The 72,089-nt window shown below is 33.5% G+C and overlaps 4 protein-coding genes and 1 long non-coding RNA gene across 5 annotated transcripts in view; 3 read left to right on the top strand and 2 right to left on the bottom strand.

Annotated features, from left to right (window-relative positions):
* The first annotated feature begins 19,918 nt into the window (after positions 1-19,918).
* Positions 19,919-20,305, top strand: LOC145594281 (uncharacterized). Its single transcript, XM_081650615.1, has one exon. The coding sequence runs from the start codon at positions 19,919-19,921 to the stop codon at positions 20,303-20,305; it is 387 nt and encodes a 128-aa protein (XP_081506741.1).
* Positions 20,306-25,664: 5,359 nt separating this feature from the next.
* On the bottom strand, positions 25,665-34,986 carry LOC145595277 (AUGMIN subunit 4-like). The gene is made up of 13 exons (XM_081651662.1): positions 34,748-34,986; positions 34,604-34,651; positions 34,381-34,506; positions 33,720-34,061; positions 33,531-33,630; positions 27,947-27,992; positions 27,687-27,780; positions 27,483-27,554; positions 27,322-27,380; positions 26,399-26,467; positions 26,271-26,322; positions 26,028-26,105; positions 25,665-25,937 (listed from the first exon to the last, which is right to left on the bottom strand). Exons 1-13 carry the CDS (start codon positions 34,874-34,876, stop codon positions 25,857-25,859), a joined length of 1,296 nt encoding a protein of 431 aa, XP_081507788.1. The 5' UTR covers positions 34,877-34,986; the 3' UTR covers positions 25,665-25,856.
* A 21,756-nt stretch (positions 34,987-56,742) lies between these two features.
* Positions 56,743-58,544, top strand: LOC145595275 (transcription initiation factor TFIID subunit 8-like). Its single transcript, XM_081651660.1, has one exon. The coding sequence runs from the start codon at positions 57,093-57,095 to the stop codon at positions 58,212-58,214; it is 1,122 nt and encodes a 373-aa protein (XP_081507786.1). The 5' UTR covers positions 56,743-57,092; the 3' UTR covers positions 58,215-58,544.
* A 2,371-nt stretch (positions 58,545-60,915) lies between these two features.
* On the top strand, positions 60,916-69,790 carry LOC145593593 (uncharacterized). Its single transcript, XR_014102776.1, has 3 exons — positions 60,916-61,701; positions 68,437-69,211; positions 69,326-69,790. It is a non-coding gene; the product is annotated as an uncharacterized LOC145593593 (long non-coding RNA).
* Positions 66,943-72,089, bottom strand: part of LOC145593592 (protein LONGIFOLIA 1-like) — a 6,011-nt gene continuing 864 nt past the window's right edge. Inside the window, exons 2-5 of the mRNA XM_081649864.1 lie at positions 70,678-70,730; positions 68,739-70,520; positions 68,482-68,629; positions 66,943-67,943 (exon numbers count right to left, since the gene is read on the bottom strand). Coding sequence (XP_081505990.1) covers positions 67,168-67,943; positions 68,482-68,629; positions 68,739-70,520; positions 70,678-70,730 — 2,759 coding nt within the window. The 3' untranslated portion in view covers positions 66,943-67,167. The remainder of the gene's footprint in view (positions 67,944-68,481; positions 68,630-68,738; positions 70,521-70,677; positions 70,731-72,089) is intronic.

Here is a 72,089-nt window from a genome sequence, read left to right as displayed (position 1 = left end):
ATTGATGTAAAAAATAAAAAAAAAATAATTAAAAAACGGGTCCAAAAATATTATATATATATATATATATATATATATATATATATATATATATACAACCAAATTCATTGAAATCAACAAATAGGACATAAAAATACGTACTACTACCAAATAATACTTAAAAAATTCCATCGTACAAGCCTTAAATATTAAAAATAACATATAAGAAACCAATAGTACCAACCATTAATTTTAGCAGTAGCAAAAAATAGGTAAAATGATATTACAGAGCTATTGTTTAATACAACGAGTCTCTTTGACCCATTACTCTTTTTTCTTTGACCATTACTCTTAACAATAGCAAAAAAATATGAATATAGAGACTAGTTGTTTAAACAACATGTCTCTTTTATTTTTTTAAAAAGCAACGTAGTAATGTCATTATGAATAGACTGAACATTGTAGCATTACTAGAAGAATCTAAGAGACCAGTTGTTTATAATAACAAGTCTCTTTATTTTTAATTTTTTTCAAAAAAGAATTATTTTTTTTTGGCTGGTGATGCACGTGCACCACCATGCACCAATGTAGCTCCGCCCCTGTGCATGAGAGTAAAATAATAATATCACATTTTAAAGAGATTAAGAGCGTAATGCAAGTAAAATCACATTATTATACCTAACACTTTTTTTTTATTTTGCTTGTTAGTAATTAATTATAGTCTAATTATTGGATTAAAATACCTATTTATTTCATGAATTATACTATTACAAAGTAAAATATATATATGCCAAAAAAAAAAAAAAATAGTCTTTGTACCATTATTCAAGAGTTGTTCATTCAGTTTTAAAATCCAATTACAAAACTAGCTATGGTCACGCTGCACTCAAAATTTGTCAATATCTACAAGTAATTAAACAAATTATCCAATAGGTAATGATCACATTTGTAATAATAAACAACATATACTTTCCATGTAATATTGATGTGTTTTATAATTCAATGTTGATGTGCACAAAAGTATGAAATTTTCACCTTCATGTAAATAGTATACTTGTTATTTCGCCAGGTAAAATGCTAAGTAGAAGTTAAAAGAATAAACAATTAAGAGTTTACTCTGTAAAGAGGGCAACTTGTCTAGCTTTGAAGTTGTTGAAAACAAATTACAGTTATTTTCCGAAGATAAAGCTATGATATTTCTTACAAATTTTGTGGGAAGAAAGAAAAAATCTATTGAATCATAGAGAAAACAAAAATATTGTGTTTTACAAGAGGAAGTAAAATAGTAGGAAAAATTCAATTGCTTGACTTCTCTATAAAGGGGTCCGTAAATTTAAGTGACGGATTGAAGTAGTTTGAAAACTTGTGTAACTTGATGAATTAGGATCAAAATATAAATAAGAAAATTTATGGTAACAATTTAGATTCTTAATTTCACTTTAAATAACCATACACCACGCGTGTTAAGTTTTCTAAACACGACATAATGTATGTCACATACACGCCTCACTTTATTTTGAACAAAAATATAAAATTATATAAACTCTTACACAAAATAGACGGATTAGATATTTAAACACATATTTGTGTCTGATCGAAGCATCCAAATCTTACAATATCATCAAATATTTTAAATCTCATGAGTAAGTTGACCTTTTCTTCCTTTTATTTATACGGGAATAGCTGATGTGTTGTGATTAGTATTACACCCTCCATTTCACAATGATCTTCTTACTTCGAAAGTATGTATGACATCGCACTCGCTCACAAATTAGATAATACTTGATAAAGTGACTACATTAAGTTTTATATATTAACATTAATTTAAAATAAATTACTCATCTTATGAATAATGTTAAGATTTCAAATAAGAAGATTATTATGAGGCAGAGGGAACACTTTAATACTGCAATATATATACAGCATAAGTAATTACTCCGTATAAATTTAATTATTATTGCAAAAATTCCCTATAAAGTCAACGTAATATAAACCCTTTAAAGACGATTATGTCATTCTATGAGAAACTATATATGTTGTATAAGTCTAATACAAACCCTGATCACGATAGTGTTACAAAGTAACCATGTACAATAGTCGAAACTCTTACATTGACATTATACTTGGAAATTCCATTTTGGATCAAAACAAGATCAAATTGGCCTTGTCTGAAAATGTTAGCCAACTAAGAGGAATATAAGTAAAAAGCAAGAAATTAGGCTTAACTTGCATTTCATCAAATAGCACAGTTTGTGTACATATCTGTAATTCTCAACTATAAACAATCGTTTTTAACAACAGGATAAATTTATCAATTATAAATGAATTTCGAGAGCTTAGTTTTGAGAATCAAGCACAAATAATGTAATTAAATAAGTTAGGGATAAAGAAAATTAAATTGCAGCTGAAGAGGGAAACAAATTACAATTGAAAAGACTAGGTTACTAGTTGGTTTGGCTATATTCAATATATTAATGCAGTTGGAGACATGGGACTGTGTTATATATGGAACTACAAATTAAACTGCAGATCATGTCCAACTTTTTTCTGAAAGTTTTTCATTTGGCCATCTCTATTGCGTATTTAATCACCAAAAATAAAACAATAGTAATGTTTTCATGTAAGCCTATGAGAAGAGAAAGATTCAATGATGAGATAATGTAATTGTTTGTAAAATATAGAAGTGTAACATTTTTTTAAAGCGTGTGCATTATTTGGTAATATTGGCTCGTTAAAAAAAAATATTTTAGTGTTAATGGGAAAAATTCTAGTAATAATTATGCTATTTTCAATCCTCAGTTGAACTATGTGGGTGATTACAGTCATTTGAGCCGTAATAATGGAGGCATATATGTACAGTATCTAGTTGTATTGCGCCATATTAATGTAATCTAGTTAGCATTTTCTACCAGAAAAAAGGGTACACTCTTTCATGACTTCACATTTTGCTAGTTTATTATGTTTTTCACAATTAATCAATGATAATTTGTAGATTATGGGCTTGTCTAATTGGGTAAGGTTTGTGTGCATAAATGAGGTTGGAAAAGTACAAACATCCACTCTCTTGTCCCTTTTCTAAATTTACATTTGTTGCAGACATATAAAAAGTGTTTTAGGAGTAAGTAAAATTGAAATATTTATTTTGTAAATAAAATTTTTTTCCAAATATATAAGTATTTACTTTTCCAATTGCAGCCTTTTAAAAATAAAATTGCAAATTGTAGCAAAAAATTTTAGCATTTTGTTGATCGTCACCCATTGTCATTTTTTAGCTAAAATTTCTTGAGAATAACATCTTGCAGTTCATCATTAAAAGGTTTTGCTGGCTTGTGGAAAAATTCTTCGACTAGCTTATAAAGATTAAAACCAAAAAGAGTTTTATTTGTTACCGAAAACGAAACATTTGGGAAAGAAAGGGAGAGATTTAGGGATTTCCCCACGTTATTTGTTTCCAAAAATGTTGAATTCGGTAATTTTGAAGAGGTTCAACCCAATAATTACATTGAAAGTCCATTTTTCTCTAAAGAAAGTTCCAGAAATAGGCCAGACAAATAATATTTCTTTAAATTTTGAGAATCGGATCGAAGATGGTGAAAGGTTGCTTTTTCACCATTAGTTGTGTACTTAAGTTTCTAAGTATATCATGTTTTATCAAGTCACCTAGTTTTAATTCATACCAAATTACCAGGCCAACAATGTCGTCTTTTTCTATTTGATCCAACTAAACTTGATTGGTTTGACATGAAGAGTATGTCATTAAAAAAATACAGCCACTATCAAATGAAAAGTTGCTTAAATAGATAAACAACACTTTATCATTGACTCTATCACACCATACTCTTTCATTAGATAAGCCTCTAAAAGTTAAAATTCATACTATTAACCAAATGGTGGAAGCATAAGTCCAATCCTAGAATAATCTTGCAAACGAATTTACCTCCTTCTTTCATCTCAAATTTTTTATGGAGATCAAACAACATTTTCTTTGAGAATGTCAAATACTACCTCTGTTAACTTTTATTTGCAACTTTGGGGTATTATTTGTGAGATATGAAATATTCCAAAGTTGCAAATAAAAGTTAACGGAGGTAGTATAACTATTGGGCTTTTTTTTGTTTTGTTTGTAAGAATAAGGTGAAAGAGAGATAGGTGTTTGTCAGAGATTTAGGATCAAATAAAATCGGATACCATGAAAGAGTTTGAATGCTTTCTATTCTCATTAGAAACGTGAGTATATATACATGAAATAAGAGAATAATTAGCCTAATATTAAGGTAATAGAAAAGCTATAATTAGACACTTAACAAACTTAAATATATACATTAAATTGTAATGTACTTACAATATATTCAAACAAAGGCACCATTAAAGCACTTATTAAAGACGTTACAAACCCTTAAATAAGGAAAATATGAAAAGAATATTCTCACCTTTATCTCTTCTTATCAAAACAATCCTACATTTGTTCAAAATAGCCCATTCACTGATTGTTAATTTAGTAACATGTTTTAGAAGGTGACTTGTCACGTGTCACATTCTTATTTTTTTTATAACACAAATAATAATGAATAAAAATCAATTAACCTATACTAAAAGCGAACCTAAAATGACACTTGTCACAATGTCATTTACAATTTTCCCGCCCATTTTACTTTCCGTTTTTACGAAGATTCTTCCAGGAAATCATTTTATAATAATGAATAATATCTTTCTTCCAGTTAAAATTCTTAACAATAATAACTCTCTATATAAACCCAACTAATATATTTTTATATTTACTTTTGAATTAATATTATGAGTATAATTTTTTTAAAAAATGTAATACAATAATACCTCTTTAAAAAATTAGTAACAACCGTGCATTGCACGGGATTTAAACTAGTAAATAAATAAAAGGCTTCCCCTTCCCTCTTCCTCGATTAAAAGCATCCCTTCCCTCTTACTGGAGCGGTGCCCCACCTCTTCTTCCCTTTCCTCTCCCCACCATTATCACCAAACATATATACATCCCTTATTCATTTCCACACCACATCCTCCACTCGTTGCCCCTTTGTACCTCACCACCTCGTCAATACTTGACACCAAGTCATGGCCAACAACCCACAGAGCTACCGTTGCTAGGGGTGGCGTAGCAGGGTACCCTGTAAAAATGTCAGGACCCGAAACCAGAACCTGTTGCAACAAGATCCTAAAAATAGAAACCGGAACGGAACATGTTGCAACATGTTCCTAAAAATTAGGAACCGAAATTGGAACCTGCAGGTTTTGGTTCCTAAACAGGGTACCTTGTCTTTCAAAGAAAGTTAAATAGTTACTTGATAAATTGTTACAATATTATTTTAATAAAATAGATGTTCACAATAAAAGCTTACAACTTTAATAACAAAGCAACACTAATTGTCTAGAATATTTAATACCCTATAGGTTCCGGTTTCATGTGCCCTATAGGTAGGGATGTCAATGGGGCGGGTCAAGTAGGAGACCCGCCACATCCCCGCCAGTGGGGCGGGGATGGGTCTCGGTTTGGCGGGTGGTGGGGCGGGGATGGGGATAAAAACCATACCCGCCATGGGTGATGGGGTGGGGGTGGATTTTAAGTTGTACACACCCCATCCCCGCCCCGCCCCACCCGCCCCACTTCGTACCCGCCCCATCCCCACCTCATACCCACATCTATATATTTTTTAAAGCAAAATTACATGCTTTTATACTATTTATAAAATAATTACGTGAAATACAATATTAATTATAATACTTTGTACGACACTTATATTATAACACAAAAATGTGTTTAGAATGTTTTATTTTATAATTCGTATTAATTATGTAGGATTGTGTATTTGAGATACGGAGATTCGGTGGATCTTGGGTGGGGATTAGGCGGGTCTTTGGTGGGGATTAGGTGGGGATGGATATCCATGTGGGGGGTGGGGCGGGGATGGTTTTGGAGTTGTACCCGGTGGGGCGGGGATGGGGATGAAAATTAGACCCGCCGCGGGGATGGGGATGGGGATGGGGATGAAAATATTAGGTGGGGATGGGGATGGGAAGACCAACATCCGTACCGCCCCGCCCCATTGACATCCCTACCTATAGGAAATCAGTACTAACAGGATACCCTGCAGGTTCCAGGTCCAAAATTTTAGAAACCGGAACCTGTTACAACAGGTTCCCAATTTTATTACCCAAAATCGGAACATCAGATTCTGGGTTGGAACCTACGGTTCCGAACAGGTTCCGGTTCCAGGTCAAGGTACCCTGAGTTTTGGCTCACCCCTAACCGTCGCAACGCCAAGTTCATACACCCACAACTCTGCCAGCCAACAATCATAGCCACCTCATCTCTACCGCACGCCAACAATAGATTACCACTGCCCAGCCGCTTCTTGCACTTGCTACACCCAATATTAAAGTCAATATCAGTTGCAAATTACACTCAAAATATACAAAATCAGATTAATTATGGAGCAGCCACTTTTTATTAATTTCATCAATTTGAGGCAGCCCTTGTTGCCGATTCTAAGATATTTATTATTATTGTTTTAAATAGTTTTGTATGATATTATTTTTCTTAATGATGATTAATCCATGTTTTAACCAGATTGAAGGAAGCGTAGTATTTGTTTGGTGGTTTCTAATCTTAAAATTTTGATCTATATATAAAATATCCTTGAATTTTTAAGTGGCCTTTTTGGGTAGGGTCGTATTATTGAGGTGGTTGTAGTTTTTAGGCTAGCAAAATTGTTTGTGGTGTTGGGTTTTTTCTCTAACCTAATTACAAGTGCGGAAACAAATCCTAATGCCTGGTTACATGTCAAAAGATTAAACAAAAAACATAATTTACTCAAAAGATTATTATACCTTTAATGTTCACTTGCACGATGAAACCCGCCTTGAGTGTATTAGCTTAGAGTTCCGGACAATTTCTCAAGGTAGAGTGTTAAGAGTTTCTCACATTAGAGGAGGCAAATATTAATTCCCAATAAATTGTATAATTATATACTAGTATAATGAGTCATGATCTATTTATAACAAACAATAAACCTCCTTAATGTATAAACCTATTAGGAATAGGATTAGTTAATTCATTATTATATTTATCAACAAATGATCAAGTGACATGTGGACCGCACAATTGCACACACATCACGTGGAAGCCCACGCTTAGTAGTTTGGTTGGCCCGCCAATGCCTTAGGCACCAAGGCAAAGTGTGGCCTGCCTTATGTGGCAAGACGAGGTTGTGTGGCCTTGTTTGCTAAGGTAAAGTTGTAAACCTTGCTTGCGTGCGCCCAATAGGCCGGCCACACATTTGTGTAGGTTAGCAAGCAAGCCTGCACAACGCGCCCTTGGCATGGAAGCGAGCTATCCCACACTCACAGGCTAGTTTGCTAGTAGGCCTCGCGTACGGCTACTACTATTTCCTTGTTCAGCTGCTTGCAATAAGGCAATTGCAGGACGAGCCAAAAATATCTGAATGTGTCTGTTGATTTCTCACTGGGGGTGTAGGGAATATTTCAAGCATCATAACCCCAAGCTTGAACCCCACCGTGATCATACACTAAAGTATGGTGGCGTCCAAAGGGAAAGAAAAGAGAGCAAAAGATCGAGTCGCTAACAGGTTTTAGGAACTTGTAAACCGTTCAAGAGGTGAAGGCTACACCCCTTAACGATCCATGAGATCGTCAACTCCATGAGGTCTTGAATCAAATAGGGTTCGGGGATGAGGGTACGGATCCAATCTACAAAAGAAAGGACCCGCCCTATAAAATAGGCCTCTACTTTATTCTACTCGTATTCATGTGCGCTTTCTGACTAACATACAAACATTATATTAATCCTAAACCTGTTTAATCTATGTTGGTTAAATATTAATGCACAAATAATTATATTATTGACAATCACTTGAACTAAAATCATATTAGCCTAAACCAAATTATTAATTATCTTATTAAGCGTTATTTCAAGTACAAATTCCCTTTAACATGCATAAAAGGCGTGATCAAGCAATAACAATAAATAAATCAAGCAACATAATAATAATAATAATAATAATAATAATAATAATAATAATAATAATAATAATAATAATAATAACAATAAAGCATAATAATAATAGTAAGATCCTAAGCATGATACTAACAAGATTAATAACAAATCCTAGCATGTCACTAAACATTAAAGATCAAACCTTTAAACATAACATGCTACTAACATGATATTAGAAAAGAGTAAAAGACACCATAAACATGATTCTAGAAAGCAATAAATAACATCCTAACATGATACTAGGAATTAATAAATAATAAACATGCTTTCTACAAGAATAAAGCAATAAGATTACATACTTTTATGCCTCGTACCTCTTTCTAATAACAAAATACACACATTAGTAAACTTTAATGAAAATAATAAAATAAACAATTAAATTAAAGAATTGAAATACAGAGTTAAAAAGTTTAGACTGGATTTGGGACCAAACCCTCTAAAAAGTATAAACCTTTCACGTTTAGGATGAAGGCAACTTCGAACTTGGCTAGGTGTTTCACAATCTTGTGAGTGCGGAATTGTATTTGTAAAAAGCTAGTTTAGAAAGAGAGAGAGAATCAAGTAATTCTTGATGAGAGTTGATATTTGTTGATTGTAGATGAATAAAAACGGAGTTTCGGGACCCTATTTATAATAAAAAAAATAGTCCGGAAAAGCATAGAATTTGATAAGGAATAAAAGTACAAGATGTCGCCGCAAAACCACTCTGTCGCTTGGCGACAAGGTTTGTCGCGTGGCGACAGACCTGTCGTTTGGCGAGAGCCTGGTTTTCACGTGCTTTCCACGCTGAATCCAATCTTTAACCAAATTTGATCTATGGAATTCGTACAGAAGCTAAAATCGTATTTCAATAAAATAATAAAATAATAATAATTTATTCCAAAAACTCATCATAATATAATTATCAATCCTAACTCTATTAGAATTTAAAAGAACCTTCTAGAGAATTCTAGAAGACTATAATTAATCCTAATAATTTTAAGAATAATAATTAATATTGGGCCCTCCTCTAGATCATTGGGCCGTATGTAAAGAACAAACCGGGCCCAGTTTAGTATTTTGGTCATAACTTCCTTATTATTCATCGGAATCGGGCTTATAATATATTGTTGGAAAGCTCTTTGCAAGCCCTATCCCTACACTATTATTTGACCCTTGTCATGGACCAAACTAAACTGGATTGACTATTTTTAATAAAATAGAGTTGTTTTCAAAAACAGAGAGAAAGAATTTTAATAAAAACTAACCGCAACACTTGACTTTTCACGTTTTCACTTCATTCGATTATGGTTCGACGCGAAAGGCATTCATCACTGGGTTTGGTTTTGGGGAGACACAAATGGGTGTCTACAAGGGGTTATTTATCTACAATAATTTGAATTAATGTAACATTTATTATTATTGATATTTAGACAATCCAATGACGTTGGTTGTACATGATTTGTTTCATTCAAAATGTGCTCTACAAAATTTTCTTCTCGGCATCACCATGGATAGAAAAAATTGGAGATAGAATAAAAACTAGATATCTTATAAGAAAAAAGGGATTAAATGAAAGAAAAAATACGTAAAATATTTGTGACAATAGAAATTAGTTACTTTTAGGTTATTTTTGACGAGAATGTTGCATTCCACTCATGCAACATGGTACTATTGGAATCTTATGTTTTGTTACAATCCAAAAGTTTCTCCTAATAATGATTTGGAGGATGAAATTATGGACACCATATTTAAAATTAGGGTAATGCAGAAAGACAAATATTTATTACGAGGTAGTTGGATTTATATCAACTCGCCCATAAAAATTTCAAATCATGTTTGTCATACGTTAACAATATATCTCCAAGTAATTAAGCTCTATTCTTTGTCGGGACGTCACATGGTAAAGTAACTATTAATCAATGTTGCTAATTATTAAAACTTTTTTTTATGCAACTTGTCATAATCTTATTAGTCTATAATTTTTACAAATTTATTAGACGATGTTTTATTCCTTTAGGCTTCCAAATCATAATTGAATTGTGATTTTATTCTTAATCTATTCTTGATTTATTCTAACTTACTTCAGTTTTGTATCTACTACGTATAAGATTCCAATCTATATATAAAATAAAATAATATCCACTCTAAATTTAATTAATATATTTAAAAAAGAGTGCGTTAATGTATTTTTGTTTTTATTGATATCTCATGTTCCATAAATTTCCAAACTATGATGCATTATTATATTAATTTAACTTACAAATTTAAAATTGAAAATAAAATAAGTTATAATTTATGAATTTAAGTTTTGTTTACGATTTGAGATTAAAAAGTAATAAATTTAAGTAAGCAAATTAACAATATCAAAGAAAATTATAATAAAATATGCATATCATTTGATAAACAATTTCAACCAGAGAACTACATGAATTAAAAGTGGTTAATTTTGAATGGTGATGGGTATAATAATTAGAAAATGCATGTTAATAATTTTGTGGGATGAAGGGAGTACATGGTTTAGAGAAGTTTGAGCTCACTTAAAAGAAGAAATTTTAAGCAATTTGACAAAATTTTCTGGTAAGTTACTTATTTGATAATGAATGGATACAAAGACCATGAGATTGAAGGTTAATCCTTCATCATCTTAATTATCCATCGCTCTCACCTCATCTCGCCCAAATACTTGGTAGAAAAAAGCCCTTAAATTGAAGATTGTGAAACATGGTCTAGATAAGAGTAACCTTGTATTTATAGCAAAGTAATGTTGTGTGAGAAGGGTAATGTAATCATGATATATTCAGCACTTATGGAATAAAATCATCATGATATTATAATATGTGTGGACCAAATCATAAATAAATATAGAATAATTTCTTTACATATAATTCAAGATTTTGATTTGCTTACATATATCCTAGTCATATCACATATCTTGTGATATCTTCTCCACATAATTTTAACATTTAGAGGTGGCAATGTGATATGTTAATTTGGGCTTGGATTAGGTTGAATACATTATAAGAGTTGGATCAAATTCAGGCTAGGGTCACTTAGTTTGGGTCCAACTAGTTATATCTTATTATGGGATATGACATGGATCATACCTATAGGTCCATTATGTTTAGGGGTTAAGTATATTATTTCGAATCATGTTAGTTTATCAAGAACAAATGACATCCGTCAATCTCATCTTTTTAGTTAAATACATATATTTGATAAGATTTAAGCATATATAAGATGTCATGATAAAAAATTTAAGTTTTTGATCACATTTTAAAAAAAAAAAAAAAAAAAAAAAAAAAAAAAAAAAAAAAACAAAACAAAACTATTTAGTAACTCGTATGTCATATCCATTATTACGAGTTACTTTATTACTTTGTCTGATTCCTACTATTTATATTTCCGATAATAAATGCATCAAGTAGAGTTTATTATGTCAACCACAAATTTGATTATTGATAATACTTTTCTCAATATTTTAAGCAAATATAAAATTAATGTATTTGATGGAAAAAATAACAATTATTATATAAACATTAAACTTAATTTATACAATTTAGGCAAATGTGATGTTGTAGCTTGTGCACAATGCCTTACATTACTCAACTGAACTGAACTGAACTCAGCTGAACTGAACTGAACTGAACTGAACTGAATATTTTATAAGAGAAGGAAATTAGGAGCTGAACTGAACTGAACTGAATTGAGCTGAACTGAACTGAACTGAACTGAACTGAACTCAGCTGAACTGAACTGAACTGAACTGAATTTCAACGTAAGAGAACAGGCCCTAAGAACTTATAGTATGCTCCATGTAGGTATGAAAGATTAGCTACGTTGTTACATGACTTTTGTAATATGCAATATTTTTAGTTTAATCACTATGTGATATCTTTTTCTTTCACTTAGCTTCCTTTGACTTAAATTTAGGCTTTATAAACATTTTTAAATTGATAGGTACAAGACATTCTAACATGATTGTTGAAGGTTTATAAATTCAATTTTTTTTATAAGGAAAAAAATCATCGATTTCCTTGCATATGCCATATCAATGTTACCTCAAAATCATCAATTTCCTTTTAAGCCCACTCCGGATTTCCACTTTGGGCCTTGAATACTCGGTGTCCAATGCTCGTATTTCATGTGTCGAGCCCTTAATCATCGGCTTGATGACTCTAACCGGCCTTGGGCTACGAAAAGTGCTCGTGCTCCTCCAATGCTCATAGTCGCTCCATAAAATTCCGGGAAAATGCTCCATAAAGTGAAATTCCTACAAAACTGAACCAAAACTTTGAAAACACTAGAAAACACCAACTAGTAGTAAAAGTGGCTCTAAAGAGCCAAAAACACTACCAATTATAACCAAGGGACGGAGGACAAATACTATATAAAATAGACATATCATGGTTATCGACAACAGGGATGTCATAGTAATGGTGATTATGGTAGCTACGTTAGGGCATGAGGCTTGGTTTTTATGGTGGTAAGTTTTCTGTTCTACACTTCAATAGGAAGATGGGGATGGTGATATGTCAATGGTGATTTGGCAATATTGCCTAATCATGCTCATGCTTTTACCAAAATTTCCCTATAATAATTGAAGGAAAAACCTAAAATACCCTTATGATTGACAATTTTTGTTGATCTAGTAGATTAACTTGTATTTCCCCTTCTTTAGATGCATAAAATTTTGTCCCTTATTTTATTTATGAATGATTGTAAGTTTAAGTGTTCAATTTCGTGTATTGCACGGGGTAAATCCTAGTTCATCTTTATGAGGGGATGAGGAAGTAGGATATTGGTATTAGTAGATGGGTTCCATATCATAATCTCATCAATCGAGGATTATCAACATTTCTACAACTTAACGCTACTAATCCATTGCAAGACCCAAAAATTGAAAACTCGTAACTAGAAAATGAAGTGGGTAGATCAAACCTAGAGTAAGCAGTAGTGTACTAGTCTTAGGTGTAGGACCGAGCTCGGAGTTTAGCTTTAGTGGCGTCGATTCCAAGTAATTGGCAATAGTAGGAGGTACTCCTCTATCTTATAAAGTAAAACCATTTCTCCTCTTTCTTCAATGTGGGACACTCATAAGTGGGCTACAATGGGATTCAACACTCCCCCTCACTTATGAGTGTCCTTAGAAATTTAGAGCTAACTGGATAAGGCCAGATCAATAATCCTGTTAGGGGCTGGACATCCTGTCGAGGTAAATCCTTATCCAGTAGCGATTAAATACCCAGTTTAGAAGAGACCCGCAACCCGGACTCTGATACCATGTTAAATTTCGAAACAATATGAAATGGGCCTGGGCAACCCGAACAAGGAGGAGGAGAGTTTGGGCCACAAACAAGGGTTTGGAGCTTCCATACTAAAACCAATTGGCAATAGTAGGAGGTACTCCTCTACCTTATAAAGTGAAACCATTTCTCCTCTTTCTCCAATGTGGGACACTCATAAGTGGGTTACAATGGAATTCAACAGTGACTGTCATAGTTAAGAATAAGAAGATGATTGTTGGAGAGAGATTGAGCAAGTCAGCAAGGTAAAGTTTGAGGAAATGGGATGTTCTTAAGTAGAGAATTGGTGGGGAGGAGAGAAGCGGTGCGTTTTTTTTTTTAATTATTATTATTTTGGTTTTTTAATTTATTATAAATGTTAATTAACTATGATTAAAATTTTAATTAGCAGTTAAATTAATTCTTAAATGATTTTTTAAAAAAAATTACCGGCCATTTAGGTTGTAAATAAAAATTCTTGTTTAAAGCAGAAAGTTTGTATTATTCAGCAAAAATCAAAAGTTCAACTTGTTTTTAGCGGATGGGTGAAAGTTTGTATTATTTTTGACAATTTTTCCAATCTATTATTCATGGTATGATGGCTTACTTGGATTATAAGAACTTCTAATAAATGATAGAAGACGATCTTTTATATTTAGAAGATAAATCTTTTTTTTTTTTGAAAACATTTAGAAGATAAATCTCATGATGTCTAGCTTTTTATTATTCACAAGTTCAAAATCACATTAGATGGTTAGCGCCACCTTGCCATTGGTTGCAATGTGCTGGGTCATTCAAAACTCAAGCAAACAACATTTATTAAATATATATGTTAGACACAAAGAACCTATTAATGATTAAGCTAAATTTCAAACTAAATTCACTATAATATAATCTAAATTATATAGCTAAACATATAGATGACTTTGCAACTTTTAAGGAGAATTATTTGTTAAAAGAACAAATATTTTAATATATCTTATTCATTAGAATGGCTAATAGTGAATCGCGAGCGAAATGGGAGCAGCCTAAACCGTGAAAACGGGGTTGTGGGAGAGCAATTCAAGCGTCGTGCTGCTAGGCGAATCAATAGAGTGCGGTACCCTAGATGGTGAAAGTCCAGTAGTTGAAAGCATCACTAGCTTACGCTCTAACTAATTATTTACAACTTGAGAATTTAAAACAAACCTTTCAACTACTTAAATTTCAATATTATTTAATAGATGAAACTCGAAGAATTTATAACCCCGATCCATGCAGTAACATCATTTTGAATCCATTCGAATTGAATTGGTATTTTCTCCATTATAATTTTTATGAAGAGATATCCACAAAAAACCGTTTCATTTATTGAGCAGTCTCAAATACCCTTTTGTCTCATTTAGAATCGATTTGAATTCAGAATTCTGATCCAAATCCATGTGTTACGACAATTAACAATTAAAAAGGTATTTCCTTCTTCCGAAAATCTTTCTCTTTTTTTTGAATCATTGAGCAAGATTAGCCCTAGGTCTTAAGACTATACATGACATCAACAAATTAATTTTAAATTGTCTTAAGACAAGACTCCACAAAATTTCTGCATTTATGAAGCAAAGTCTTAACAAAGTCTTAAATGGAGTCTTGAAAGTTCAAGACTCAACTTAAGACTCATTTAATACTTTATACATTGTATTTTGCCTATATACCAATATACGTATATCAAAGCATAACTTATTTTTTCCTGAAAAATATTACAAGTATCGTTAACAATAATTTGATTTTATTTTATTGAAATGTAAAGTGTAAATTTAAATGCAATTGACGATTTTATTTATTTTTCTTTATAAAATTGTTTGTTGTATTTTAATATAAAATAATATTCCTTTATTTGCTACTCGTATTTTTTTTATTATATTTTAATCCAAAATATTCTATTATTTGCTATAATTTTCATCAACAAATTTCACTTTACAAAAATGTAAATTTTACTGCTATGGTATTGTGTGTATGTGTGTATAATATTCATGTAACTTCATTATTATTTATAATTTTATATCTAGTGGTTTGATATTATTTTTTAGCTATATAAGATATGTAACTTACGACACTATTGCAAATTATACTATTAAAATATTAAATGAAGTATATAAAAATGGAAAATAAAAATAGTATGTATATTTAAGAAATCTTAAATGAGTCTGGGGAATGAAGATATAAATTTAGTTGAATCTTAAAGAGTCTTAACATAATTACAAAATATTAAAAATTATTAAATAATGATGTGGCATGGGGAAAAAAATCTTAAGACGAGACGGGGTTAATCTTGCTCTTAGACATTACCTCGTTGATTATGAATACTATATGCTTGAATAAGACTAACTAGAAAATTAAGCTAATATTTAATTTGCTCAATTTGATCTAAACAAAACTAAAAATCATATTAAAAAATGTCTTTTGTATTTGGAACTAATCAAATAAAAATTCTACATTATTATGGGCTGCCGTGGCTGGATGCGGCAGGGCGACGGAGGGTCGCCGACCATCTAGTGGTGCACGACCAGGGGATGGTGGTGTAGAGGGGAAAAGCTAGTAGGAAAGAGATGTATGGAGAAGATATTAGAGAAGAAGGTGGAGTGTAGTAGCCATATGTGTATGGCTATTTATAGAGAGGTGTTTGGTACTACTTCAACCATACTCTTTAATGTAGTAGGCAAGTGGGTGGGTAGTTCCCCCCTTGCCGACATAGTTTTTTTTTTTTTTTTTTTAAATAATAATATATATATATGTAAATATGTATATTGAAGTAGAATGCTAGGCAAATTGACGTACAAATATTGTGTAGTACTAGTGTACTACATATATATTGAAATAGCGAATTTTGTACTTTGCCAACTGAATCGGGTACAAACTATTAATGGTTGAAAATCTGATTTCGATACGACAAGTTTCCAATTGACTTGTATAATTAAAATCATCATCAAATATAGGTATAAAATTTTCATATTATTATTTTGTACAATAAAATATATCGTAAAATCTATATTTAATAATTATGAAACGACTTAAAAATACGGGGTATTACAAATTATGTGATTAACTACTGTACTCGGAAATTATTTAATTTTTTTATTTTTACCCAATTACATGCCAACACGTGTCCGACAACTTGTTATAAAAGGTTAGCTTACTGGTTGGGGCCATTGAAAGCAAATTGGTATCAAAGTTCGAATTATTAAAAAATAATCCAACGTTGGGATTATTTTGAGCGAATGAGGCAAAGTTGGGATTATTCTTGTCAATTTTTCCATTAAATTAATTTACCATGTACTACATAATTGCATAACTTTTACAATTGTTCAATAAAAAGGAAGAAATGTTTAAATGAGTTTAAGGAAACTAACCTGGTTTTGATTGGTTTACTTTGAGAGATCCAAATTGAAATGGAGAATGAGATGAATTTGAACTAACACTAATTTAATGGTAATTGAACTTAGATATATGATGACTTTGAATTGAAAGTGTAACGTTTCATGTTTTTGTGACTTTGATTGGTATTAGAAGAATTTAGTGCTGGATCAAATGCTTTGAAATTTGTCATGTGCAATACTCCTTCGTTTTGTAGGTGTTTCGTAATAATTGCAAAACCAATTTTTTTTAATCTATTGTATAATAATTGCAACAATTTCTTGTTTAATAAGGATTCACTACTATTTTGTAATTTATCTTTCCTACCAACTTTAATTACACTATCTTCTCTATTTTTGGAAAATTTATCAAGAATAAGTCAACCTTTGCATGGTTAGCTTGAAATAAGCCAACTTTTCAATCAACTCTAAATAAGTCAACTCTTATAAGAAATATTCTCAAAATAAGTCAAAACTTATTAGATTAGGAGGTAAACGATTATTAAGGTAAAGTATGGCATGTGTCATTATGTGACATGTGTCTTCGGCAAAGATCGCTCAGTAGCACAGCCAATTGCCAAGACCTTCGCCATCGATGTCGAAGAATTTGAGTTAATCACCGCCCCTTGAATCCTCGATATTCCGAGCTGCCAGCCGTATGTGTATGGTGGATGTGATCCTCCAGGCTCCAGCTTTGATTCGCTTTAGATGAATAGTGTTTCAATGGAGGATTTGGGGGTTAGGTTAAGGGATGGGAATGGAGAAAGGGAGGGGTGGGGTAGGGTAGGGTGTCTTAGGTGGGGGAAGGAAAAGGAGTAGGGTCGCCAACGCTAGAGGAGGGAGGTGGTTGCTGGCCGCCAATAGAGGGAAGGGGGTTGGCCGCTAGAAGTGGGTGGTGGAGGGGATGGCTGGGCTTTTTTATTTTTAAAAATTTGTTTAGAGTTAAACATAAAATTAGATATAATATATAATTTTTAATTAAAAAAATAACCTGTTTGGTAGGTTGTAGGTCAGTTGACATGTTAAAAGAAAATACTCCTTTAAAGTCGACTTATCTTGAGTTAATTGAAAAGTTGCGCAAAGGTTGACTTATTCTTGACAAATTTTCCCATATTTTTTGGAATTTATTTTAGAGTTTAGAAAAATTAATTTAAAGTCGGCAAAATTAATTTCAAATCAATAAAAATTAAGTTAAAGGGAACAACTCTTCAAAAAAAAAAAAAAAAAAAAAGGGGGGGAACAAAGCCTAACAATTTAAACAAATCGATCACATCTAACAACTATAACACTAAAAAAAACCCAAAAAAAAAACAAAAAAAGAATCACAACTTTCGTAACCCCCTAATTGAATAGTGCATTTTGAAGGTTTGGCAATAAATACTTTACTAGTAAGTACTTTCACCTTGGTCATTCTAACGTTAAACACAATATTTAAAATAAATAAATAAAAAAATAAAACCGGATTTAACAAGTGTAGCACTTCAATAATCCGCCGGATCACGACTTTTGCAACCTCTTAATTGATTGATGGTGCATTATGAGAGTTTGGAAATAGAGGTGTCAATTCGGATGCTCGGATCGGGTTTGATGAGGTCAGATCGGTTAAAGTCGAGTCATACAAAGTTATGTTGTTCATGCAAGTCTGATGTGGATCTCTCAAGACTCTCACAAGACTCGCAAGCTATAATAACATTGGATATTCGGATTTTAATAAGAACTAAAGAAAATACACGAAAATTAAAAGGGATAGTACTCTTATTATCGCAAGAATAGAGGGTCTCTTCCTAGTCGCAACTAGAAGATGATCACAAGTCGCAACAAGTGATGTTTTTTATTAACAATCAAACGAGCAACGCTCAAAGGATTAATTCCCATATAACAAATCTCTCTTGTTCTTAAACTATTATTGATATACACTCATATGTATAGGGTGACAAATCGTACAAAGATAAGATAGGAAACTAATAATTATATCCTAAAGTAAGATAAAATATTAATAATCCTAATCCCAATATATCTACTAATCATATTTTAACCAACTACTAAATCTATCCTAATATAAATAAATTAAATAAATAAATATCTTAATGGCTAAAACTCTTAAAGCCTAAAAATAGGAAAAATCCATTCAAGTGAAAGGTAAAAACCCATCTGCAAAAATCCTAATAATTAATAATAACTAAAAGATAGTGTAGGCTTTCTTAAAATTCCATGAATTTTCAAGAATACCCATATTGGTCTATTGCTTCCGTATCAGACTCTAAAATACGAATCGGATATTTTTTTACTCCCTCTATTTCAAATTTTGCAACTTTTACCAAAAATAAATGCTACACATTATTTGCAACTAATGTTTTCTTTCCTTTTTACGTTGTCATTTCTCTCTATCTCTCTCCTTATCACATACATTTCTATTTTTCTCTCTCTATCTTACACTCACAAAAAAAAAATTGGCCTAAGATCCTCTCCAATGGTGAGACTTGAGGGAGTTTTTTTTAAGAGAGAGAGAGAGTATTTTTTGCAAAAGATACCAATAAGTTGGTATAAAAGAGAGAGAGAGTATTTTTTGCAAAAGATACCAATAAGTTGGTATCTAAACTTTGCAACTCCAAAAGAAAGTTCTTAAGTTTATATAGTCAACTTTAAGTCTCATTTGACAAAAAGTGTGGGCTCTTATCAATATTGTAATATGTTTTGTAATTTATTTAAATTATACTCCCTCCGTTTTTTTTTATATGCATCACTTTGGTTTGCACCATTAAATTGAAAGTGACATTAGTAATTTACTATACTTTAATTGAAAAAACTTATAATATGATGTGGTGGTGGGCCATAAATTGAAAGTGACATTAGTAATTTACTATACTTTAAAAAGTCTCAGGGAAATTAGAATTCACATGAGTTACTAAATTGAGAAGTGGATTAGGATAGTTTGGGTATCACCATTAGACGTAAAAAAATAACTCATTTTGTATTTCAAATTCAAAGTTGTGTTTCACCATTGGAGACGGTCTTTGAGCCTTTGCACCCTTCAACGTTGCGATAAATGTGAAATATAGATAATAGATCGGTTTTGGATCGGGTCGGATCAGGCATGCTTTTGACACCTCCATTTGGAAATATATACGAAGTAAATGCTTAACTCCTTTCACCTCGGTCATTCTAACGTCAAACACACAACCAAGTGCATCTACCACCACCACCACCAGTCCACCACCACCACCACCACCACCACCACCAAAATGTCGTCAACAAACGCCGCAAAATCATGGCTATCATCCCTCCGACGCTACATAAAGGCACCATGGCAGATCACAGGACCTTGCGCATCACCCGAGTACAAATCCGCCGTCCCAAAAGCGTCGGAGTATCGTCTCTTCTGCCCCGCCACCATCCCTCAACAAGCCATCGTTCCTTCCGCCAACCCTGAAACCGTCTTCGACATCAAGTACTTTCCTCGAGACCAGCGTCGCAATCGCCCCGCCATTCGTCGCACCATCCTCACGAAGGCTGATGTTCAGAAAACAATGGCGGAAAAGAGTTTCCAGCCTTCTGATTTTCCTATCCCTTATTTGACTAAAACTATTGAAGAAGATATGGATACTCATGGTGGTGGTTACCAGAAATAGGTGTTTTTCTTTTCTCTCTTTTTTTTGCGATTTTGTGAATTTTGGATTTAGGGTTTTTTGAATTGATTTGTTTGGTGTTGTGGGTTGATTGAAAGTTTAATCTTTGGTTTGTTTATGAATAAGCTAGTAATTGATTGTTTGGTACAGTACTGCATTGTCATTGATACCGCGATTTGAGGTTGATTTCTAGAACCTAATCTTTTGCCTCTTTTGTGAATTTTGGATTTAGGGTTTTTTTGAATTGATTTGTTTGGTGTTGTGGGTTGATTGAAAGTTTAATCTTTGGTTTGTTTATGAATAAGCTAGTAATTGATTGTTTGGTACAATACTGCATTGTCATTGATAGCGCGATTTGAGGTTGATTGCTAGAACCTAATCTTTTGCCTCTTTTGTGAATTTTGGATTTAGGGTTTTTTTCAATTGATTTGTTTGGTGTTGTGGGTTGATTGAAAGTTTGATCTTTGGTTTGTTTATGAATAAGCAAGAAATTGATTGTTTGGTACAATACTGCATTTGCTATTTTGCATATACTTGTTCTGATAGCGGGATTTGAGGTTGACTATTGGAATATAATCTTTTGCCTCTTTTGTGAATTTTGGATTTAGGGCTTTTTGAATTGATTTGTTCGGTGTTCTTGGTTGATTGAAAATCTTTGGTTTGTTTATGAATAAGAAAGTAATTGGTTGTTTGGTACTATACTGCATTGATAGTAGATAGGATTCTGCCTATACTTGTTCCAATTGCGCGATTTGAGGTTGATTACTAAGATTTTTAGTCTTTAGTCTTACGATTGTATTTTGTGTGGTTTCGATGGAGCAATTTGAGGTTCAATACTTGTTTTACAATAGAATTCCTCGTATAATTGTTTGGGGAGAATCGTTTGAGGTTCAATTTCATCATGAATTTTGCCTTTACTTCTTTAGATAGTGTGATTTGAGGTTTGATCAATCAATCAAAGCCTTAATCCCATAAGTGGGATCGACTACATGAACCAAATTTGATTATTCGGTGTAGCCATCAACAAAAATCCTTCCTCCTCCATCCCTTAAGATCCATTGCCTCATCCTCATGTACATCCATGTACTTCATGTACTTTCTAACTCCTTCCAACCAAGTCATTTGAGTTTTAATACTTGTTTTTAATAAAGGGTTCCTTCTATACTTATATTTCAATAGGATTCCACCTGTACTTAACTACTTGTTGTGAAGAATCATTTAAGGTTCAAATTTTATCATAAATTTTGCCAAGACTTGTTTAGATAGTGTGATTTAAGGTTTAATACTTGTTTTTACAATAGGGTTCCTCCTCTCTTTCCCCTCCCAAAGAAATAGGCACTTTGTTGTAAAATTCTTTCACCATTCTTTGTCCTTTGCACACCATGTCAAGATTGTTGTGCACTATACTCTATATGCTGTCATGGGCAATGATGTTGACATTTTCTATAACTATAACAAAGCCTAGGAAACGCAATGACTCGCTTTACATATCCCTAAGTAATTTGCATTTTGCACTGCTGCTATAGATACGTGGAGGGGTGTATTTGTATGTCATGTTGTGCAAATTTTTTTTGTGAGTCAACTCTTAATAGCCAATATCAGCTAAATCAGCTGAGTAAATTGTACTAATTGGGTTTAGGACTCTAGGATCCATGTACTTAAGCTTGCCCCTTCGGTTTGTTCATTCTTTGGATTATTTATATTTGTTCTAGTGAAACGTTTTGAATTTTCAATTTCGAAATAGAATCAGTTTTTGGATTAATCTTGGATTATTGAAACTGGGAGATTAGATTGGATGAGATTTTTTTATTTTTTTTTTGTTTAAGATCATCTAATAGCCAACTGATTAAACCCTATTCTTGCTCACTAAGATCTAAAGATTATGCCTCCAAGAGTGGGTGTGAGACTCTATTCTCCACTCTCCAAATGATTAAACCCTATTCTTTTATCGAAGATAAACAAATAAAGGTAATACGTAGTTAAAAAAAAAATATATAGTGGCCATTGGCATTTTTAGAAATGGGCAAACTAATATGGGGTGAATGGGTGATTAATAAAGATAATGAGCATACTACTTTGTGATGAATGGAGTAGTATTTAACATGTCTGAAATTGTAAACAGTTGTAAAAACTATTTTAGCCCATTCTGATGCGCAGAGGCTACAGATTGTTTCCAATTGTGCCATATACTATTGAATTATACATCAAAGTTGAAACTGGTTTAAAATCTAATTCCCATAATATAGTAAAGAAAACATTATCATCCTAAACAAACAAGCATTCCATACTTGGGAACTACCTTGGAAAGCAATCCCGAATTTAATGAAGCATGAGGGGCTACATTGTTTAAGATAATTCATTGACCTTACCTATATATTGTGTCTACTTTGTTGCTACTCTAGTTTCTCTTGGGCCTTTTTTGAATCAGGATTATTTAATATAGAGAGAGAAGGCGTGGGCTGATATTTACTTGGGGGCTAATATAGGAAGTACAAACCATATCTAATTACAAAAGCATGTACATGAAGGATTGTAGTTTCATACTTTCATGGCCATGGAATTAAGAGGGAAAAAGATAAAGGAAAGACGAGGAGAGAACAATGGAGGTTCCATTTGAAAACAGAGATTTCGTAAAAGAAATAGAGAGAAGAGGAGAGTGGAATTGATGGGGGTGGAGTGAGCAATGAACCTGATAACTGTTACTCTAGAAAGGGCCCTTGGTAATGTAAAATTGGCAGAGAGTAACTCATAACTATCAAAATGATCTTCATTCATTCTCCCCAATGCATTAATTTTATTATTTTTGTAACAACTCTCAGACAAATAACCTTTTATGATGCGAGTGTTGAGGGAGGATAACAAGCAGGAATATCTAATTTCTTGTACAAATTTTTGAAATTGCTTCTTGTTTATTTGCTTTTTCTTACAGATTTTGTGCTGATTATTTTCAAGACTCTGAATTAGGCGGACAGCTCTATCCTTCTTTTCGTGGCAATTTGAGCTTGCTGAGAAGCAGCTAAGCTTCTGGATAATTTTCTGTAATAATTGTGTTAAACTGGCAATGATTATCGTTGTAATCTATTTTGTATGCGGAGAAATTGTAAATCCGTTACTGTTTGGTGATTATATTATGCATAAATAATCCTGTTATCTGGCTTTTTTAAGGTAAACCAAATACTCTCCCCCTCTCCCTCACTCTCCACAAGAAAATAAAAAGGAATACTCGTTATCCTCTACACACTGACCTCCCTGTCTTTACCTTCACACAGGAATAGTCAGTACAGATGTTTAGTTATCGGAATTGTAGACGTTTTCACGGAGGCTTTTAATGTCCACACCTCTCTCTCTCTCTCTCTCTCTCTCAATGAAACTTTAAAGCTCTTGTAAAATTGAAACTTTAAAGCTCTTGTAAAATTGTGAATATCTCATTCGCATCTCATGATTCCTGCTGTAGTCCTTGGATGATTTCTTGGCAGTATATTTCCTGTAATTTCTCCATCCCTTGTGTTGGCGAATTAACTATGATAATTTTGCTGCTTAATTGTACCATCATTTAGTCTAGATAGAGCTGTCAATTCGGGTAAATGGGTCGGGTTTGAGTCGGGTTTGTGTGAGTCGGGTCATCTCGGGTCGGGTCAATACGGGTTAATGTCAGGACCTATGTGGGTCGGGTTCGGGTTGGGTCATGCTTGAGTCAGGTCACACATCTTTTCCGGTTCGGGTCGGGTTTAGGTCGGGTCAATAAAAGGTCGGGTTACATTCGGGTCGGGTGAAAAGCAAGTCGGGTTAAATTCGGGTTTTTACGGGTTTAAATGAGTTAGGGTCGTGTTCGGGTTCGAGTCAGGTTCGGTTCAAGTAAATTATTTTCGGGTTATAGTCAGGTCGGGTCATTATCGGTTGAGTCGGGTTCGGTTCAAGTCAATAATTTGCGGGTCATAATCAAGTCGGGTCATTTCCAAGTCGGGTCATTATCGGGTTTGAGTCGGTAACTATTCAAGTAAATAATTCGCGGGTTAAAATTAAGTCGGGTCATTCTCGGGTTCGGGTCGTGTTCGGTTCAAGTCAAAAACTTGCGGGTTATAATCGGGTTATTTCCAAGTCGGGTCATTCTTGGGTTCAAGTCGGGTTTAGTTAATAATTTGCGGGTTACAATCAAGTTGGGTCATTTAAACTTGTCTGGTCATTCTCGAGTTCAAATTGGCAAGTCAATAATTTGCGGGTTATAATCATGTCGGGTCATTTCCAAGTCGGTCTTGGGTGTGGTTCAAGTCAAAATTTTTTGAGTTATAATTAGATCGGTCCTTTTCAAGTCTTTTTTATTCTCGGGTTATAATAATCAAGTCGGGTCATGTTCGAATTCGGGTATCAAATATTGGATTAATATGGGTTTAAGTCGTGTATTTTTTATTTTTTTGTTTAAATTTTTTTTTTGGCTGCTGTCTAGTTCAGTTTTTCTTTGACGAGGATTATGTAAGAGATAAGTCAAGTAAGATGAGAAAGGCCGCTTTTGTTTTATAATTGGAATCCATGTTAATAAATTGAAAAAAAGCCTGAAACTCAATAGTCAATACGGAGTACTCTTTTTATCATAAAAATTCCTAAATCCTAAAATTCGGGTTAGTAATAGGTCGAGTTTAAATTCAGGTCGGGTCAATAACAAGTCGGGTTGAATTTGGGTCGGGTCAATAACAAGTCTGGTTGATTTCGGGTCGAGTTTGTAACAAGTCGAGTTTAAATTCGAGTCGAGTTAGGAACGGGTCGGGTTGAACTCGGGTCGGGTTAGTAACAGGTCGGGTTGAATTCGGGTTTTGACGGGTTAAATCGGGTTTGGGTCATTCTCGGGTTCGGTTCAGGTCAATAATTTACGGGTCACATTCGAGTCGGGTCCTCTCTACGTCGGTTCATGGTCGGGTTCGGGTCTCAAATACTCGGGTCAATTCGGGTCTAGGGTTGGTTTCAGGTCGGGTTCGGGTCACCATTTTTTTTGGGTTCAGACAGATTAGAGTTAGGGTCGGTATTTCGGGTCGGGTCAACTTTTGACAGCTCTAATTTAATCCAACAATGTCCGACCTATTATAACTTTCTGGCTTTGATCCTTTCCTGCACATCGTTCTCAAAATCTCATCTAGGCATCATCAACCTATAAAAATGGTGTCTTGTTTTGACATCATCTCATGATTAATATATTTAAGTGCGACACACAAAACCTCTAGTTGGAATTATTAAATGGTAAACAAAGGTTGAGATTATTAAAGAGAATAACCATAAGTTGGGATTATTAAAAACGAACAATCCAAAGTTGAGATAATTAAAATCAATTTTTCATTTGAGATAATAATCTCTTCAGCATAAATTTGACACGGAGAATAAAAATCGCTACATTCTTTACTTTGTTGTGAATGAATGAATTCATCTGCTGGATTTCTTTACAATCGTACTGGTTTACAATCTACAAAAGAAAGATGAAATACCAGATCTTCACTACAGCATAGTACATACTGACATATACATAGTACATATGTGATATGTTTACACTAAATTCATTTAAATATCTTTACGATGTACTCGAGTGATCAGGCAAATACTTCAAATCCATTTCAACCTGATGAATCGTCCATTGCATATTTTCCAGTTTCTGCATAAAGGTTTGGTCTTAGAAATCAAATTATCGAAGAGATAGCACAAGAAACTCCACGCAGATTAAAAAAAAAAAAAAAACAGTAACCTTAACAATATCATGGTACTGCCTTGCTATGGTATCAAAGTGTGGATCAACTCCTTGGTATTCACGAAGCCGTGTCACCTGATAAAATTTACCCGTCATTAAAAATTTTAGTCTAGAAAATCCTTGTGCTCTCAATTTTATACAAAGAATCGCAATCATAGAGAACAGAAAAATAAATAAATCAACAGGGAATGTAAAACTGAAAACAGCAGAACATCACAAGATAGGTATCAGCAAACATACTGCTTTGTTGTATGCAGTTGAAGCCTCTTCTGTTGCCTCAACAAGGTAATTCCTGAGTAAAGAAGATAAATTTTATTATTTCAAGTCCAAAGAGAAATTTCATATAAAAATTGTTACTGACATAGCACCTGATTTTGTGGAGAGCTGGTATTGTTTCTTGAGTATAGGTTGCAACAAGAAGAATGTGCTCCAATACCCTAGCAAATGTGAGTCATTAATTAGCAATAATGTGGATATTACTCCTTGTAATAGCTCTAGCATAGTTTCCATTCTTTCTTCAGATACATTAGAAATCCCCCTTGTGAGGAGGGTTTCCTAATGTTTTCTCCTTTACCTTTACAATAATAGTTTAAAAATAGAAAAAAGAGGCATATTAAGCACACATGAACTTATCTCATCAACCTCGTAGAATTCTTTCCTACCACGTATTTACATAGCAACAAAGTCTAAGGGTTCTTTGATGACAAAAACAATAGAGCTCATAGTTGAAAATGACACCCTTTTTATGAGTCACAAGCCCTATTTGCATTGTAGGGCTAGCAATCGTATTTTGGAGTTCAAATCCGTGCATGTAATCTATAACAAATCCACTTGTAAAACGCATGAAGGAGTTCCAGAAAAATCATCCACAACAAGACTGATAAATGATTCAATGAAAAAAATAAAAAATAAAAAAAAATAAAAAATAAAAAAATAAATAAAAACTTTGAACTTCCAAATACAATTAAATCAAAAATATGCAATGGTTGCTTCGGCAACACACTGCTGATTTATGTACTGTATTTTACTGAATTAATCCTTACACGAATGTATACATTCCACTCCAAGAATCAAGAGCCTTAATTGTCAGAAAGAGCTTGGCTTCTTCAAATTCAACTTTATAACATAAAGTCATTCGAGTTATAGAAAAACTAATGCATCCACAGGATACATTTCGGTCATATATGTGATTTTATTCACTTTCATCATTTGAGTCAGTCAAAGTATACTAAGTTACGTAATAAAGAAAGAAGTATGCAACAATGGTTGGCACTCTTGATAGTTGGCTTACCTCAGTTTAGCACCCATTGCCTCATGTCTCTTGATTTGCCAAGTTTTCTGGAGTTCATCCTACATAAAATTCAGAATCATTAACTGCCTCACTGTCTATATAAAATATAGGGCTTAGTCACATGAGAAGTACCCATCAGCCATAGCAACATGGAAACTCACATATTTATGTTGATTTAGCAACTTCAAATCTTTGACAAGCTTAATAAGCACACCAAGTATTTGCTCTAAAACCTGAGAGGAGTAGAATATATTTAATTACATACCTAATTTAATGTCAGGGAATTTGAAAAAGATTTAAAAGAAAAGGCATAATGGTATTTGGTTAGATAATTAATACCAATGTACATATTACTGCTTACACACATTGTAGTATTCTGCAAATTTTCTATCAGCAGAGTAGAGATCCTCTTTCAAAGCTTCTTCGTCTTTTTCTATCTCTTCAATAATAATCTTTACCCTGATAAAAAGTAAATAGTCTTAAGACTCTGGGTGCAGTAAAAAATTCAGATAAGGAACAGGGGGGTAGTATAAATGATGCACTTTAACAGTTTCACCTCTTTGGACCTACGTGTGTGTGTGTGTGTGTGTGTGTGAGAGAGAGAGAGAGAGAGAGAGAGAGAAACCTTTCTGGAAGTCGTGAACTAAGATTCTGATGTCCTGATGAACCATCTGCAAAAATAACATACAAGGAGTATAAAATATGCTTTTTTCATGCTTTCATTGATCTTTAAAAATTTCTGCTGTAGTTTACTCGCTTCACATACTAGTCCACTTTAGTGATGTTAACATTGTAAGATCATTGAGCATCAATAATTATGGTAATCATGTCTAATCTAGTTGTAATGTTTTAAGTGTCAAGAATTAAAAGATTGAGAAAGGAGAATTTCACAAGATTGCCTTGAATGACTACTAGTACCAAATTTTCTAAACTGTCTAAAGCATGTGAAATTCTCAGAAAATTCTTGTTCCGTAAATAAAAAAACATCCAAGGAAAATTCAAAAAAAAAAAAATAAATAAATAATAATATCAATCAATCAAACCCTTAATCCCATAAGTGGGGTTGGCTACATGAACCAAATTTGATTATAATAATAATAGTAACAAAATAAATACACAGTTCAACAAACTAGCAATGCAACTTCAAATACTCCATTAAAGGTTATAGGCCACAAGATCTTCATATTAGACAAAACGCACCATCAACTGGTTACAAATGTTGACCGAACATAAGTTTGCATCATATCACTAATATATAAAGCCGGTCTCGCAGCCAGGTCATAAGATAGCGACACTTGTCATTCTAGTTTTTCGCCAAGTGTCACGCCACATAGGCGACAAATAGACAATATTGTGATTAGATTAGATGTCACGTTAGATTAGATTGGGTAGATATGTTTAGGAAAAAATATACATAAAATAATTTATAATTCTTTTGAAAAAAAAAAAATCTTTTTATTAACCATAGAATTTTACCTATAGTAACACACCACATATTATAATTAATATGAATATCCAGTTAACAATAGAATTTTACTCCTATACAAATAATCATGTAATTATAATTTTAAATATGACCATGTATTATTAATTTTTTTTAGTCTTTTTTTATTGACCATCAAAGCTTTTGAATAAGGCATTCTTCGTACTTTGTTGTAATATTTTTGCGTATGTTTGTGATTTTGTTAATGAAGTTAAAGAAGTCAAAAACTACTAAAATTAGTAAAATTAAAACTGTATAAGATAAGGGATTATTGTCAACAATACAAAACTAGTAATCAAATAGAGCCGATACTATTTAGCATAAAATAGCAGCACTACCCTACTCCATTTAATTAAATGGACCAAAATTAATTAAGGGTTCAAATGTTAGATATTTCAATTTAAGTAGATGGTTGCCTCTAAAGGTGTCAATTCTAATGTTTGGATCGGGTTCGGTCAGGTTGAGTCGGGTCGGGTCTTATTTCAAACTTCAATGAGGATAAATTACCGTGTCCATGAGAGTTGAAATTTAAACCAAGTAATTTTTGGGTCGGTTTCATATCGGATCGATCGGGCCAGGTTTTGACACCTCTAGTTGCCTCCACATGTTCTTCTTTTATCAAATCTACATGTATGAAGAAGAATGCAATCACGTGTTCTTTTTATATCTTTCTAATTACAATAGCAAGAAAAAGAGGGGGTAAGTGGAAAGTGGAAACATTTTTTACTTTTTGGGAAAGAAAGTTGTATAGAGACTATTGTAATTGAATATTTTTTAATTATAAAATATTACAAAGTGGACCATGTGGTGGGGTAAGGAGAGATCAAGTGAAAGTTTTCTAATCCATTAAAGGAAATAAGCAAAAGTATGAAGATAAAAAAAAGACCATATCTAAATGGAAAGTGGGAATATAAAAAGAACGGGGGAATACAGTAAATTAAAACCTTAAAAGTCTGGTGAAATAAGAACCATTCATTGCTAATAGAATACAAGTCTCATTTTGCACACTTTATACCAAATGATGGTGCAAACATGCAGCCAGTAGGTTATATCTAGTTTTAGAGCATGGAGATGTAAATTGATGATGCCAACTAGGGATGGCAATTCTTTCCAATCTGAATAGAGTCTAACCCTATTCAAGGAAGAAAGTCCAATTCGAGTCCAAAGAAAAAAAGTCAAAGTCAAATTTTATCAATATAGGAGTCGGACACTCTGAACTTGTGTAACATTACTAGCATTCTTCCAGGTATGTTTTCTCCAATTTTGTTTATGGTACATAGAAATTCACCCCAAAATCTCTCTTTTTCCTTCACCACTTTTCTCACATTATTTTGAGTATTTTCCCATCTATCTACTTCCTCTCCTTTTTGCCAAAATCTTTTTTCCAATTCTATGGACTTACATAATTTTGTTGACAACTTAATACCTTCAGCCTTCTTTCCTCTTAAATCTCTCTTGGGCATATTACATAAATTCATATAACAATTCATGTACTACCTCCGTTACATATTAGTTGCAACTTTCGCCTTGACACGGATTTTAAGACAAAATTTCATAATAGCTAATTAATGAATCAAACAATAGATAATTAAGGGTAGGAGAGAGAAACTGAAGTTATTTAATAAATTGATGACCACCAACAACAACAGCCCCCCCGCAACCGTTACCCAACAGCAGCCACCCTGCTATCGTCGCCCAACAGCCTCAAACCACCTCTCCGCCGGATTAACCCAAACGCACCTTCTAACAACCAAGAAACCACCCACAAGCACATCAAACAACCCATAAATCACCCAAAAACATATTTAAGTGTAAATTCAATTTAGTGAGGATTTCAAAGTTATTGCGAGGAAGTCATGGATTTTGTGAAGATTTATGAGGCATTCGTAGGTTTAGTGAGCAATTCGTGCAGATTTCGTGAGGAATTGGTGGGTTTTGTAAGAATTTGTGATGAATTCGTGGCTTTAGTAAGGTTTTGAGATAATTTCGTGACGAACTCATGGGTTTTGTGAGGACTTCGTGGGTTTGAGACTTGAGAGCGATTGTGAGGAATTTCATGATGAACTCGTGGGTTTTGTGAAGATTTCATGGGCTTGAGAGCGTTTGTGAGAAATTTTGTGGGTTAGAGCAGAGAGCGATTGTGAGGAATTCGTGGGTTAGATGTTAGATCGAGGAAGGAGAGAGAAATTCATGGAGGAAGGAGAGAGAAGCTCATGGAAGAGGAAGAAGAAGAAGAAGAGGAACCCAGAAGTATTGAAATTTCATCAAATCTGGAAAATAGCAATGAATTGGTGAGATTCATTGAATGAAGTTGGTTGGTGAATAATTAATTTGGTGAGAATCATTAATTTAATGATGTTGAATAAATGGTTAAGGAGATCAAATTATAATAGGTAATAGAGATTATGATTGTTTAAGTAAGGGTAAAGTAGTAATTTTATATGAAAAATTTTACCAAAAAAAAGAAAGAAATAGAAAGTTGCAACTAATAGGTAGCACCCCTAAATGGCAAAAGTTGCAACTAATATGTAATGGAGGTAGTATTACCTTTCTTTTTTTTCTGTTATTATACTCGAACAGTAGATATGTAGTTTGAGAAGACTTTGAAAAAGATGAGGAGTAGAAACGTAAGAGAGTGTTGGAACACATGAGTGGGTATAAGACAACGTCAAAAAGAGAATGTAAAAAAATGGGTGGGTGAAAGATAAAGTAAGACAGCGAGTGGAATGTGTAAATATTGTGAGGGTAAGAAGAGGGGTATAATGGTATAGGGAGAGTGCAAAAATGGAGCAGGGAAAGAAAAAAAAAAAAAAAAAAAAGACAAACAAACAAAACAAAACAAAACAAAAAGTGAGTTATTAATAAAAAATAATAATAATCATAATAAAAATAAAATAAAAAAAATCAAAGCCTCAATACCAAATATAGGGTCGGTTACATGAACTAAGATTACTTGTCAATGTATTATGCGCTTGCAAACCCATGTTATTCATGTCCTTTACTCTTTCCATCCAAGTCATCTTTGCTCTTACCCAACCTCTTTTAAAACCACCTTAAAAGTCTTTTGATCTCCATAAGACATGCACAAACTATCACAATTGGTTCTCCTTTATCTTATCCTCAATGTCCACACTCCAATTTTCCTCCAAATATCTCTATATCTAATTCTTTACGGCATTCCTACACATCAATCTCTACGCACACACTCAACATACACATCTCTTCTACTCTCATCTTTCTAATATGATCGTTCTCCAATGGATTATGACCCATGCAACAACACTAGTGTGATGGCCGCCCAAAAAATGGTTCCCTTTAACTTAACAGGTATGCTACGATCACACAAAACTCTAGTTGTTACTCTCCATTTGAATCTATTGGATTTAATCCTACACTTATTTTATCAAAATCTCCATTCTACAGCAAAATTGATACAATCGCTCATGGGCACCTCATTACCATTTAGTATTAGTAATGAACATTTTTACATCCAAGTCCGTTGTTTTTTACCAATGTGACATGGAGAAAATACTTACACAATCAAATAATATCCCAAAATCAAAACAGGGGATATAATACAATATGGGGGTGTTTAGTACATTGGACTTGAGGGTGGGATTGGAAGTTTTAATCCCAATTGGATTAAATTCTTTGTTTGTTTGATGAGATTGGGAATAAAAAGAAAAAGGGATAGGAATTGGGAATAGAACGGGTCAATTTCCACCATTTTATTACCTAGGGAGGGTAGGTAATAGATGGATGGGGATTGGAATATATATAAAATGACATTTTTGCAATTTAATGAAAAGAAAGGAGGAGGAATGTTAGTAAGGGTTTGTAAATTTGATACTTATTCCCTACAAATTCCCATCTACTACTTATACAAGGTATTAGCATAGTTTTCATATCTTCACAACCATCATTGTTCAATCTCTATCCCAACCTTTAATCCCCAAACTCCCATTCCCAACTATTAAACGCCCAGCAGAAGCCAAATTTAGCTCAAATAAATTTTCATGATCTTGATAAGAAATCAAGAAATCGAGCCGTGAACCCTTGATATTTCACAAAATTGGATACTAAATTTCTAAATACGTTAGAGAAGGATCAATTGAAGTAGAGGGGACAAGGCCTCCCAAATTCCATACTAATGGTAGTGTTAGTGAAAGTGACAGATGGCCCCGAAGGTAGTAGACCTATTTGTAGGGCAATAACCACGTGGTGGCTAGGGAGATAATGGTAGCAATCCCAACACCCTCCTCCCCCTCATTTACCACTGCCCCCTCCTCATCCTTTCTTTTGTTTTTTTCCTAGTTTAGGGTAATTAGACCAAATGCTTCAATAGCTAGGGCACATATGGAGTAATTTGGAAGCAATTTGATAGAGCTTGAGTATAGGGTTTGATTGTTAAGTGGGTTTATAGTTGAGAGAATTATTGGTAATGCTGGAAACTTGAATGGTAGGACTTAAAAAATGAAGTCATAAAGGTTAAATGGAGCTTTGTAGCTGCCATGGGAGGAGAGAGGGAGAAAGTATTGAACCCCACCCCCGTTTGTTTTTTTAAATTACTTAAACAGATGTTTGATTATCAGTCACCAAAGTTTGTTCAGTAATAACTAAGGGTCACTTCAGAAAATTTTTCCATCATATAGAATTTACAAAATAGAGGAACATGTGGAAATAAATATCCCCAAAGTAAATCTCAAGTAGAAAATCAGAAACTCACCAACATTATCCATTACAATAGCATCAGCAACTTGATCGCATTTGACTGTCAAACGAGCCTCGATCTCACGAAAGAGTGACATCTGATACTCTGCCATACCCTACAATTTTAACAAGAGTAGAAGACAACATTAAAGCACACGTATATAAGCATTTGAGAAGTGGATCAAAGAAATAATGTCCAACATACCACGGATAAAGGAACCTGATGTAGCTGAGTCTGCCATAAATAATTCGAAGTGATTCCCAAATAACGATTTGGAACTCCACCAATACCAGGATCACTCATATCAGTTGCATTAGAAGGTGCAACATTTGCAATTGTACTGGGGGTACTAGTACCATAATTAGTAGAAGTAGTGCTTGAGCTCATTGTCAAATTTGTGCTATTACTGTCAAGAGAGCTTCTTGACATAATACTCCATTTCTCAATATCCTCTTCATGAATCTCACCATCTTTGGAGATATGCGGAAGTCTCAACTTTTGAGCTGCCTCGGCAACAACAAGCCGATGCTCAAGAGTCTCATAAACCTGTTATTTAACCAAACATCTCAACATCTATACATAATCTATTTTATAAGTAAAACAAAACAAAAACTATACATTATTCTCAATCAACCGCGAAAAGAACACGACACAAATTGCCCTCACACTCGCTGAATACTCCGTAACATTTAAAGTTGAGTACCAATGATTACCCTTCTCAGTCCTCACATTATCATCATAATGGCAATTAACTAAAATAAGCCCCTCATACAAAAAATTTCACAGAACATAGAATTGACATGACAAAATGAAAATGCAATCATATATGAGATCACATATTTAAACCGAAAAATCGAAAATCGACCTGAGGAGAGTTTTTCAGACCAAGCTGCGGGTATAGACTCTGCACATCACGAATCCCCCCAGGATTAGCAACAGATAGCGCCTGCTGATATTCTTCAACCATAGTAATTGCTTCACAATAAATTGCCTATAAAATTAACAAAAACCCATCAAATTCAACCACATTTCTTCGACAAAAAACCCTAATTTCTTACAAATCAACAAATTAATAAAAAAATTAGTACCATTGCTTCCAAATACCGCAATCTTTCCCTACACATCTCCTCTCTAGCCTGCAATAATTACAATAAATCAACAATCCCAAAAACATATATAGCAAAATCAACAAAAATTAGTTGAAAAGATGAATCAAAAAGAGGAAAAATTACGAGTTGAAGATCGTAATAAGCAGATTTAGTGACAAGGGAGCCATCAGAAGCTAAGCAATGTCTCTCTAATTGATCGACGAGTTGGGTTACATCAGCAGATAGATTTTGTTGTTGTAAACCCTTCACCATTTTCGTTCAACTGTTGAATTCAAGCAGCAATCAATGGATCACTTTTTTGGGTTTGGTTTTGATTTCAAAAACTGGTCTGTTTTTCTCATTTTGAATTTAGAATGTAAAAGGTTTAGCAGAAGTGCTTTCACTGAACTTTCTTGTTTAAAAAAAATTAGTTTGGGTGTGAGTTGGTTTGGATCGGTTCTGAAAATTAGTCGGGTTAGATTTTGAAAAGTGGTCAATTGGTTCGATTCAATTTGTATGGTTTTAAATTGGGTCGAGTTTTAATTTAGTTGGGTTAACATTGGTCAGGTTGGAAGCGAGTTAGCTGGACTAAAAGTGAGTTCAAGCTCATGTTGATCATATCATATTTGTACTAGGTCTTTATTGGTCAGGTTAATAGGATAAGATATTAAGATGGGTTAGGTTTAAACCGAGTTGGATAATTGGTGGCTCTGTATAATTCAATTGAAGTTTAGTCATGTTGTAATCGAGTCATATTCGGAACATATCGGTTTGAAAACAAATTAATCGAATCATAGTAGATTTCATTTCATATCAAGTCGGGTCGCTTTAAACAAGTTTAATTATTTCACACATTGACTTATACACGAATAATCATTGACTTATTATTAGGGTTTGTTCTCTTCAGCTTATTTTCAGTTCAGTTCAGTTCTTATTTTAATTTCCTTCTCTGATAAAATATTCAGTTCAGCTCAGTTCATTCAATCAGAACATGCCCTTAGTTTATGTTCAAAATTTTATTAAATTCATCTTAATCTAGTAGACTATATAGATTTATAAGTCATTACTCAATATTACTTCATTATCAAGTAATTAACGGCTTCTTTATATGTCATTTTAAAGAGTGCGTTATAATCGAGATATTAACAAAAAGAAAACTAAATAGTAAATTGTAAAAATATTAAGAATTTGGATCAGATAATAAGTTTATACCACAATTTAAAGTATAAAGAATATGAAATCATGTAACCTAAGCTATAATTAACTTTATAACGATTAGGGCCCGCCTGGATTGCAGAGAATAATTAGGGGGGGTAATTATTAAAGCACTAACTATTCAAGGGGGAAGGGATGGGGTGGACAAAGTGTACAGGGGTAATTATTTGTCAGGTTTGGGAATGTTACCAGATTTATAATTTCCAGCCCATTTCCAAGTTTGGGAATGTTATGCTGGGCTTTATGATGTTACCTTCGTACTGATATTACTATCACTTCTGTTAGTTAGTTAGTTTGTTTGTTTGTTTTTTTTTACTCTTTCTTTTTCCATTTTATTTTTCTAACATTTCTTTTATGATTATTTTGGAAATTAAACATTAAAAAAGCTAATTAAGAAAATAAATTCATAATTAGTACTTAAGTACCTTACAATAGTAAAATAGACAGTAAGCTAAAAGGTAGCATCAACATTATTAGTACATATGTCAAAATATACTCCCAAAGACCACCCTTAGCTTACTTCTTTAAAATCATATTTAAAAAATCATATTTCTCGTTATCATCCACCAAGTCTCGAAATATGACTATCTCATCTTCAGTCATCTTAACACACAAAGAAAGTGCATCAGTCGTAGAAATACCGGGAACTTTTCCTAATTCTTCACGCAATCCAACCTTGATATTTTTTGGCCCTTCGAGAATACTCACCAACTTATCAATCTGAGCATTGCTATTCTCCAACATCTTTCCCATCATCGACTCCAAATTTTTTTGAACATTTTGAATTTCTTTGTTGGTTGTTCGCAACTTTTTCTTAGTTGCCTTCTTGGATGAACCCTCATCTATAGTCCTCTTATTAGACCCTTCAGTCAACACATCATCATCGTGGTTTGTAGATGATACTTCAACAGAATTTTTTGATGATGTAGCATCATCTTGGATGATGTCTTGGACATTCATGACTTGATCATCTCTATCAAGAGGCATTGCAGCTTTCACTCCAGTAGCTCTATCTTTTGCAAATACTTCCTCAAGATCATCAAACAATGGGAATGGTTTTCGATACAAGCCCTTTGCTTCTTTGTGAGTCTGTAAATTTATGGTATTAGACATGGCAGCAGCAGGATGTACAAGGAATGAGCAACACTAACATAGCAACATGGCAGCATTATACACAAATTCTATGTTATTATAATTAGGGAAGGGGGGAGTGCAGGAAACAAAAGCAAGTAATGATAATAATTCAGTTGATACTATAGTAAAGAGGCTACATTGTGATCATTGTAAGTTCCCTATCGAAAACGAAATCAACTGTTCTTCCAAGGATGTTTACAGTTCCCTCTTTGTTCAACCCCCAATATAATAATAACTCTTGTACCTACATCAGAAATTAGTAGTAGTATCTAAGTTACTATATAAAGTAGAATTTATATATATATATATATATATATATATATATATATATATATATATATATATATATATATATATATTATATATATATATATATATATAATTTTTCAGTTTCAAATTTATGCTTGAAATTTATCAGCAGGAGCCTTAAGATATATAACAGATAACTAAACTGAAAAGTAGAGCAGTAGTCAATATTAAATCAGACAACCACATAACAAGGAAAAGGAAGGACATATGCACATGATATTTGACACTTGTGTTGGGTCAAATACTCAACACTGCAAAATCCTCTGTTTGACATTTAACTGGGCTTTAGTTCATTTAAAGACTGTAACAATACTCCAATTAACAGATAACGAAAAATGATGTAATCCATTCAGATTATAAAACTCACTTAAAGCAACAAACAAATTCCAGTATCAAAATGATAAACTCACTTAATAAAATCATGCATATATAACTAATCTCTCCAATTAACATACTATATAAAATCCCAGCAAACTTTAAATTATCAAGCATACAATATAAAATCCCAGAAAAATATATTATAAAATTATATTATAAAATCCCAGAAAATTTACCTTAGCCCATCCTTCAAACAAAGTACGATCACCCGTGACCATTTTCAAAGTGTCATCCCAGCCAAAACCACTACCTTTATGCTTGATATCCAACAATGCATTAAACCTTTTCTTCAAATAAGATAGCCTTGAATCAATGTTTGATGCTTTTAAACCTGCTTCAGGCATCTTCTCACCAAATAGCTTCTCTAAATGATTCAAGTAGCCACTTTTAAAGCCACCTTCACCTTTCCATTTTCCGTCGTTGTTCATCTCAACCAAAAACTGGACCAATAAATCATCTTCTTCACTAATCCATCTCCTCGGAGCATTCCTATCACTCATTTTTATAAAACTAAAAATGCAGAAAAAATAAAATACTTAAGCAAGTAGGCAATATATATAGTCAATAGAACAAGCATTAGAGGTTCATAAATTGGATGCATTTAATTAATAGTACAAGCTATAGTAAAATATTAAAAATAAATACAAAAAACAAAACAACATAAATTTGTCACAAAATCCATTTAATCTATCCTCTATGAAGTTGCCAATTATCAAACATTTGACGAGCAAGGTTATCTCTCCAAATAGTCCACGCATTAGAAGTCTCAAGGACATTGATATAGTCTTCATCATCGTCATCCATGAATTTTCTTCCGAATTCGGTATCTAATAACGGTTCAAGTGGATCAAAGCGCATTTCTCTACGAATGAGGTTATGGAGAAGACAACAAGCACTTATAATATCAGCATGTGTTTCAATACCATAAAAACTACAATTTCTAAGTATTGCCCAACGCATCTTGAGTAATCCAAAACATCTCTCAATTACATTCCTAGCACAAGAGTGTTTCATGTTGAAGTACTCCTCCGGAGTAGTAGGTTGATAACCCTCCTTCCACTCTTTAAGATGATACCTTTGACCTCTATATGGGGCAAGAAAACCTTCTCCATTTGTGTAACCGGCATCAACCAAATAATAATTTCCTAAAATATTGTCAAAAGTTTATCATAAATCAATTATATTAAATCAAACTTAAGTTAAACTCAAAAAGTATTATCCTCACCACGAGGGACTTTAATAGGATGTCTTCTACTAAGTGCATCTTTGAGAACCCTACAATCGGCAGCAGAGCCTTCCCACCCAGGCAAAAAGTATATAAATTGCATATCCATAGAACAAGCAGCTAAAACATTTGTTGCTATGTCCCCTTTCCTTGTCCGATATCTAGGCTTGTCAATGTCAGAGACCCTTAATTTGATGTATGTTCCATCTAAAGCCCCTATGCAATTCTACATACAATAAAAATAAATTTAGCTACCAATGTATGAAAATATGCCTAAACCAAAATCTGACAAAACTAATTAGCTATAATATATACCTTAAACCACTTCCACCTTTCATCCTTGCAATCCTCTTTAATAGGCTCCGGAATCTTTAACAAGTTTTTGTGCAATCGCAAAACACATCTCAATACTTCACGAAAGTTTCTAGTGATGGTCTCTTTAGATCTTCTTAGACGTCTCACTATCAACCTTTGTTTTAAGTCATGACCTAGTATATTTAAAAATATAGCAACTCTCTCCTCAACAAATATGTTTCTTGATTCTTTTAAGCCCCCATAATTACGAAGCAAATCACATAATGTATAAAATGTATTTCTATCCATTCTTAGTTGGTCAATACAACTAATTTCATCACGAAGAAACTCTTTTATATTCTTCATACCTCGAATAAGGTTTCGTTTGGAAGAATGAACATTTTTTTTGCGTGGTATTTTTAATGAATCAAGTATAGACATAATGTGTAAAAAAAAAAATCATCATCATATCCCTCAATCTAATAAAGTAAATAAGTAAAATAATAGCATTTCGGCGTTTTGATGGTGGCATACGAGCCATGGCTGCATAGAATAATAACATACAATCAATAACATGTAGGACTTTTATCTTAGTACTCACAGAAACATCAGTCGGGTAGCTAGAAACATTAGAAAATTCTACTACATTTTTAGTTATTATCATACTACAATGTTTAATACCCAAAATAATAATCCTATACAAATCAATCACAAAACCATCCTTAAAATGTGCAGTACATAATATTAATTGTCACGAGTTAAAATGTGCAGTACATAATAAATTTGAATGCATAAATTTAAATTTCAATTTGAATGAATGCATAATATTAATTCATCAGAAAATTTGAATGCTTATATAATATACAATACCAATCATAGATCTAATCACAAACATCAATTAATGGAACTAATAGTCCTTCAATTTCATAAAACCGCACAAATTGAACTAATTTTCGATAAATTTCATAAATTACGCCTACTAAGAACCCTAGATTAAATTCAGAAAAATAAAAACGAAAATTATCGTAAAAATCAAATAACAAATCATAGATTTAATCACAAATTAAACATCAAAAGGATTCCTAATCTCAAAAAACCACAGATCAAATAACCAGTATAGAACGGCTAACCTTCAGATTCAACTTCGATTTGGGGCAATTTACAAAGAAGGAAGCAACTTCAAATCCAATTCTTCAAGGAAATTGTTCGAAGGAAAGGAGGAGAGGAGGAGAGGAGGAGAGAGAAAGCTTCAGTCGGCCGCCATAACTAGGGCTACTTCATGCTTGAAGGTTGAGAGGTGAAAGAGAAATGAAAATTTCTGGTCTTTTTTTTTCACCCGTAAAAAGTTAAGCTGGGGGGGGGAGAGTAATCCTTTACCCCTGTTTTGGGAGGAATGAATTACGGGCCAACATTACTACCCTCAATCCAGGTATGCCAAAAGGCCCATAATAATTAACCCATGATATTTTACGGGCTTTTACCCTCAATCCAGGCGGGCCCTTAAAGGTAATAACTCTAGTTGACAAACTTAGCGTTGATTATCCTCAACTTTAACGACTGTTCATACCTCACACTCTATAACAATTTATCGATAATTGATGAAATAATTTAATAGTCTGATGCAAATTGTGCTTTTCTAAATGTTCTCCCACCTTTCCCCCGACCGTATTGGTCTTTAGTTAATTTAAGAGAAGGTATTGTGCGCGGACTGTCGTATGCATAATTACATGCGGCAGGCGGCAGGCTTGGCTGATATGTTTCATTTTGTCAATTAGCTGATTTTTTCATTTGTTGGCTAATATGTTTTATGTGTACTGTTTTTTGATATATTCCTTTTGTTAGCTGATATGTTTTTTTTTTTTAATGTTTGATATGTTCCTTTTGTTAGCTACTATCAGACAATCAGTTGGCTGATATATTTTTTTAGTTGGGTAATATCTTTATTTTGTTGACTGATATGTACTTCCTCCGTTTTATTTAGTAGCAACACACACCTTCGACACGTATTTTAAGGAAGATATTAGACTAGGTAAACAGATAAATTAATTTACAAAATTTTACCACCTATAAGAAAAAAGGGATAAGTTGCTACGGGTTAAATTTCATAGCTTAATGCATTCTATGTAGTTTAATCACCTCCTCGAAAAGCGTGATAAAAGATGTGTTGCAAGTATAAAAAACAGATGAAGTATATTTTAATTGTTGGCTTATATATGTTTCATTTTGTTGGTTGATGTGTTTATTTTGTTGGCTTACATATTGCTTCTGTTTGCTAATTTAATCCTTTTCTTGGCTGATATGCTTAATTTGTTGGCTGACATGTTCCTTATGTTGGCTGATATGTATCTTTTGTTGGCTGATATAATCATTTTGTTAGCTAATATGTTTCATTCGTTGGGAGAAAAGAAACTAGTAAAATATTGTGAAAGGTTTCCAAAAACTTAATTCTTATAACTAAAACCCTAAGGAAAAATAGAGAAATCAAGGGCATGATTAACTTTATAGGGTAGGGTTTTGTCGTCCTCCTCCATTAAAACTACTCGTGAGCTTCAATTCTTCGTCAATATTCAAGTTAGTGCCAATGCCATTTTTATCCCAAACTAAATACCTGAAAGTACATTTATACCCCTTGATAAACAATTTAAGTTTATTAGAGTGATAAACTTGAATTTGCTCATAAAATACAGAGTTACTAAATAATTGACAAGTTTGGCTTTGTTTTCACTAACCATCGTTTTTTTTAGTAACGTAATTAAATAGGTTGTTAACTTAGTTTATCCTGAAATATATTGTTAAATAGGTTGTTAAATAGGTTCAGAGTAATATAAAATTTCATAATATCAAATTTTTATATTTTTACAAATATTTAATCATATATATCTAATGTCAAACTAGTTTATTGGCATGTGTGCCAAGTGTAGACACCAAATTTTGATCCTTATTTTTCATGTTTTCTTCTTTTTTTTTACTTTTAATTAACTAATAAATTTTGCATAATTTCATAACAAATTTAGTTTTGCTAACAACAACCGCAATAATTAGACATAAGTGACAATTTCAAGTAATGTTTATTTATAATTTCGGAGTACACAAAATCCTTACAACTTGTACTCCCAATTTACGAACAAAACACGATGTTAATTTGAAACACAACTCGAACCTTGTACACTCCGTGCCGAAAACTTCAAGTTGTCATTTATTCATGATTATGAAAATCATCAACGCCATCGGTAGCACCACTAACTCCATGATCAAAGCTAAATATAAATTAAGCATTCGAAAATGCTCCTCGAACGGAGACGGTTTCGGTTGCCGGGAGCTATGGAAATCGAAGAGGAAAAGGCAAGGGGTGTGCGTTTTTTGGGCGGATAAGGGGTGAATGGTGATTTCGAATAAGGGAATCTCCTTTTTACAGGAAGTAAATTTTCTCCGTATTTTTATCATATCCCAATCGTGTAATCATTCAGTCTAATAATGGTACTAAGTTTATCTTTTAAAAATGAAATAAAAACAATGTTGCTACCACTGACGTATGTAACAATTATTCCGTTTGACATAATATGGTCAGAAGTATTAAATATTGACCCTCTAATCCGTACAATTTTTAGAACCGCTGCCCTCTCTATATTATCACTTTCTAACCCCGGATAAAAGTTTAGTACTACTGATTTTATGTATCCTATTGTTATCATTATTATTCTAATATTTTCAATCAGCTTTTAATACATAATAAATAATAATTAAAAAAAAAAAAGAAAATTGGTTCAAAATAAAAACCACAAAGGACAAATGAGCATACTCTGATAATGAAAAAGCATGCATCACATTATCAAAGCATGTAAACATTACATGCATGACACAATTCAATTACCAAGGCTAATTGGTCATGGATCCCCCCACCCCCCCCCCCCCCAAATCTTCATTTTTTTTACTTTAATTTTTTTTTTATCTTTCACTCATAAAATGTCTTTTTATTAGATGGAGCTTTGTGATTAACGTACTACTACTCCATTTTTCATCTTCTTCTTTCCTTTCAAATCCTTACCAAAACACCATTACAGTTCTACCTTCATGACTCATCTTTTCTCACACTCAGAAATAACAAGTGTAAGGTATGCATGCTATTTCTCTTACTAATTATTGCAATGACGACATTATTCGACAGTGAAAGAGTGGCTCTTAGCAAGGATACCTCTGCCATTACCATTCATTGATATGTCAAATCCATGTAGAGGAAGAAATGGTAAGCCATGGTTGTAATTCAACTTTTCCCTTTTATTACTCTCTTCGTATTTTATTACGTGTTCCGTTTTTGTATGCGCAAAATTTTAGAAGAAATAGTAGAAAATAACAGGATAATAAAATATGAAGAAAGTGGCTAAAAGAATAAAATGTTAGTTGGGCGTACTTGGGAGAACACAGAATGATGAAATATTGAAGTATGATAGTTGGGGTCCATTAGGAGAAAATAAATTAGTAAAATATTATGAAAGGTTTCCAAAACAGTAAATGTAACAAGTAATAAAATATGATTGTAAAAGGAAATGGAAAAAGTAATAAAATACTAGCAAGCCCAGGTTGCTCACAATTTTAGTAAAAAATTCTCTTCATTTTTCCATCTGTCATTGTGAGGTGAAAATTGATGGTAAAAAGTGACATAGAAATTTAGTGCAGTTACTCTAAGCTCAATCAATCGTGAGCTTCAATGGAGGAATTAGTGAGATTCAATGGACAACTGCCATTTTCTCCACCGGATTTCGGTGGCTACGCAGCCAAATTAAATTAAAACCCTAAGAAAAATAGAGAAATCAAGGGATCGTTAACTTTATTGGGGTAGGGTTTTATCGTCCTCTTCCATTAAAGGTATTTATGAGCTTTAATTCCTCCTTTGGAATGTTTAAATTAGAAGGGAAAAGAAAGAGAAATTGGGCAAGAGAGAGAAATATTACAGAAAGGTCTCCACCTAGGTTGCACGGAAACGGGAAACGGAAACATGAAAATGGGGAAACGGAAATTTTAAATTTATGGGAGACGAGGACGCGAAAAAAATAAAAAATAAAAAGACATTTAATTAGAACAAAATAACAAATTGCAATAAATAAATATAAAAAAAAACTAATTATATTATCAATAATCAATAAAGCATATAAATTCCAAAACATGTTTATTCCAGTACATAATTAAATTTCTTGAAAAGATACATTAAAAAAAATAAATAAGTGTAATATCAATATCTCTGCCAAACAAAAAGCATTCAATCAAGGCACTCATGTAGTACGGATCAAAATCAAAATTAAAACCAAAAATACAGAAATCGGTTCACGGGTAATTATCTCGACGTTGTTCCGGCAAGGCGGTCACGGTGGCTAACAAGGGTCTCCAAGCTTGAAAACGACAACTATGGAAACGACTATGCTGTTCAAGTGCTTGTAATATGTAAAATCAAGGGTTTAATTGCATTTTTTAAGGGGAAACACCTATTTATACCGAGAATTAAGTTTCCCAAGAGTTTCGAAACTTCCAAATCATCAGAGATGTATCTCAGAATTAGTAAACTCTATGAAGTTTCGAAACATGATACGTTTCCGAAACATTTCGAACACGATACGTCACTGAATTTTGCTGTTTCCATGCATCATAGGTCTCTACTAACGTCGTCAATAATCAAGCACTACAAGAAAAATACCTTTTCGTAGTGATTATTATAACATGTTGTATCGATTGTAATTGCTACAACAAAAAAAATTGTCATTCAATACAATATCCCCGTTGTCATAGCCTTTAATTTTAGTAGTGTTTTTCGCTTTCGTTGGGGTTGTCCTCATTAATCGATACGGGAAACTACATTCAACGACCTTGGTGATTATTGTAGAATTTATAATCGCTACAAATGTTGAACTCATTTTTTACACAAAAAAAAAAGAAAAAAAAAAGATTTGTACAAGAATCGAACATGCAACCTCAAGCTATAATATTAAATGTTTTTCCAATAAGCTATGACATATTTTATGTTCTCTTTGTCAAACAAAATTTTAAAATCTAGTGTTAAAAAAGCTTTTCGTATTGATTTTTGGGTTTTAGTGGCGATTGTAAACGATACGCTTTTCCATAATTTGATAAATGTGTAGAATAAAGGCTAATAAATATTCATGCGTTTTTCATATCGATTCTTATAGTACGCTTATACCCCATGTAAATATTTTAAGTTTATCAGAGTGATAAACTTGAATTTGCTCATAAAATATAGTGGAGTACCAAGTAAAATACTCCTCTATTTCTAAATAATTGACAAGTTTGATTATTCCCTCCATATTGTACTAATAGTCGCAATAATATAGAGGACACAAAGTTTTAGGAATTATAGGGTGGGACCCAAAGAGAATTTTATACTTCCTCCGTTCTTTTTTACTTGACCCGCTTTGACTTTTACACTATTCACCACCCCTCATTTGACCGTCTTTTGTGAATAGTATGTTAGGAAAAACATATTCATGTGAGATCTTTTTGAATTCGTCTCAATAAGTACTATCATAATGGGGTTGTTTGGTAAGTAGCTTTTTGATGGCTTTTTGTATAGCTTTTGGCTTTTGGCTTTTTGAAGTGGTCAAACAGCCAAAATTTGTGTTTGGTTAATTGGCTTTTTGGTTGGCTAAAAAGCCAGCTTTTCCGCCAAAAGCCAAAAGCTAGCTAGTGAGAGTAGCTTTTTTGGGTTGGCTTTTGACTTAAATGATAACAATTACAATTTTATCCCTCATGACACCTATTATCATTCTCATCTCAATTACCTTTCTCTCTCCAAAAACCAAATTACCCACTATACTACTACTATACTACAGAGAGAATTTGGGAGAAGTTTGGGTGAAGGTATCACTTTTTCACTAGAGCGTTGGGAGCGGCGGAGCATAGATTCATAATCAAGCTCCGGCATCTGCATGACTACATTACTTGGTAACTTTTTATTTTTATTTTTATTTTTATTTTTGTGGTTATTAAGTTTTTTAGATCTGTAGAAAATGCTCATTTAATTTGGTGAAATTTGAGGTAGAATTTACCATGAAACTCTTTAATTATCTTTTAATTAGGGAAGAATTTAATAAGAAGCCTTATTGGTTAATTAAAACAAAATTGTTGAGATCTCAATTTGCAAATGTATGGGTTCTGATTTGTTTTTTATAAAAAAAAATTGAAAAAAAAAAAAATCTCATCAAAAAAGTGAGATCCCAACTAGCTTAATGCATGAGCATAATGAAGAGGAAGCAAAATGACGTCTTTATTAGTGTTTGCTGCTTAGATTTACTACTATCACCCTTTTCACCCAAAATTTAATTATACAAAATAATTTGTACAGTAGTTGCTAACATGTATTAGAACATTGAATTTGCAATTTACATCTTTTAGGAATGAATTTGCAATTTACATTTTTCATATGCCCTGTCCTTGTGAGTATAATTTTAAGAGTTTGAGTTTTAAAACTTGCTATTCTATACTTAATTATCTTGTTATATGTAGTTGATTATCTTGTTATATGTAGTTGTTATTTACATCTTTTGTATCACAATTTTGGTTTTTCATTATGCTATGTAGTATATGAGCTGAAATAGCCATGTAATAATGTTTTTACTAACTTGTTTAGATGGCCCCAAAGAAAAGCAAAAGTAATCACATAGGGGAGAGGATAAATGATGGAGAAATCCAAGAATTGGTGAATGTAAATCGAATAACTTGGTCCAATGAATTAATCCATATACTTTTTGATCTTTGTATTAAAAACACATTGTGGAGTAAAGGAAAAAATGGTGCTATTACTTCACATAAGTTGTTGTGGAAAAAAGTGGTAGAAAATTGGGAAAGTACCACAAACTTAGCATGGGATAAAGGCCGGCTTAAAAACAAATTGGATGGAATGAGGCCTAAATGGGTACTTTGGAAACAATTGAAATCGAAGGAAACCGGCTTAGGGTGGGATCATGAGAAAGGAACGGTTGCCGCAAGTGATGAGTGGTGGGCTTTAAAAATAAAGGTTAGTTTTTTAATGTTATCATAAGAATGTTGTTTAATGATTAACAAGATGGGGGGGGAGGTAAGAAAAATTTTAACTCTTTTTTTTTATTTGATAGGAAAATGCAAAATTTGAAATCTTTCGTGATGAAGGAATTGAACCTTAGCTTGAATACAAAATGGATCACGTTTTTTGGGGATGTGCCCAAGGAGCCGAAAAGTTTACTCCGGTGGCCGATCCTCCTACAATGGATGATGAAGCATATGTTCCTTCTCCACCCATTAGTTCTCGTCACGCTCATTCTCTTTATGTTAGTGATTATCATGAAGTAGGTTCTAATTTGGGAAATGAATGGGATGCAATGTGGAGGGAACAAAGCCCTTCATCCCCTGACCCCATATCCACCCCTAATGAGAGCAATGATCGAGGAAAAAGGAAAAGGGTAATGGAGAGTGGCTCTTTTCAAAGTAACAAGAGTGCAAAGTCTGAAAAAAATAAAAATAAAAAGTCTGGAGGGAGTGCTGCCCTTAGTGATAAAATTGATGGAATGATGGAGATAATTGCTGAGAGGAATAGTTCCTCAAAAGAGTTTCAAACTGCTATGGTGAATATGATGAATTCTATGAATGTTGCTACACCAAAATATAGTGTGACTGATGCTATGGGTAAATTGTGTTCCCTGGATGATTTTGATTCTAGCTCACCTGCATTTTACTATGCTTGTACACTCATTGAAGATCCACAAAGAAGGACAATATTTTTAGAATTTCCGGATGATAAGAAAAGAGTTGAATACATTCGGCTTATGTATGCACAAAATGTGGGACACAAGTGATATGTGGTACTAACTTTACTAACTACTTAGAATTGCATATGGTAAATTAGGAAGTAGATTAAGAATGTTAATTACCATATGCACTTTTGGAATCTTATGCTAGCTTTTGTTTGTTAGAACTTATTCCAAAATGGCTCTTTAAGTCCATAATTCATATATATCTTCTTCTGTAAGTGTACAACAAAAAGAAATAGGAAATGTTGTACGCATCCCCAACCCGTGTATATGTTTATGTTTTAGAGAAAAATTGTATGAGTGTCAATGGGATTACTTTTGTTACTTTTGTTGGATGATTGAAATTCATCCTTGTTTTGTACATTTAAATCTTATATATATCATATTAATATTAGTTATGTTATATAATTGATTTTGAAAATAAACTTGTTTGTTTGTAGGTATGGATTATGATATGCAACTTAAGATGCTCTTGTTATGCAAAGAGTACTTAGATGAGGAGGATAATTTTTGGGATTTGATTGCTTGCAACGCATGTTACATTACAAAGTATTGTTTGAACCATATATATAAGGAACCTTGTATGACCTCGTATTTAACCGGCCAAATGTGGATGATTGAGTTACATAACGGTCATGAGACACGTTGTTTTAATGCTCTTAGGATGTACCCTCCTTTGTTTATGGAATTATGCACAGATTTAGAAAGCAAGTATGGTTTAAAACCATCGTATAGAATGTCAATTATTGAAAAGGTGGGCATATTTGTGTATGTCCTTGCTCATGGTGCCCCAAATAGATTAACTCAAGAACGTTTTCAACACTCCGGCGAAACAGTTAGTCGAGTATTCAAAGAAGTTTTATATGCTATGGATGGAATGTCAAGGGATATACTTGTACTTAGAGATCCTAGTTTTAAGGAGGTGCCACGACAATTAGCAAATGATGCTAGATACATGCCATTTTTCAAGGTAATAGAATTTTCCTTTTGTTAAAACCAAAAAAAAAAAGAAATAATTTACAAGTTTCGTGCAATAATTTAATAATATCGTTTCATTTTAGGATTGTATTGGAGCTATAGATGGTACACATATATCAATAATTGTTCCAGAAGAAGACCAACTGCGTTATAGAGGAAGAAAAGGCATACCAACTACGAACGTTTTAGCTGTATTGTTGTTTACATACGTGTTGACGAGATGGGAAGGCTCAGCTCATGATTCACGAATATTTCTTGATACAATTGGTGATCCAAGACTCAAGTTTCCAAAACCCCCAGAAGGTATTATACATTATTATTCCTAATGGCCCAAAATTTTTAATGAAGGTTAAAGCTAATTTTTTTTTGTTATTAACTTTCTTTTAGGTAAATATTATGTTGTTGACAAAGGCTATCCGGAAAGAAAGGGGTATTTGACTCCTTACCCTAAGACGAGGTACCATCAATCTGAATTTCGAGGTGCAAGTCCAAGGGTGATGTGTGTCATAAATGGCACACATTTGACGAGCATTTAGGTCATTTCTATTCTCTTTTCATAGCTTTCATGCTTAATAAGTGCTTAGTTTTATGCTTTGTTGCTTAGTTTTACCTTTCTTCTCTTATTTTGTAGCTTTTGTGCTTTTCGTTGGTTTTCTAGCCTTTTCTTCTTTATTTGCTCTATTTTCGTGGTTGTAGGTATTGGACGAGGTTCGGGTCGTGATTTTGGTGATCCATTATGGTGGAAGAAGCTTTAGGATCAAGTTCATGTGGAGTTTGGGAAGCTCAAGATGCAAAGAAGTGGAAGTTCCAAGTCTTGGCTCTTCTCTTGTGCTCCTTTCAAAGGAAGTGTGTGCCCTCAATATTAAGCCTTAGCTACTGCCTACCTTGTCCTCCATCACCATCATAAATCATGTGTGCACCCCTTGAACTTGAAGAGTTGAAGATTCGAAGAAACCCAGCTGAGTGCGGCCGCACGCGCAGAATGTGCGGGCGCACACGAGGGATGTGCGGCCGCACACCATGGTGGTGCGGGCGCACATCATGGTGGTGCGGGCGCACACCCCCTGTTGTGTGGCCGCACCAACGTGGGTCTTTTTCGATCGGATTTCGACGATTTTCTCTCTCTTCTTATACCTATTTGAACCCAATTTTTGTAAGAAGTTTTCATAATAGAATTAGATCATATTCTTAGCTTAGTTGAGAGCTTCTCTCTCTAGATTTAGGGGTTAGTTTTAGGAGTAGATTTTAGAGAGAGAAAGTGAAGAATTTCAATGGTGATTGAGAGATTGAAGATCCAATGGTGACAATTGTATTGGAGATCTACTCTATTATCAATGAGCATTTCTAAACTCTATCTCATTTATTGTTTTGTTTAGTATTCATGTTTAGATTGTTGATTTTGATTGTGTTTTGATGATTTGATGATTAATGTTTGATTAGAGTAATTGTTGATTCTTTGATTGTAGATTGTTGATTTCTTTTGTTATTAGTTGTATTGATGATGTTGCTAGAGTAGTTGTTTGGTTAGGGATTTGGTGAAGCTTGTATTATGTAATGGATTGATGTAGATTGGGGATTTTGATGGAGTTGATGATGTGATTAAATTGGTTAATTGATTGTGTGCATGTGTGTGTTTGATTTAGGCTTGATCACCCTAGTTATTCACATTAGATTGCATTGTAAGTTTACATTGATACGGACCATTGATTTGTGGCTTACATTTACTCGATTGAGATTTCTTGTGATGTTTCCTAGCTAGTGTTTGATGTAGTTGACGCTAATTAGACCTCTAGGAGAATAGCTTGATATGCTCTTTTGGTTGCATAATTAATCTTCCCTCACATTGCTTGACTTAATCAACTTCCTAAACCAATTTGCTTTGTTCATTGCTAATATAAGTGAATCCTAATCCCTAGCATTTTATTTGTTTGATTTCCTTGTCTTAGTAGTTGTTAGTATACTCTTTTATCTCTTGTCTTCGACCTAGCTTAGGCATACAATTGAAAGCACTTAGACATTACCGTTCCTTTGGGTTCGACCCTTGACTTACCTCTATACTTGTATTTAGGTTTGTTGAGTGTTTATAAATTTTGTTTGGCTTAGGAGGATTAGTCCAACGACCTAATTTTCCCACGTCAAAGGGGTACCAAAGAAGTGTTTAATCGTGCCCATTTTTCAATACGAAGTTGCATTGAACGGTCATTTGGTATTCTTAAAGCCCGATGGAAGATCTTAGATAAAATGCCTAGATACTCATTCAAAGATCAGAATAGAATAATATGCGCTTGCTTTGCATTACACAACTATATTAGACGAAGTAGTGTTGGTGATCCAGCTTTTAGACTCGTCGTTAAAGATCCTAACTTTGTACCTCCCGAGGGGGTTGAGGATATTGAAACTAATGTCCCTCAATGTGTTCGAGAATCATCAACTAGGGAGATGACAATTGTTCGTGACAACATTGCTGCTAGCTTGATGAAAACTGGACGAGCCAAGCGAGTCAGAAGACAATATTAGATTATTAATATGCATTCTTATGATTTATTTTTTCTAAGTTACTACTCCGTACCTATGTTCTATTATTTATTTTGGATTGTATTATTGAAATTTTTTAAGCATTATTTTACATGTGAGGAAAATAATAATAATAATAATAATAATAATAATAACCAACAAAATAAAAAAAAAATTATTATGAAAAAAAAATACGAAGTAACAGTGAAAAGTGTTAGTAGTAGTAGTAAATAATAATCCTATTTACAAAACAAACAAAAAAAAATAAAAAATAAAAAATAATTTATTATTTATAAAAAAAAATAGCTTGATAGTAAAAGTTTTTTAAAAAAATCATTATTGTTATTAGAAAGATAATAAAACATATCAATGCCCTTAAAGGTAATTTTAGCCCTAAACAGCCAACAACCAATAACCAATTTTACCAAACACATTTTTTAATAGCCAACAGTCAAACAGCCAACATAAAAAGCCAATACATACAGCTGGTCAGACAAGCCAAGAGTAACAGCCAGCAGCCAACAACCAACAGTCAATTGCCAAACAAGGCCAATATATAACTTTTGTAATTTTTACTTATGGAGAATTAAAGTTATTGACCGATAAAGTTTTGCATTGGCAAGCGTGATTAAAAAAACAGATCAAGTAAAAAAAAATAGAGGAAGTAGCATAAAGTAGTAAAGTACAATTTATTAGTGGGGTTAAATATAATTGTTAATACCTTATAGAAAAGACAAAATAATAATAATAATAATAATAATAATAATAATAATAATAATAAATAATAATAAAAATTGCTCGGGTAAGGTTTTGAGGGTCATTTTACCCTTAATAGATCCAAAATAAGCTCGGAATTCACAAAAAAAATAACGGAAATACCTTGTTTTGTGTGTTGAGAAATATCTCGATTTTCGTGTTGTTATTTTTTGTGACGCAAAATTGTTCGGATAAGGTTTTGTGGGTCATTTTGACCCTTATTGGATCCAAATTAAGCTCAGAATATGCAAAAAAAAAATACGGAAATGCCTCGTTTTGCGTGTCAAGAAATATCTTGATTTGCATGTTGTTATTTTTTGTGACGTAAATTGTTCGGGTAAGGTTTTGAGGTCATTTTTACTCTTAAAGAATCCAAATTAAGCTCGGAATTCGCAGAAAAATTACGAAAATACCCCGTTTTGCGCGTCGAGATACCGAGATATTCCCATTAATTTTTTTTTCAAATTTCGAGCTTAATTTGGATCCATTAAGGATAAAAATGACCCTCAAACCTTACCCAAACAATTTCCGTCACAAAAAATAACAACACGCAAATTAAGATATTTCTCCACACACAAAACGAGGTATCTTCGCTATTTTTTTGCATATTCCGAGCTTATTTTGGATCCATTAGAGATAAAAATGACCCCAAAACCTTACCCGAACAATTTTCGTTACAAAAAATTACAACACGCAAATCGAGATATTTCTCGACACACAAAACAATAATAATGAGAACAAAATTAAAAAAAAATTTGCCGGAATCCGACCACTTTTGGCCAGAAATTTTCATTTATGGTGCTAAGTGCACCCAAAACTAATACTTCAGGGTGTTTTGGCTATGCCGCTTAGTTCACTGAGCGCACCCAAGCCATAGTTCAGAGTGTTAGTTGAGGCCAATTTTGCCAATTAAATATGGCGTAAAACACAATCCGTTGGGTTATAGAAGATAGGGCTTTGAGTTAACATTGAAACTGAATCTTCCTTTGTTCACTTTGTGCATTTATCGAGAGAATAATTAATATTACTAGCCCTAAAACTGCGTCGTTTTGAAGACTATGGATCTCAATAAAAGGAATTTTGCGAGCCATTTCAACTTCTTCCCCTATTCACGAGTGACACCATTTTTAATTAAAATAAGCTAGTTCTTGGGTTACCTTGAAAAGGGAAGATTAGGTTAATAAAATTCGAACATAAAGGTATTTACTCTACGATATTATGATTTTTGTTTGTTTATTTCACATAATTTAGTTTGGTTGAAAATTTCGAAATTGTGCTCATGTGTTAGGGCATTGTGGTTTAGAAGATGACATAAATCACATAATTGAGTAGAATTTTTGTAAATTTTGTTTTGTTTGAAGTGGAAATTTTCTTATTCTTCACTTATGACATAAATCACATAATTGAGTAGAATTTTTGTAAATTTTTATTTGAAGTCAAATTTGCTTATTCTTCACTTATGTAACATCATGATGCTTGGATTTCTATCATTTTAGGCTAGATTTGATTAGGCCAGGGTTTTGTGTATATTATGAGTTTTAACCAAAAATAGGGGATGACTAATAATAATTTGATATTTGAATTAGATTTGTCTTATTTTGGTTGTACCTTGGTTGAAAATTATCTCTCGAAATAGGGTTTGGTTGATTAAGTGTTGTTGTTGTTTAGGGTTACAAAGTTGAACATGTTTGAGGTCATCAATTTGTCTTTTTTGGGTCTAGATGCAAAACCTCCTTTTAACATAGTGGATTTGGAGGACACTCATCCTGTTTTATTAAATTGAGCAATTGTTGATATGGAGATCTTTCCAAACTAGACTTTATAACGAAAAATAATAATAATGCATGCACAATATCATTGTCCTCCACAGCTCTTTCTTAATGGGGTTTTTTTTTTCGATTTTGCAATGGTATTTTTAAATAATGAATAATAGTGGTTAAATAAAAACGTAGGCTTTATATGGGTGGTAAAATTCAAAATTTCTTTTAATTATAAAACACTGAAGATTACGGGGTATCATAAGTAATAGTAGTGGATCAATGTCATTGGTAAATTGGTGGCAATGGCGGATCAGTTGTGGACCTTGTGGTGGTGATGAGATATTGAGGGTAGCAGTGGTGTAGTGCGGTAGTGGTTAAGGAAGTGAATCTAAATACCCAAGGGGTGTTGGTAAATCAACTCAAATAATGTTTGGGAACTGAAGAAGGGAAAAAGAATTGTCAATAGAAACACCAACCAAGGGAATCAATCTCTCTTGGTTCCCTTATGATGTTTCTCTTTCTTAAATTTCATGTACCAAACAACACATAGTTGTCGTCCTTATAGAAAGAAAATAAGTTATGTGTTTACACACTTTTAATTAACATGAAATACTGGGTACGACAATTCGCATCCAATGTTTCAACCACATATTTATTCTTCCTTTCTCTCTCCTCTTTCTTCTTTTAGAAAAGTAGCAAAACCTTTCTCTCTCTTCTTTCTTCTTTTTAAAATTATAACATTTAATAAAAAGTTGTAGTCCCTTTCAAAAAAGTGGCTGAACTCAAAATATTTTTATATGTTATAATTAGTTACAATTCATTTCCCAATTTCCACCACCACCTCCCAATATCATCTTACTAGCTTCCCCGGTTAATTAATTTGAATCAAAGAAGAAGTAAGAGATGGATGATAGTTGTGCAGTTTGTGCCAATACCCTAGAATGGGTTTCTTACAGGCCTTGCGGTCGTCGCCAGGTCTTCTCTACTTGCATAGCTCGCCTTCGATTTATCTGCGATGATCAACACTGTTGTATTTGCAAATCCGACTACACTGGCGTCTTTGTTAATTACCAAGGTGGGGCGGGCGGTGGTGGTGGAGAGGGAAATGCAGCGGAGGAGAGGGCATCGAGTGGTGGCGAAGTGGGTGGTGAAGAGTGGGCGAGTTGTTGCACATAGCATTTTGGGTTTGGTGTTATTGAGTTTGAGTGAGGGAGGGAGTTGCGTTGAGTGTGGGATTTTATTTGTTTGTTGTTAATGAGCCATAGAAGAAACCCCATACTCATTTGAAAGAGAAAGAAAGAGAGGAAGAGGGGGAAAGAGGAGAGAGAAGGAGATAAAATATATTTTGTATATTGTTAATCATATTAGTCAACAAATGACGCATATCAGTCAATAAAAGGAACATATCATCCAATTGATGTTTGATTTCAGTTAACATTAGGGACATATCAGACATTAATAAAAACGTATCAGCCAACAAAAGGAACATACTGGTATGACCCCAACTAGCATACTTTAATATTTCAACATTTTATGTTCTCCCAAGTACGTCCAACTATCACATTTTATTCTTTTAGCCACTTTTCATATTTTATTATTATGTATCAATTAACCTATACTAAAAGCGAACCTAAAGTGACACTTGTCACGATGTCATTATAAAATTTTCCGCCTTTTTTTTTGCCAAATTTTAATGAATTTCATTATATATCCTATATAATAATACTTATTTCCATTTTGACAACATATAATCCAATCATACTCAATTAATTTTTTTATTATTATTTTAACATATACTTTACATACTAGAAATTTTTTAGTTACAAATATACTAACTAAGATTATAATTAAGGTATTGAAATATATCATTATCCAAGATTATTATAATATTATCAATTTTTTTCCTCCAACTTAAAATTTATTTTCATTAAAAATAGAAAAAATTACTTTGATAGCATACTTTGTATAAATCTTATAAGTTATAAGAGTAGTTCGTTGGATTTGGACATTTGTCGAGACACAACTTTGACCATCAATATCTTTAATTAGACACTACTATTTTGTTACATATATTTTTTTTTATTAAAACATTGTTGAATTAACACTATTCTTTATTATTTTTGTTGTAAAGTCTAATTATGACCGTGCATGGCACGGGACTTAACTTAGTTTTCTACTATAGATTAAAAGGCGTTCTACTTATGAGACCACATCATCACTCAAACAATAACACATTAAAGGAGGATTGATCCATCAACCTCATATAACAACAATAACCATTTCACCATCTTAGTCAATTATCAAGTATGTTATTAATATGTAAAAAAATTTATATAGATGCAAACCACAAGGTTCAATTAAAATAAAATATATTAAAAAAAAAAACTCAATTTTAGTTTGGCCATGAGCCCATGACAACTACAATTTTAAAAAAACTTAAAAAAAAGTTAGGGTTCGTTTGGCATCGTAGTGGTTTTCTGTTTTTTGTTTTTTTGTTTTTTAAAAGTGTATTATATATGTCACATAATGAAACAAAAATTATATAGACTTATTAAAATCATGATAATTTTGAAAACTGACAACAGAAAAGTAGAACACCTTTTTCTTGTTTCTTGTTTTTGGTTTTTCGTTTTCGAAAAAACAGAAAACTGAAAACCAAAAATGATGCCAAACAAGCCCTTATCAATTAGACATTTACAACAGTAGCGGGCAACGTCCGAGCTTATCACAAGTAATAAAATACGAAAAGAGTAATAAAAGGGGAAGTTGAATTGCATTTGTAATGTTGTATGCATGCTTCATTACGATTTGCGAGCCTATAAAAAAGCTTCAAAAAAACTCGAAATTACTCGCCATTTCCCCCTCGCTCTCAATTTTATATTCTTGCTCGATCTTAGTTTTGGGGGGTTCTGCTAGGGCTTTTTATACTCCATTTTTCTTCAAATCCATCACATTTTCCTGCTTAATCACACTCAATTTCATCGATTTCACCTCCCCAATCGCTTCAAAACCCTAGAATTTTCCTCAAGTCGAAACTCTTCGATTTTATTGTCAAAGATGCTCCAAAAGGTACCAATTTCTTGAGATGAATTCGAATTTAAGATTGTAAATGTTGATATGAATGAGTTGCTGTTGAAATGAGCGATGGAGGTAAAGAAATTGGAAAAGAATTTGAGCAGCAGAGCACAAGAAAACCAGCAGGAAACGAAGATTTTGTGCGAACGATTGCGAAGATTGCAGTAGCACAGCTTTGCGAAAATGAAGGGTTTCATGGTTTTCAGCACTCGGCGCTCGAATCGTTTGCCGATGTTGCGGTGCGTTACATGAAGGAGCTTGGTAAGACTTCGAATCATTATGCTAATGAAGGGGGTAGGTCTGAATGTAATGTATTTGATGTGATTCGAGGGTTAGAGGATTTGGGTTCGATTCAGGGGTTTCCGGGTGCTTCAGATGTTCATTGTTCGCTTGCGAAATCAGGTGTAGTTCGAGAGATTAGTCAGTATGTAGGATTAGTTGAGGGAGTTCCATTTCTGTTTTCGTTACCTAGGTTTCCGGTTTCAAGGGAGAGGAGGAATTCTCCTTCTAGTTTTTTGCAGATGGGGAAGGATCCTCCTGAGCATATTCCGCCGTGGTTGCCTGCGTTTCCGTTTTCGGAACCACGAGGAGAGTCACCGGGTTTGGGAGAGGGTGAGACTGATGGGCATAGCAAAGAGATTGAGCAGGAAGAAGCGCATAAGAAAGAAGAAGCTGAATTGATGAACATACAGCAGCAACAGCAAGAAAAGGAGCAGCAGCAGCAGCAGCAGTTGCAGCAGGAACAGCAGCAGCAGCAGCAGCAATTGGCTGCTAATAATGGCTCTGAAGCTGTTTTAATGAACCCGTATTTGATTCCTCCTTTTGCTTATGGGGAGAAGGCAGTATCTTCAGTTGAATTCCCTTCAAGGCATTGGGACGGGATTCATCATGTACATGTGATGGATACATATGCTCCAGTTGCTGAAACCGAACGAAATGAGGTTTCTGAGATTAAGGAGACGGAGAAACGAGTCAGTTTGGATGAGAGACCAACTGTACGGCTTAAGTTCAGTAGTGGAAGGAAGTCTTTGCGTACGAGTAAGAATGTAGTTGCTCAAACTAAAGGAGGTGAGAAGATTGCTGTTTTGTTTGAGCGGGATGATGAGAATGACGAAAAGAAAAGAAGGGCTGAGCAAATTTTGAAGGATTCAATGGAGACACCGTTGGATACGACTGAGTTGTAAATTAGGTTTGTTCGTTCGTCAGACATTGTATACTTTTTCCTAGGAAACTAGCAGCTAGAGCTGGTCTCAAAGAGATATTCTTGTTTGCTGATGATAGTTGGACTCTTAGGGATGGCTTTTCCACAAGTTGTGGAGGTATGTATGTGTTAGCTGTTCTTGTAATCTGTTATCCGTCGTTGATTCTTTTCTGATTGAAATTCATGTTCTTTTATGACTAGTACTTGAAAAATACACATGTGTACCTTAGTGTCTTATTTTCTTGTAATTGCATACACTGATTTAGCTTAAATCTTATCTTAATAAATTTGACAAAAAAAGAGTCATGGCTTCTTTATAATTGTACTGATTTAAAGTTGTTGAAAGATAAATTGGTTTGATAGTTCATCGATCTATGCTACCTTAGCTAGAATGCCAACATTCTGTGCATTTTGAATAACAGGATTATATGCAATGTGTATAATCCATTAAGATGTGATTTAGATGATACTGGACAGTTTCAGAATGAAGTACTTGGTGTTTTTAGTTCTGATTTGCTGAGTTTGTGGCGGTAACAGTCCTCCTTTAGTTTAGTTGCATCTTTTGGAATCGAGGATGAAAAGAAGGTTGCAGAACAACATTCTAGTTTATAGTGGTACCATACTATATCAAGTATCATTTACATATTCATGACTCTAAAGAGGTTTGAGTCTATGTCTTATTCTTAAGGTTGATACTATCATGCTGACCGTACTTTTAAGTCGAGGTTTTTTCTTTCAAAATTTGAAATTGGATGGGTTGATTATTTTGACATTGCTTTGGATAGTGTATAACATTCTTCTCTTTGTTGATACACATAAGAGACCTCCAGCAATTAGAATATGATTGTGCTGCAAGAACAATTTTAAAAGCACCTTGACTAGGAATCCTGCATTATTCCTGCAATGTTGAGCTCGGATATTTACCGGTTTAAGAATTATATAAATCATGAGCAATGAAAGCTATGGGAATAGATCTTGAAATCTTTATTACATATGTGGTCATGTTTGTCCAAAAAGAGATTATTAATTTGTTGATAAGGGTTTGCAATGCTGAGTGCCTATGTCCAAATCACACATCTTCGCTGCTCCGTTTTATGTTGCAGTTATTGTCATTTTGACTTTCAGTCACAGTAGTCATGGGTTATTGTTTACTTTTCTTATATGCTAATTTTCTATCTTTTTTGTTGTATATTTTTTAATTATACTTTTCCAATCACTAATATCAAAACACCTCCCCATCTTTTGAAGGAAAAGTCTTGATGAAGGCTATGTTCTCCCTTTCCCCTTAAAAATTGGTCCATTTTACTCTTCATGGTCACCGAAACAAATCTTAAACCATTATCGACATTTTTGTATAAAATGTTGATATTTTATGTATATACTTCCTTTGCTCTTTTAATATTTCAATGTTTGCGCTTTTGACAAGATCTAAACACTTCTCTTTAACCACATATTGTGATTAATTTGGTGGGGATAGTATAATTATGGAGAGGCTTGTTGGATCTTTCTTGATATGTACTTTCATTGTATCAACTTTTATAGTGTTTATTGCTATATAATTAAGGACATAAGGTTTAAATTGTGCCGTGGGAAGCGTAATCATGTTGCAATTTAAAAAAAACGGAAGTATATTGAAAGAAACCCAACAATTTCTCAGATGATAATTTTATTTCTTATGTTAATGAGTAATCATGGTCAAAGTTTTATAGTTAGACCTAAATATATGCCATTAACAAGTTCATAAGCAATCTTTTGGGGACTAAGGGTGTATGATTTAGCAGATACAGATCTATTAATAATACTTTGGTTGACATTGCCATTGAAGATTGAACTTGAGAAATTGACATACATAATGTTTTTCTCTTGATGTTATTGGAGCAAAATGTGAGACTAATGTTTTAATGAAGAACTATTTACTGGTTTTATTACTACATTGTCATTTTTGAAAGCATGCTCTGTAAATTTGTAATCACGGTTTCAACATGAAGTAATAGGTTAACTTGACTAGATAGCTATATAATCTGTGGTTTGAAATACCATATTATTGCTAGCTATATAGGTGGCTTGCCTTCACAATTTGAAGCTCCTTTCTGAAGCCCAATGCGTTTGTTCATTGAAGTGTGGTTCCCTGCCTTGGCAGAACTTATAGTATGGTTTTTTTATGGACAGACTTTACTTTATTATAAGACATTGGGATTCTTGATGTGATAAATAGTTTAACAAAATGACAAGAGTATGTGGATACTGGTGTTGCATGACTAACACCCGAGCAGACACATGTATGATTATCATAGTTTCCATTTCATCAACACGTGGTTATTGACTTTTCTGCGTGCCTAATATGGAAGAGGTCATGGATCTTCTCTGGTGTATGTATCCTTGAATTACTGATTGATGCAAATACATCAAAAATTTCTTGTTAAGTGCCTATTTATGTATTGCTGTACAACCACTACTATTTCTGCATTTTTAATCATGATATTGTGATTTATGACTTATGTTATTCATACTTGGTACTCATGTCCAATGTGGGGTTCTCAATTTGTTCAACTCTATTAATATATGAATAATGAAATTACTCCATGTTTTTGGCCCAAAATGAAGTGTCGAAGTGTCCTTACCCATGTTTGAGGGTTGAGGTATTGTCACACCTTTACTTGAGCCCTTGAGGTGAATGGAAGAGGCCTAGTAACATAGTTCATGACATGGAAGGTCAAATTGTATTTAGGAGGTAATTTTAAACCAATATGGATTTCATATTTTTTATGTGTTTGTCGTTTAAGAGTTTTCTACATAGTTTATTCAAATAATTAACACTGAAGTAGATAAAGACATTGTATTATGGTCTTCTTAAAGGTCTGATAACAGAAATGAAACTCTTTGATAATCAATGAGGAAGTCAGAGCATCATAATAATAGATTCCAAGAAAAGGGTTAATTGTCGAAGTACCATCACTGGCCAAAATTTGAAGAGGCATGACTTGGCTCAACCTAGATAATGTTGTGGAGAAGATTCTGGGCATATAAGGATTCTTGCATATTCCAGTCTGCAGGTACTTTTTCTTGTTGCCTTCTTAGTAGTGAGCCATTTAAATATTTATGCCTCCCTTGTATTTGTGTTCATATTGCACATCGCTTTCATATATTTTTTTTTCCTTTAAACTTGATAATTTCCTTGATTTTGTCCTCATCCTCATTATTATTCAGGACTAATGTAGAAACAACTTCTTTTCTTTCTATAAGTGAGTAGAAAAATAAAAAAGAACGGAGGAGGTATGAATTTTGGCCTCGTTAAATGTTTTATTCAGGATTAATGCAGAAGAAACTTCTTTTCTTTTTTTAAGTGGTAAACCTGTTACGTTTAGACTGTGGTTTGCCATCCACAAGGAGCTCTGCTGCTGCTGCTGTTGCTGTTGCTGTTGCTGTTGTCGTCTTCCAGCATCCAGGATTATGCGAGGTTTGATTGCCTGGTGAGTGTTTCTGATATGGCTGTCCTGATTTGCTTGTTGGCCTTTACAATTAATATCAGCAAGACCGATCAAATATTAACTGTTTCTAGATGAGTTTATCAGTCCATATGCTAGTGTGCGTTAAAGAAAAGACAACTTTATATTATCTTGAATCTTGCTGCATTATTGATGCTAGCCTTTCTAGATGTTTGTTTATGTTGCATTAAAATTTTAGCTTACTTTAAAAAGTTTGCTGAGATTCTTTAGGTTTTTTTATTTTTATTTTTTTTATGAAAGGATAGCATGTAATATACAATAGTTTATGGTTAAGACTTTAGTGCTTATACTTGAGGTTGCGAGTTCAAGTCTTGTTGTTTTCATATACAAGAAAATTGTATTAAATGAAAAGTGTACTTGCAACTCTTCAACCCGGTCCTTTGCTATGGGGTATTAGTGAGAGTGCTGCTTGGGTTGCTTCCTCTGTGCTGTAGTGTGTCCATCTTTGGTATGTTATGTATAATGCTGTGATGATATTGTTTTTGAGATGTTTGTTGGGGATGGTTCGTCGATATGCTAGGGTTTCCACTGCTAGAAAACACTAGATTCTGTCAAAAGAAAAACTAGCAGTAAATATTTTAATTTCAGTATGTGGTTTAGATGCAAGCAAATTGGTTGTAAAAGTTGTGTACAGATCTGATGGGATCTGATGGGAACAGCAGGCAATCCTGTATTTCTTGGTTTAAATTACAGCTGCTTATCATACAAATCCCCAGGGCAAGAAAGAATGAACAATTGAAGCTTTTCTTTCTCTGTTACACTCATGGGCGGATCTAGGGGGGGTTCATTGAACCCACAGATTTTTTGAAAAAAAAATTATAAGTTTTAATTTTTTTTTTTTTTCTGTTAATAAAACCTGAATATTGGATATATACACTCAGGGCAAGAAAGAATGAACAATTAAAAATGCTTTAGTGATATCAACTTTCTTTATTATTTACAAAAATGTAATATAAGATATTTAAGTTGTTCAAATTCTTTCAGAAGCGAATGCTTTGGAATATTCATTCTTGTAGCAGCCACCGCTTCGGATCCTGCCCCTCCTCAATTTCTGGCCCCATATTCTGGGTGTACTATGGGAGAATATTTCCGCGATAATGGAATGCACACATTAATCATCTTATAGAATTTGCATCCCTCAAAAAAAAAAAATTAATAAAAAAATAAAAATAATAAAAAATTCCCCCCTCCCCCTCTAAAAAAGAGTTTATAGAATTTGCATTGACAAGCGTAAAATTTTCAACATTGTAATTTAAAAATACTGGGGGGCTACATCTTATTTTGTAACGATACCGAACCCACAGTTTTGAATTCCTGGATACGCCACTGGTTACGCTGAAGGGGGAAAACCAGGTGGTTTCATATACCAATTTTAATTTTTACAAAACCCTGCACTCTTGACCCATCCAGTTAAGTGCCACATTCCTTTGCTGAAATCTAACCAAATTGATTTGTCGTGCAAGCTAGATTTAAATTAGGCTCTTGATTGTACCTTGTGTTACTTGAACTCGGGTATCCATGTCTGCCGGGGTTTGTGTCCAAGTATCCGACTTGGCTAATTTGTGAAAAAATTCCATGATTTTGAACTTAAGGTGAAGTGTCCAAATTTTTTATACCCATGTTTGAGTGTCTAGGGTCCGATACGGGTACATGAGGTGAATTGAAGTCTTAACATACATCATACCCCTTAAGAATTTCTGATATAAATAGTCAAATACTCATAGTATGCAATTTTCTTACCAATGAAGGAACTGGATTCAAATATTATTTTCCTACAACTCACTTTTCAATGTGCTAGTCAATGGGTATCAAATAGGATCATTTTCAAGCTCTAGTGGGTTTTCCTAATGTGATCCTCTAACCTTCAAAGATTTATTAGTAGTTTCAAAATTTTGGTTCTTTAGGGCTGATTTGAGGTCAGAATTGACTAAAAATTATCAAATAGGACTTGCCAAAGGCTAAAAATTTACAATTATTTTGTTAAGGGTTTTCATTAGGTTATGTGGGAAGTGAGTTGTCCCATGGAGAATTTGCTGTTAGGCGGTTAGGCCGGATGGAGTGATATGTGAAGATCTCAAGGCAAGGTGGCTGTTTGCTGATATATTTTAATGAAGATGAGATTTTATAGAGGATTATCGGTGCTAAGAGCCTGGGATGGTGGAGCAAGATCTTTCTTCAAGGCATGTGCATCTTGGGATTTATTTCAGGTGTTGCATGTTTTCAAGTCCTTGGTTGATTTTAAGTTTAAAGATTGGTTTGATGGTTCTGCTTTGGCATGACATTTGGTGTACGGATAAATCTCTACAAGTGTTTTCCAAAGTTGTTTAGATTGCTTTATTAGGGAGGTTACCATTTTAGTAGCTATTCTTCTGACCGGAAATAATAAAAACATTGGATCTTACTTTTAGGTTTTTTTTGACTTTTACCACCAAGAAAAAAACACGAAATTGTTTTTTACCACCAAACTTTTAAAAGTTTTATTTTACCACCAACTAAAAATCTAAAAATTGTTTTTCACCATCTGTTGTCAAAATAACCATTTAATCTAACAGATTTAAAAAAATTCTTCGATTTTTGGGTCAAAAACATGTATTTTTAATGTTTTTGGGGTAAATTTGGCCCTTTAGATTTGATTTGAGGTCAGAATTGACTAAAAGTTATCATAAATACCTCATTCTGCCTAGTAAAAGTACCTCGGTTTGCGTGACCTAACACAAAATGAGACATTTTTGATAATTTTTAGTCAATTCTGACCTCAAATCGGCACTAAAGGACCAAAATGACCCCTGAAGCCCCTAATGAACATGTTTTTGGCATAAATATCAAATAATTTTTTTTAAAATTTAACGGTTTATTTGACAACTAGTGGTGAAAAACAATTTTTTCATTTTTAGTTGGTAGTAAAATAAAACTTTAAAAGTTTGGTGGTAAAAAACAATTTCGTGTTTTTTCTTCGTGTTTTTTCTTGGTGGTAAAAGTAAAAAAAACCTCTTTATTGGGACTTCCGAATGGTTGGTATGAATATTTAGTCTTGAGGTTTTTGGTATTCTGTACCTTGAAAAGTTTGTGTAGAATAGACAATATGTTTCTGATTAGAGCTTTGTAATTTCTTGACTTAAATTTTTCTGTTGTCTTCTGCTCTTTTGATATATGAAGGACAAAATCTCCTTTTCATTTTATTTTATTTTTATTTTTATATTTATTATTTACTTTTTTTTTCTTTTACAATAGTGTTTGTCTGAAAGAAGTTCGCAACTGTCCTTGACACCTTGTTTTTATGAGGAATGCTTTCATTACAGGCTTATGTAGCTTAGTCTTTTTGGAGGAAGACTGTTAATTATCTTTTACTCTCTTGTCCTTGGTTCTTTCTCTTTGGCACTTACTAGTATCCTTGTTTGGGATGGGCTGGGTTAACTTTTTTCTGTGAGATATGTCCTTGTGACTTGGAAACAAAAGGATGAAGGAAGGCTCACTTACTAGTATGGAAAATGGTTCCGTTGGCATTATGTTACTGCATTTGGAAGGAAATTATAATGAATTTTTGAGGGTATAGCTTTCCATAGCTGAGATTTCAAGTTACTAATTCAGAGGCTTTTGAATAGCTATAGCCAACAGTATTAGGTTTTTTAACGCGACTTTTTTTTATTTTTTATTTTTTTTATTTTTTATTTTGTAATTATCTACTTGCTACATCATAGCTTTAGGGAAAAAGTACACTGTCAGTTGAAAGGCCGTGATATGCAGTGAAAGTAAAAGCTTTCTCTTGACTTTAGGTTATGCGAAAGTTTAAGACTCTTGTCCCATCAATTTTGTCCTCCTTTGCTGGTTTTCATTCTGTTATTCTCTTCAGTTTATAAATGCAAAATGAAGTGTTGAAGTGTCTGTACCCCTGTCCTTGTAGGAGTGGTGAGGTTCTGACAAAGACACTTGAGGTAAAATGAAGAGTCTAGGTTACACGAGAAACTATTATCCGTTTAGTTTTATTAACATTATCATGAAAGCTGAGGTATCAATTGCTGACTATTTTTAAGCCTGCTAGGCCGCTTTGCCTTGTGCAACAGAGTGCATTTCTGTTGTCTGATGAGCCTGTCCATGGCAAGGGACAATCCTCAATTCCCCCAACCCTTACTTATTTTGACTTTGGTTATGCTCTCATTAGTGTTTGTGTAATCTGTTTCATAACTAATGATATGAAGTAATAATAAGAGCTGTCTCTTGACTTTGGGTTTTGAGAATTCATGACTCCTATGCTTATTTGAAAGGCTCTGATATGCAATGAAAGTAAAAGCTATATCTTGACTTTAGGTTATGAGGAGTTTTAGACTCCAATCCCATCAAATTTGTTTGCCTTTGCTGTTTTTCATTCTGTTATTCTCTTCAGTTAATTTATGCATGACTGAATTATCTTTTCATTGGTTTATCCACACTTCATCTCTCCTTAAAAACTATGATGAATAAAATGCTACGTCTAACTGTTAGAAGAAGGAAATCCCATAAAGTTGAATGTAGAAAGCTTTGAAAACTTTTTCCCTGGAAGTGTGTTTTTAGTGACATTGCTTGGGCTGTGTGAGTTAAAGTTGTTTCCTTCACTTGCCAATTTTGGCTTGTATTTGATTAATGTGAATGACTATAGAAGACCTCTCTCCTTTTACTTATTTATTTTTATATTTTTATGCCTTCCTAAAAGCAGAAGCTGATGAATCATTCGATGGTTGATGGTCAAACAGTTAGGTTATTTTATTTCATTTTGCTTCATCATGGTATTGATCTGCTTACATGTTCATTGCGACTGTCTTGTCTTATGTTTTGCTGTGCAGTCTATTAAAATTTGCTGCAACTGGTGGCACTTGATAACGGTTGAGATTTGTAGCCTTGTAGGGAATACAATGGTTTGTCTCTGTTGAGATTAATTGCTGTACATGGGCGTGTTGACTGTTGACTGATAATAATTATGTGAACATTAGTCACAAGGAGTTTTAAGTGACTGTTCACTTTCTTGGGACTGTGTTAATGATTTTGGGCCCTCTGCAGGATTTTAGTAGTTTTACCTGGAGTTGCTTGTTGCTTCAGCAACTGATTTTGCTTGCATTTAGAATTCCATTAGGAACTACATTCCACACTATTGTTCCCTATCTTCTAATTTAGAAACAGGGTGATACTTTTTCTATCTTTTTGAGAATTTTAGGGTCTAGAATAACCTATGCAATTTGTGGAAGATACATCAAATATGTATGAAAGTAAATTCTGTATTACTTTACAAAATTACAACTGTACTGTTGATTAACATGCTTTGCTTGACAATCAAGTTAATTTAAATGCAAAAGGAGAAATAAAAGGATGGAAAGTAGACTAAACATGAATTACAAGAGTGAAAGTCCTAAAGCAAAAGAAAAGTTGAGTTAGTAAAGATTCTGAGAGAAGTTACTGCTTTCAGTATTTCTGAGATTGTACTTCTGTGGCCTTGTCTTCAACAAGCTCCACTATCAAGTCTTTGAATATCAATCTTTCAATATCTAAAACCAAAGCTGGTGTTTCACCACTGACATCAGTCCAATCTGCTGATCTATGTGTCAGATCTTTCCCTATGATGGTTGTCAGAAAATCCTCCTCGTCATCTAAGTTTTGAGGCAAGCTGATAGGTTGGAGCCGATCAATTTCTTTAAATATCTCCTGCAGGAGCTGTGGACCACTAGTTGTCAGCTCTGAATGCAATTTCAAGGATGGTCTTGGTTGAGAGAGTTTCTGAGATAATATTTCATTAACTGCATCAAACAAGAGCCTTCTCCTGTGCATTTCTGTGGTTCTTGTTATTCTCTCTTTACTATTGGATCTTTTATCTGAAATAAAACTGCTTCCTATGGCTTGTTCCAGCACAAAAAACAGATTGGGGTTAATTGCTTCTTGTGACTGGAGGACAAGATGATTGTCCATTGTGTATTTAAGATGATTTATGAATCCCGAGGCAGAGAGTATTTCAGACACATATGACTTTTCCAGATTCATGCTGTTGTAAAGAGGTCCAGCATTGCCTAAATTCACATTCTGATAAGTGTTCATGTTCCTTACAGTAGGAGCTAAATCTTTGAAGTTTTCTAGCGTTTGATAATCTCTCCCATAGATGAATCCTGCTCTCATGCTGTCTACAGAGTAAGATGGATCAGTGTCCATCCACTCTGCTTCAGTATATGTTGCATTGGTCACCAGATCTGCATAAAAGTTAACAACCTTGAATCAGCATTTCTTCCTAAGAATTTTGCTATAATATTTTTTGATGGATATTTTAGATAATCATGTTCCATTGAACTGTGTCATAAATCTCATAATGTGATAATGTTCCTCTCTTGCTAAGAATGGAAGCTTGCATACTTCTATTTTCTGTACTCTTTATTCTAAGCTTCCTTTTCAGTGCCCCTTTTATTGATAGCGGATGGATTTCTTGTTACTTTTAAAAGCTGATCTGATGTTAAGCCTTATTTGTGGAGAATAAATATTTGCATGACTATATCTTTATACTAAGTGTTATCTTAAAGCATCATCTGTTGGTGAGTTAGAAAATGAAGATTACTGGGATAGTGGTCCAATAGCTGTAGAAATTGAGTTTTTTAGGTTTATGTTGATAAAAATGCATCTCTTCATGTCATTAATATGCTTTATGTTTGTTGGCACTAATTTTAGTTGATAATCCTTTGTTTTATGTAGGTTGATGCACTTTGGGCTAACTTCATAATATAGTTCTGTCTTTACCTCTGAATGCTGTTGGTTTCTTTCTTACTGGAGACGGAGTTTCATCATCGAAGAAATTAGCATCAAGAACTGAAACCGGGCTTGGTTGCTCCCTCACAGCTATTGCTAGTTCTTCCAAAGGTGCATCGCCTCGGATTCCTTCTGAATTCTGTTGTTAAAAAGGTCAGCTTAGTTAAGGTGAACTAATGAGAGTAGAAATGAGTTGAAGAAATAAATGTAAGTCAATAACACACGAAAAGATGAGAAGTAGAACTTACTTTGTTACCACTCACTTGCTGCATGGTTTCATATTTCATGCATGATTCATTAGCGTTTTCAATACATCTTTGGGATAACAATGGATTTGTGTTTCCTTGTTGACTCGGGGATGCTGATTCATTACTGAACTCGCTTGATTGTCCATCAGTCTCCTGCAAAAAAGATGAATCTTGTGGTAGCTTTCGGTTGTGAGGGAGGAATCTCATTGCTTGCTGGCTTTGCTTTACTTTAGAAACTGATGTTGTTCCAGGGGCGCTTCTTGCGTCTGAAATCCTTGCTGAGCTTGTCACATTTTCCTTGGCCATATGCACAGGTGCTTTTGTAGTTCTTATTGGCCTTGGAGTTCGTTCTCCAGAATACTTCTTCCTGATATGATGAGTTTCTTTGGGATCTTTTGCTGCTTTCTTCTGTGCTGAATCCTTGGGGCCATTTACAGGCTGAACAATCCTAAGTCTCTGAAGGCTAATTACGGGTATATCTTGTACAACTTGAGTTGTTTCTTCTCTTGAACCTTTGACAAGTTTAGTCGGCTTTATATTTTTAGCTGATGTAGCATCTTTGATAATATTGAACCCTTTACTTGTAGACGGAGTAGCCTTTCTTGGACCCTGTTTTTGGCTGTTTTGAACAGAGCTGCTATCGCTTGTTTGGGATGCACAATGTGGAGACTGATTTTCCCTTCTGATTTCCAACTTGTTTTTCTCCTTGTGCATTGAGTCAAGTATCTGTTTTAGAGCTCTTAGATCCTTCCCAGATTTTTGGAAATCCAGATCAGCCAACCTTTTCTCAATTGCACCATAGACAGTGAGAGGATGGTTTTTGGGTTCTGAATCAGCTTCCTGAGATAGGGAAGCTGTTTGCTCTGACTTGGCTTTATTTGACCGTGGAGACCTGGATTCCTTGCAATTACTTCTTGGGGAGTGTAAAACCCGATCTACTTTGTTTTCATCTATGGTCCTTGAAGATCTCGAGAACAACTCAGCATTTCGGAAATAGTTAGAGCCATCTTGCTCTATCTTACTCTTGTTGGATGGTGTATCATCTGGCAGAGCTTCCAACCCCATCAACTTTGCCACAACATTAGATGGTGCTCTGTAACTTGTAGGCTCCTGTTGGTCACTCTGGAATTTGTTGGAACTGCAAATCTCTCTCTTTAAGTCTCCAAGGAGTAGATTGTCTTTCGACTCATGGGCAGATACTTTTACAGTTCGTTGTTTACTATCTAATGACAACCTCGGGAGGTCTTTAACTTTCAAGCTAGAAATGTGATTGTCCCTTGTTTCCCTGCCATCATAAGATAATCGAGCAAGATCTTTCTTTCTTGGAGTAGCTACAGGCGCACTATGGTTGGAACTAATTGAACGGAATGACTCATTGAGAGCAGCAACTCGCGGGCTATCTGGTCTGGATGTATGTGAAAGTCTTGGGGAATCCATATGCTGATATTCATATTTCACCTCTCTTGATGCAGTTGATATCGATGATGCAGTTGATATTGGTGATGCAGAGGGGGCAGTCTCTCTGATTATGTGTTTCTTGTGGTGGTAGCCCATTTTTACTGGTGGACTTGGTTGTTGTGGAAGAGATTGTAGCGGGTTGGCTCGGTGATCCCATGAGTGTCTTCCCCCTCCAACGGTTTCAGCTGACAGCGACTGTTCAGACTTGGTGGTCCATTCATATTCTGATGAGGATATGGCCGTTGAACCAGAAGATGAGATGGAAAGTCTGGTTGATTCTATGGGTGTTACTTCCATCTCCTTTACGACATTCTGGTGTTTTTCCTGCGAATGCAAGCAAATTTAGCTGCAGTGTTACACTAATGTTGCATTTATCTGACAATTGTAACCATATGAAGGTATAGTTTCATACTTTCATCATATAAAGTTGATAACTAATTCAAAATTTCAGATGTATCAATCGATTTATCAAGTCTCTCACCTTTGATTTCTTGCTGGCATTGTTGCCTGCTCTTCCGTGCTGCTTGTTTTCACCTGTTCAAGCATAAGATGTTGGGTTTTAGATTCATGACTTAAGAACATCAAAATTATAGCAGGAAAATTGAAATTCAATTCTGTGCTCATTTAGATTTTTAAAGATAAAAATTTTAACATGTTGCAGTCAGTAGCCAAGAATATTGATCAACAATGTTTGTGTTGAATTGTACACTATTGTTGTATGTCATTATCAGTTAAAGAGAAAATATCTTGAAATTGAAAAAAAATACAAATTCTTTTTAGGACTTTGCAAATATTATGATGAATGATTAAATATAAGATGCAGTTACCAAGTATAAATGAGTCGTTTAACAATGTTTTAGGACATCTCATATGATTTTGTTGACGATGTTGCTATCAATCCTCTATTTAAAATATCGCAAATGATAAATCATAAAATTTATTATACGTAAGACGGATTCACCACGTAAAAATGTCTCACACTTTCAAATAAAAGTAATGACGTGTCGTTTAACGGTGTCCTAGGACATATAGGACATTCCACATGATTTTATTGACAAAGTCGTTAACATTCCTGTAATGCTGTGACATTGTACCAAACTTTCGACAAGAGTTTTTGTAGCCTATTTTCTTTCTAAAAAAAAATCATGTATGCTACATGTTAGAAAGTGGTAAGTGTAGTGAAAGATACTCCTATATTGAAAGAAACATTTGACTGAATGCTTCTATGATAACAAGATTTCTTGTGCTGTATAATACTATGACGTCGCTGTTATTTAATTGTGACAATATTTGTGAAAATCATAATATAATTTTGCAATCTATATGTTATAAAACATACCATTCTCAAATATTAGAATAGTACTCGTATTAAAAATTGCAATATTTGTTATTGGTCTCGGCTGTAGTATATTTCCTCTATTTCTTTTACTAGTAACGTTAAAGCTTTTTACTATTTACACAAACTCATTTGACTGTCTTTTGTGAATTATACATTAAAATGAACATCGTATAAAAAGATCAATGTTAATTATTTTTCCCTAATAATACACAAGAACAATAGAAATTAAAAAAAAAATTCCGAGATTTAAACTTGTGACGTATCAAACAATTCATACACATATTATTAGACTACATTATGCAATTCATATTTAAAACATAAATAAAAATAAAATTATTGGTATTCATATGGTCTTCTTACTGTGTTGATTGAAACACAGAGTAACGACCAACCACTTATGTCGCATTAACAATCATCACATGCCATTATTTCAGGGTCAAGATAAACTGAAAATTTATTACTTGTACCACTTTTGACTATTACTATTACTATTAATTATTTCATCAATTCAGCTATGGAATATGTACTACAGGAAGAGGATCATAGAGTGAAGG

Source organism: Chenopodium album, chromosome 19 (assembly GCF_948465745.1).
Source record: "Chenopodium album chromosome 19, dcCheAlbu1.1, whole genome shotgun sequence".
NCBI lineage: Eukaryota > Viridiplantae > Streptophyta > Magnoliopsida > Caryophyllales > Amaranthaceae > Chenopodium > Chenopodium album.
Note: the sequence above shows the minus strand (reverse complement) of the source record. Positions and strands in the feature narration are given on the sequence as shown.

Coding starts and splice junctions, on each gene's coding strand:
- LOC145594281 (XM_081650615.1), top strand. CDS start 19,919: ATGTCGTCAACAAACGCCGCAAAATCATGGCTATCATCCCTCCGACGC.
- LOC145595275 (XM_081651660.1), top strand. CDS start 57,093: ATGAGCGATGGAGGTAAAGAAATTGGAAAAGAATTTGAGCAGCAGAGC.
- LOC145595277 (XM_081651662.1), bottom strand. CDS start 34,876: ATGGTGAAGGGTTTACAACAACAAAATCTATCTGCTGATGTAACCCAA. Junction 34,652..34,747: donor CTTATTACGATCTTCAACTC/GTAATTTTTCCT, acceptor TAATTATTGCAG/GCTAGAGAGGAGATGTGTAG. Junction 27,555..27,686: donor AATTTGCAGAATACTACAAT/GTGTGTAAGCAG, acceptor TACTCCTCTCAG/GTTTTAGAGCAAATACTTGG.